Source organism: Primulina huaijiensis, chromosome 18 (genome assembly GCF_012295235.1).
Source record: "Primulina huaijiensis isolate GDHJ02 chromosome 18, ASM1229523v2, whole genome shotgun sequence".
Lineage (NCBI taxonomy): Eukaryota > Viridiplantae > Streptophyta > Magnoliopsida > Lamiales > Gesneriaceae > Primulina > Primulina huaijiensis.
Window position 1 is genome coordinate 19,259,749 of NC_133323.1, and position 72,089 is coordinate 19,331,837.

At 36.1% G+C, this 72,089-nt stretch overlaps 3 protein-coding genes across 5 annotated transcripts; 1 reads left to right on the forward strand and 2 right to left on the reverse strand.

Annotated features, from left to right (window-relative positions):
- Positions 1–18,342: 18,342 nt before the first annotated feature.
- LOC140963866 (nucleobase-ascorbate transporter 3) lies at positions 18,343–42,048 on the reverse strand. 2 transcript variants are annotated; one of them, XM_073423331.1, is made up of 15 exons: positions 41,817–42,048; positions 41,509–41,706; positions 40,735–40,832; positions 40,462–40,638; positions 39,338–39,438; positions 39,118–39,193; positions 38,962–39,021; positions 38,691–38,875; positions 26,349–26,445; positions 25,825–25,911; positions 25,654–25,712; positions 21,122–21,213; positions 20,841–20,918; positions 20,600–20,760; positions 18,343–18,667 (listed from the first exon to the last, which is right to left on the reverse strand). In XM_073423331.1, the coding sequence occupies exons 2-15, from the start codon at positions 41,675–41,677 to the stop codon at positions 18,449–18,451; spliced, it is 1,659 nt and encodes a 552-aa protein (XP_073279432.1). In that variant the 5' UTR covers positions 41,678–41,706; positions 41,817–42,048; the 3' UTR covers positions 18,343–18,448. The 2 variants fall into 2 exon arrangements, with proteins under 2 accessions (XP_073279432.1, XP_073279433.1); XM_073423332.1 differs by having other exon boundaries at positions 41,822–42,011.
- Positions 42,049–43,784: 1,736 nt separating this feature from the next.
- Positions 43,785–50,484, reverse strand: LOC140964282 (uncharacterized). 2 transcript variants are annotated; one of them, XM_073423916.1, is made up of 15 exons: positions 50,291–50,484; positions 49,595–49,685; positions 49,288–49,396; positions 49,106–49,190; positions 48,552–48,638; positions 48,298–48,399; positions 47,673–48,127; positions 47,427–47,508; positions 47,147–47,323; positions 47,026–47,079; positions 46,355–46,447; positions 46,210–46,275; positions 45,634–45,680; positions 44,725–45,426; positions 43,785–44,526 (listed from the first exon to the last, which is right to left on the reverse strand). In XM_073423916.1, the coding sequence occupies exons 1-15, from the start codon at positions 50,405–50,407 to the stop codon at positions 44,154–44,156; spliced, it is 2,640 nt and encodes an 879-aa protein (XP_073280017.1). In that variant the 5' UTR covers positions 50,408–50,484; the 3' UTR covers positions 43,785–44,153. The 2 variants fall into 2 exon arrangements, with proteins under 2 accessions (XP_073280017.1, XP_073280018.1); XM_073423917.1 differs by lacking the exon at positions 48,298–48,399.
- Positions 50,485–63,934: 13,450 nt separating this feature from the next.
- Positions 63,935–67,099, forward strand: LOC140964956 (protein OBERON 3-like). The gene is made up of 3 exons (XM_073424957.1): positions 63,935–64,014; positions 64,120–65,942; positions 66,496–67,099. The coding sequence occupies exons 2-3, from the start codon at positions 64,130–64,132 to the stop codon at positions 66,978–66,980; spliced, it is 2,298 nt and encodes a 765-aa protein (XP_073281058.1). The 5' UTR covers positions 63,935–64,014; positions 64,120–64,129; the 3' UTR covers positions 66,981–67,099.
- The last annotated feature ends 4,990 nt before the right edge of the window (positions 67,100–72,089 follow it).

The following is a 72,089-nucleotide window of genomic DNA, read 5'->3' on the forward strand; positions in this document are numbered from 1 at the left end:
AAGACCTACGAATGTTCCTGAGATACGTAGCTTCATGGGTTTAGCTGGTTATTATCGTCGTTTTATTGAAGGATTTTCGAAAATAGATAAACCTATTACTCAACTGACACAGAAGAATCAGCGATTCATTTGGTCAGAGGAATGTGAAGCTAGTTTTCTTGAATTGAAGACGAGATTGACCACAGCACCTGTGCTTACTATTCCCTCAGGTACCGGAGGATTTGTAGTGTGTACAGATGCGTCTGGTAAAGGTTTGGGTTGTGTTCTGATGCAACATGGCAAAGTGTTTGCTTATGCGTCTCGTCAATTGAAATCTCATGAAACACGTTATCCTGTTCATGATCTTGAATTGGCCGCCATTGTATTTGCTCTGAAGATTTGGCGCCATTATTTGTATGGAGAAAAGTTTGTTATTTATTCAGATCACAAGAGTCTGAAATATCTCTTTTCTCAATCGGATTTGAACATGAGGCAACGCAGGTGGATGGATCTCCTGAAAGATTTTGATTGTGAGATTCAATATCACCCGAGATCGGTGAATGTTACTGCGGATGCCCTTAGTCGGAAAGTTCATGATTCTGTTTTAGCTTCTGTCAGTGTCGCCAAGGTACATGAGGATATATGTACTTCTGGTTGGACTTTTCACTCGAATTGGAATTCTGTCACTGTCTCAGCATTGCAAATTGAGCCGAACTTGATATCGAAAATCCGAAAGGCCCAACGAAGCGATGCTCAGATTCAGAAGTCGAAAGAACTTGTATCTGCAGGACATCAGTCTGGATTTCAGATTTCTTTTGATGGTTCTTTACGACTTAATGGTCGGCTGGTAGTTCTTAATGATTCTGATTTGAAATCTGTCCTTCTTCGAGAAGCACATTGTAGCAAATACAGTATTCACCCTGGAGGTCAAAAGATGTATTTGACATTGAGACCCCAATTCTGGTGGAGACGTATGAAGAAGGACATTGCTGAATTTATTGCGAAATGCCTTGTTTGCCAGCAAGTGAAAGCCAAGAGAATGAAACCTGGAGGATTACTCCGTAGTCTTGAAATCCCAAAGTGGAATTGAGAACATATTGCTATGAACTTTGTGACTCATTTACCTCGTTCGCCCAAGGGCTGCGATGCGATTTGGGTTATTATCGATCGGCTTTCGAAATCTGCACATTTCATTCCGTATGAGCGGACTTATCCTTATAAGAGAATGGTCCGTTTATACATCGAGAATATAGTGAGACTGCACGGTGTGCCAGTCTCAATTGTATCAGATCGTGATTCCAGGTTTGCTTCTAAATTCTGGGGTAGTTTCCAAGAAGCGATGGGTACGCGTTTGGCTATGAGTACTGCTTATCATCCTCAAACTGATGGCCAAACTGAGCGTACGATTCAGATGTTAGAGGATATGTTGCGTGCGATTGTGATGGATTTCAGAATGGGATGGCAAGATGCTTTACCATTGGTGGAATTTTCTTATAATAATAGCTTTCAAACGAGTATTGGTATGGCACCGTTTGAAGCCTTATACGGGAGACGATGTAGGTCACCGTTATTCTGGGATGAAATTGGTGAAAGACAATTGACTGGACCTGAAATGATACAGGAAATGAATGATAAGGTTCAGTTAATTCGACAGCGGATGAAAGCCGCTCAGGATCGTCAAACGAGTTATGCGAATAAACGAAGACGACCCTTGGAATTCCAGAAAGGTGATAAAGTGTTTTTGAAAATATCTCCCTTTAGAGGTACCGTTCGATTTGGCATGCGAGGGAAGTTATCTCCTCGATATGTTGGTCCATACGAGATCCTTGATCGAGTTGGAGATCTTGCTTATCGGTTGGCATTGCCACCAGCTTTATCTGCCATTCATGATGTGTTTCATGTTTCTATGTTGAGAAAATATGAACCAGATCCATCACATGTACTTGCACCTGATGAGGTTGAACTTGATCCTTCTCTTTCCTATGTTGAACAACCTGTTTGCATTATGGATCGGAAGGAGAAGATATTGCGTAACAAATCGATTCCTTTGGTTCGAGTGCAATGGACACGACATGGTGTGGAGGAGTCAACGTGGGAATTGGAAAGCAAGATGCGAGAATCATATCCGCACTTGTTTGATTCTATTCCTCCTGTTCCGTTGTATTCAATGTATAATGATCCATTTACTGATTTTAGTTTTGATATGTACTATAACTGGTGACATATTATATGTTTGCCAATGTTATGTATATAGAAATGTTTGAGATTTCGAGGACGAAATCTTTTAAGTTGGGGAGAAATGTGAGACCCCGAGACTAAAATAGCTTTGATGACATTTTGGTAAATAAGTTGAAAAATATTCAATTTATTTTGATGGTATTTTCGTAAATAAGTTGAAAAATAATGAATTAATTTTAAGGATAAAATGGTAATTAGTGCTATATCTTTTCCATATGAAGTCCAACTGATTTGAAATTTGGATATAACGTAGAAAACTCAAAGATATAGAAGTTTCATGTTTTGAGTTTTGGAAAATTGGATTGTTTGACTAGTCCAAAGGGATATACCGACATTAAAAAGAGTTAAATAGTATAATTATATTATATTATATTATTTATTTTATTAATATAGTAATAATATAATATATATAATATAATAAAAAAAATTTAAAAAAAAAATGAAAATTGATATATATGAAACTTACGTTTTCGTAAGTTTCATTTCAGAAAATTTGACAGAGGGGAGAGAGAGAAGAGGAGATAAGGGTTTCGATTTTCTTTTCGATCGTGCGACTTATCGGTTTATCCAATCGACGAACCGACTTCAGTTCTGGGATCGTTGACACGAGGTCTTCGATTTGAGGTATAAATTTTATATTTTTGGTGATGTTTGAAATTCGTCGATTTTTGGAATAAATCCGATAAATTGTTAAATCATACAGAAATTGAAAATTGTTGAATAGTGTATGATTTTAACGAAGTAGAGAAGATTATAGTGATGTTATTTCGAATTTTTCCTAATTTATTATAATTAGGAAATTTTAATCGTTGGATTGAGATTGAAGAATTATTTGTCAGTTATTATTAATTCTGATAAATATATGCGGTAGAATAACCGACAAGAAACTAAGTTTTGAAGTCGGAATTGAATTATGCTATGATTTGAATTTGATATGAATTTTAAAGTTTCAAAAGATATTTGAAACCTCTATTGTTGATATTGAATGATGTTATTGATTGAAGTGAGTATGTTATTGATGTAGATAGATTATTATACTGATATCTTCAAGCTACATCGACTGGAACGAAGAATTGAGGTATGTTGCGACCGGGTAACATACGACAGGTATCTGTATTATATGATATATGTTTGATTGATTGGATTGAGAATACATGTCTATATGCCTTATTTGTTGAGTTTATGTGGCATACATGACATGCACGTTGAGCTATGATCCTTGGATACCCTGATATGATTTGATTTGATTCTGGGGTTTGTGAACACAATGCTATGTTTGGTATTAAATGACCCTTAAAGCATAGACATTTGTGGCCCCGATGATTGGATATGAGATTTGGGATTTGATGGCGCTTCGTCGACGCTATCATACGAGTATCCCTTATTGAGGCCGGTGTGCCAGCTCGAGCATTGATTTGATAGCGATTCGATTGACTCTGACATGTGCTCAGTGGATGAGCATTTGACCTGATACCTCCACGACATACATGCATTGCATATCATATATCATTGTTTAGATATCTGTGGTATATATTGTGGTTGCTTCAGACTGAGCTTTGCTCACCCCAGACGGGGCTGTTGTTGTCTTTGTATGTGGACAATGACAGGTACTCCAGGATATCAGGAGACTGGAGAGGGTACTTCTGGAGGGAGTCACAGTTGAGTTGAGGTTTAGTGGTCTTTCCCAGTATATATGTTTATGTATCTATATTCTGGGGCATGTCCCGAGGATATGATTTGTTGTTGTATGAGTTGTTTTGATTATGTGTGGGCAGATTTTATGATGTGAGATGAAATACTATTTTTAGTATTCAAATAACATATTTTGGGCTCATTGTAAAGAAATTTTAAACTCGTTTTCCGCTGTGATTAATTAACCATAATCAAATTGTGTTGTAATAACGATTAGGGGCTAAGGGCCCCACAATACAACCGCCACAAATGAATAAAAAAAAAACCTGGAGTCATCGAGGCAAGGAAGAACCCTAGATTTTCACGTTGTGTTTTCTCACTTCTTAATTTCTTTTAGTATTTTTAGTTTAAAGACATTGTTCAAACATTGTTTTAATATTTTCATGATGACTTTAAGTAGCTAAACTTTATATTTGTGGGGATTTAAGAGATTCTACCTCGAATCATTGGTTTAAGTAATTTTATTATCAACTTTTTCTTAATGCTTGACCGTATTACTATTTTTATTTTAATTGTTGAAACATAGCTAACTTATAAAATATTTAATATTGTGATTAAATTCGAAAGAATATTTGCAATAAGAACGAGTAACATAGTCTGTGGATTTACAAGTTGCATAGTTACTTAGATACATGAAATGGAATATTTGATGATAGTGATAGTCCAATAGGTCGAAAGTTAAAGGATTCCACAAATTTTTTATGCAATCATCTTTGATAAATAGTTAGCGAAATTTAATTATTTTATTGTGTTGAATTAGTTTAGCATAACTTGAGAAAGTATGCTAATAACTTAGGGAATCTTGTCAAAAGAATAAACGACCGTCGAAATTATTTATGTGTACTAACCAAAGGTGGGTGAACTGAAATTCTCAACAAATTCCTCCACATTTGATTTTAATATTTTTCTTGAAGTGATCTTATTTTACCATTAAACTACATTCTTCCTTGAATTAGGAGAATAAATTTATCTCAAATTACTGTTTACACATAGCTAAAGATTTAATTTTTAAAGTAAAATTTATGTTATACAATCTATATGGAACAATATTTGTATTCATATATACTATAACTTGACTCATGCACTTTATATTGATTCAAGCATAAAAGTTTATTTTAAAGAGATTTTACAGTATAGGAAAAACTCGATCAAGTTTTTGGCGCTGCTGTAGGAAGATGTTATATCACAAATTTTATTTTTAGTCATTTTCTTTACTTGATTTAATTTTATTGAAGCGAATACCCTTTTATATCGCATATTTTCCAGTGCATGTCATGATCCATTGACTTGGAGTTTGAACCATTTGATCCAGAAATCAAGAAAACTTTTTGCAGGAGAAGAAAATAACAAAAGCTGAAAATGGAAGGATGAGAAGTACCAAAGCAGAACAAAGTAGGCGAAGTAAAAAATAGAGAAGGGGAAAAACATGAATGAGAGTCACTGAATAATCTTTTCTCAGAATTTCAAGCGTCAACCACAAGAGAAATCTAGTCGCGTTTCATTGGTAGAGACTTGGATATGTCCCATTATATATGATGATTGATCATATGACGAGCCATTGAATAATCTTTTCTCAGAATTTTCAAGTGGTTATCATTTATCGAGTAGATAAGCCTGCAATTATGTTTTTACACCATTAGTCATTTGACATCGGACAACATAGAGGCTCTACGTTCTAGTGATGTACTTTGAATTGTTTTCTGACTCCACGAGGGTCATCAGGTGGAGAGGTTGGATGTAGTTTTGAAATACGTAGGATCGCTCATCTACGAATGTGGATATATTATGTGATCAGATGAGTTAATAGTTCAAGGAAACTCTTGCCAGAGTAAGAAAGGATAAAGTGGTTCCCTATTTGCAGATACACTGTCACTATGATTACTTAAAGATATACCACATCATTATCAAATTCATATGGAACTCTCGATAAACCAATTGTTGCAAATTTAATCGGGTTATATGAGTTGGATGGACCGTACTGTACGCTAATCAAAAGATGTGGGTTCTTGTAGAAACTATCAGTGATATTGAGGAAATCATGAGACGATGCTACTAAACGCTCTTACCATGATTCAATGGGTATAATCAGAAATGAGTTCTAATGTTCTTGTGATCAAGGGGTTGATACATAGAATGAGGCTAACAAGGTAAGCCCGTATAAAAGACACATGTTATCTCGAATCACATGAGTTGTAAACTCACGACTAGTTGTATCTCTGTACCATTGAGAATCACATAAGCATTGAATCATGTGTTTCCATTGAGATAGTCAAATTCAACAAGTTAAATTTGATAACTAAGTTTGGTGGAGATCAAACATGTAGCTTGTAATGGGGTTTATAAGTGGATTCCATTTTTTAAAGTTGTGAAAGTTAGCATGAATGTTAAATTTGTGAGGAAAGTACAACTACCTGAATTTTATTAAAGAGTTCAAAAACTGGAAGTTGCTAAAATTGAGTCAGCTAAAAGTTGACTTTTGAATAGTTGTGTAAGGTCCAGAAAATTTAAATTTACGTAACCTGAATGCATGCAATCTAGGGTTTTATTTAAATCACGTGTTTATTTATTTGTATGCATTTAATGTATAATTATTGCATGGTTAGGATTTATTTCATGATATTTTAAAAGTTCACACATTAGGGTTTCTAAATGCATTTCGTGTTCGAACGAGGAACGAAGACCGGGGATATTCAGGAAATTTTATCGAATCGGGGGACTTTTTTGAGGGTTCGAGCAATATTTTCTAAAATGTACCAAAACGAAATATTTTTCGAGAGTATTATTGGGTTTGATGGGTTTATTTTAGTGCTTATTGGGCTCAAAACGCTTTTTACCCTTTAATTTTTAATTAAGGGCTCAATAGTGTATTATATTTTGAACTAAACCTAATAAACTAAACCTTATCCCTATTATTATTGGAGTGGCCGCCCTCCCTCATTCCATCAGCAACATTTTCGAAAAAATTCTCTCAAGCTTTCAAGAAATAAATCATTTCTCGCCTCTCCGGTGCGCGTTCTTCGCAAGAATCTTCAAGCTTTTGAGCACGTAAACGATAAGGCACGCCATGTACCTTCTTTTACGCATCATTCACGTTGTATACATGCTGTCATGGGTGTTATGTATATGCATTGTTCGGTATTTTCATGGCAAAATGTTTATGGCTTCGGTTTTTCATGGTTCACGCATGCATCTTTTTGGCATATCACGTTTTTGTTACCTTGTGTAAGGGGCTGCTGAATGAGGGTCCCGAGGGTCTGTAAATGTCGAGGAGGAATGGATTCACAAGCTGGAGTCGAAGCCTTGTCGAGTTGGGAGGGAGACGAAGGAGTTCCTTGAGGTTTTGGCTTGTTTGTGAGGAGATCCATGGATGGGTATGAACCGGCAGTGCAAGGGCCGATCCAAGCCATGGACCAGACCCTGGTGGGTTTGAGACATGGCCTAGGAAGGCTCGACCACTGCTGGAACCAGCCTCAAAGTCGATTGGGCGTGAAGAAGAGGGGGTTGGGTCGTGATGTGCGTTTGGGTGAGCCTCGGGTGTGCGTGTGTTTGGGGCGTGCTTGGGGCTGAGTCCATGAGATGTTTCGGTCCAGTAGGGTCCCTAGGTGTGCCAGGGAGAGCTGGTGTGGGGCTGGTCATCAAGGGTGAGGTCTAGGATGGTTAATGATTGAGCGAGGTGCGACTAGGGTTGGAAGAAGCTAGGGCCGAGAACTTCCAGCGGCATTTCAGGGGCTGTTTGAAGGCTTAAGGGGTCTGGTTTTGATGGGTTAGTGGCTGTTAGAGTGTGTTTTAGGTATGGTAAAAGTTTGGGAAAATTCTGTTAAGTTTCGGGTCGATTCAGGTTAAAACCGAGACTCAGGTCCAAGTTTTAAAACGAATCGGTTAAGTTTTGAAACGAGCTCGAGTTTACGTATGAGGAATGCTTGTGAATATGTTTTGGGATGTTTTAAGGGGTTTGGTAAACTTCGGGTCGAAATTTAGAGGTCCAGGGATAAAACGGTCATTTTGGGTTCCCAGGAGAAAAATGGTCATTTTGCACTCGTGGTGAGTTTTTAGTTCTGGCAGCAACGTGAACACACATATTAGCATGTTTTAAATGTTTATGCATCATGTATACGATTTTTTACGTAATTATGAAAAATACGGTGTATATTTGGTTTTAAGGAATATTTACGTACATGCATGTTTTTATTAAGTGATGAATATGATGACACGTTTTGAAGGATGAGAGTTGGTTGTGACTAACATGATTATATGAGATATTATGAGCTAAGGCCAAGGCTCAGTGGATGGGTAATGCTGTCGTTGATGTCCCCGCCGCGGGTACCGCCGTTATATTAGATGGATCCATCGAATAGATCCATCGAATAGAGCTGAAACGAAAGTCACAACTAAAGAGCTGAAACGAAAGTCACAACTAATGAACTGAATTCAATTTAAGAAAAAATTTATACGCATATGATGATATGATGAGACATGTTTTGACACGTTATGAATTTTTTACGACATGTTTATGTGTATGCTTTTAAGTTCATGAAATTTATGTTTATTACAGTATTTTTCATTATTGTGTGCTATGTATATGTATTTGTTATCACGGTACAGGTGTGTTAAGTCTTTAGACTCACTAGACATGTGTGATGCAGGTGAGCATTTGGATGAGGAGACTGGAGGTGCCGAATTCTTAGTAGACAGGGCTGGATGTGCGCACACGACCCGAGTACCACACTTTTTCCGCACATCATGATTTTATGAGCTTTCAGTAGACATGATCAGTTTATACGTTATGATGTTGATTTTCAATACTTTACTCGTTTTAATTTCGTTCATGCATGGTTAAGGGCCGAGTTTGCAAATTTTAAACTACAGTATTTGATTGATCGATTATTTACGATTATTTTTAAATGGCATATTTTCAGTAGGGTTGCATGCATGCAAAATATTTAAATGTTTTTTTTGAAAAATGAGCTTGTAAAAAAAAATAAGCAGCATTTTTAAATTAATAGATGTCAAAAGTTGATTTTGACTCGGTGGTTTTTTGAAAAGTTTGGTTTCGCTTCATTTTAATGATCTTTGTACTGAAAAGTCCACTACTTTTTAACTTTAAAATCCTACTAATATTTTTTTTTCTAAAATTCGAAACTTGCATACTAAATAACTCAACATTTCCAACATCTAAAAATTTATTTAACATTTAAAATTCTTAAGTGCATAAAAATCCCTAAGTAATCAATTAACAAAAATCCTACGTCAACCTTTAACATGATTAAAACTAAACTTCAAATTAAAGCATAAAAATCTTAAATAAATCATTCTCAAAATCTTTATTTCAAAACTTCAACTATCAAGCTAATGCGGAAAATAAAATCCCTCGGGAGTGTACTGCCGAACTCGATCCACTCAAGCGTCAGCGCCTCCCTCAATATCATCATCAACTACAACCATCCAAACCTAGTGAGTCTAATGACTTAGCACGTTCTAACCATGAATAAAAAATAATACATATACAGACACATGCATAAAAATCATACTATTATTTAAAATAGCTAGCGTACGTTTGTAAGCATAAATAACTCATAAATCATTTAATCGTAAAGCTTTCCATCATCATTATCACTTAAGGTGAAGTTTGATCCTTAAAAGTTACTAGTTGTAATCGTATCATGTGGTCGACTGATCAGTCTTAGTTCACTATTGCGCATGGGGACGAGCACTAGGCACCGCTGTAAATGAAAATACGATCGTTGGGCTCCCTCTAGGGCCTTCTCCCTCACGATATTCCCAATCATATCATATCATATCATATTTGTCACAATCAATTCACATCCTTTAAAATATATTTCTTTCCTTTTTATTCATAAAATATCGTGTTCTTTCTAAATTTGTAAAATAGCATTTTAACATGAAAAATCGTACAACTTAAGCATATATCATAAAATACCATATTTTCATCATAAATGTTTTAAAATATCATTTAGCATGTTTATGATTCTTCGGGACACTGCCAGACCTTTCGAACTACAGGGACGTAAAATGACCAAGGGCTCTAAAATTCCCGATTTTGACGTTTTCTTACTTTTATCGATTCGAGCCTATCCAAACCATAATATAAGCTTAAAATTAATTTCTAATATTTTTCTTATACGTAAACTCGAACATTTGATTTAATAACTTAATGACTAAACCATGAAACGTTTTTAACCTGAATAAATTCAAAACTTAATATTTTCTTTTCAAATTTTAAACAACTTTTCATCCCTAAACTTAACATGACACCATAAAATACACCCACAAAAATTTCCTAGACGTAAAATTAAGCTTTTCAACTAATTTTCCAATTCTTTTTAAAACTTAACCGTACGTACCGGTTTTAACACGGTTCGACTCAAAACTTAACCAAACTTTACCAAACGTGAACCATATCATTTTAACACCTTACTAATCATTTTTCATCCCAAATCAAGCTAATTAACACCTTTGAACAAGCATAGAACCATGCTGGAAAATTCTGCTCATTTTCAAAAACCCTAGCTTGCACAAACCTTAAATCCCTTCGACCCTAACCCATGGCCGACCCAATCAGTCCCTAGCTGACCATTATAAGACCATGACTGAACCCTAGAGACCTTGCTGGAGCAAGCTTAAAGAGCCTAGAACCCCCAGCCCTAAGCCGCGCCCCTACATGCCTTAAACAACCCAAAACAATGTGCAACCTTTTCCTCTCTTTCCAGCCCTTGCACAGACCATCTATGTAATGACCCGTGTTAAATATACGTTATTTGGTGATAATTAAGATTAATTATTTTAACTTGAGAAATTTAAAATAATTAAGCCAAATAATGAAATAGTGTGTTTAAAATTCAAATTTCGAATCCAAGAAAAAAGACATCAATACCACTGAACATATCATATTGAGCCTATCTGTTATTGAGATCCATTTATATTTCGATTGAGATCCGTTATATTTATGATATGATATGGTGTTCTGGAGATGTTTGGCTACCTTGATTCGGTCCGGCTTAGGTAGTTGCTGGCTTCGAGGCTGGGCCATATCCCTGGCACGGTCCGCTGAGTCGTGGACCAGCTCGAGCATATATGTATGATTGTTGATATCGATCATTTGATTCATGATATCCTGATATCGTGCACCTATACATGCATTGCATTCATGCATGGCATCATTGCATTTCTATGTCATATATCGTGATTTCTTGATGTCTCGTACTAGGGTTTCTGACCCCCGAGAGGGGGCTGTCGTGTCTTTTGTGTGTGGACATGACAGGTGGTACAGGTGGTTCGACCTCAGGCGCTCGAGAGGAAGCATCAGGAAGCACCAGAGCTCCTTGAGAGTGGGTTCAGTTGTATTTAGGTACTGCGCGGTGTTGCTATCTCCCATATACTATATGTATATATTTGGAGGATTGTATTATGGTATTATAGAGCCTTGTCGGCTCTATGATATTTTGGTTTGTATATGTCATGATTGTGTGTCTGGCTGACACATATTTATGTTGTTGTGTTTATTGAGGGCATATGTTGTTTATTTTGAGTATTTGATTTTCTGGTATGTCCTATTTATGAGAAGGTCATGCCGAAATTTTTATAGGCCCAAACACAAATTTTTAACTCATTTTCCGCTGTTTACTGATTAATCATGATTGCATGTTAATAAATTGTGATTAGGATAACGGGCCCTCACAATCTAAGACCATGACTAGACTCTCTCAGGACCCTGTAAAACATTCCAAATAGCAGCTAGCAGTCTCTCTCGCCTAGGACCCGAAACGCAAACCCTAGTCCATAGGAACCCAATTTTCGTCCATCAGGGTATCCTGTCTTGTGCAGCCTTTAAATGTGCACCTTGGGACCCTTAAACATGTTGAAAAACATCTCTTCCCATAGTTCTATCATAGAAGCCCATTTTTGCAACATAACCATGTATTTAAAAGCATAAAAATCAAAGGTTTATCATGTACAAAAGAAGGGTTTCATATTTTTCATACAAACATGATTAAACACATATAATATGATTTGAATGGTGCAAAAAGAAGGTTTGTGTGGGGACCCGGACGCTAATCCATGGCTTAATCATTATTAACGTCAAATAACAATTAAGAAAAGTGGGACTAAAAATTTTCTTTTTACAAATGCAATGCGGAAACGTAATGTACATATAAATCTAAAAGTACAAGTTTTGCACTATATGCATTTACTAGGTTCAACGACATATCGGTGCTGAATCCTAATCTACTTCTGAGCCCGGATCTCCACGCTAACTAGTCCTGACTCGTTCTCTTCTTGATCCCGATCATGTCCCACCTGTTGTCATGTACACATACAAACAAGACAACAGCCGAATAACTCCGGTGAGAATTACATTCCCAGTATAAACCATGTATACATGCAATCATACAGACAATATAAAAGCATATAACAGGCATTCATAACATGTATCAAAATCAGAAACATGAATCAAATATTCATCGCATGTATCAAAATCCGAAACATGAATCAATATCAATAATAAATCCTATGCTAAAGATGTACCATAATCAGGAACATAATTCAATATCAAGCAATGAATCACTCTCCGTGATTCTCAGACTCAGACTCGACTCAGTCCTAATCTAGGGATCCCGATCTGAATAAGAACATACACCCACCTACACTCCCGATCGGGGTGGTGGTACGTTCTTATTCACGGACTTTGGCCCTTTCCATATCGAACATCAGTAATAGAAGCAACTCCAATTCTATCCACTTCGATATGACCAAACGTCCGATGTCCTGACCTATCCGTCAAAGACTATGGCACTTCCGCCATATTCCTATCCTGTGACAATGTGAAATGTGCCAGTGACGATTCTATCACTATCCGGCACTTATGTCACAAGATGACTCATCTAATACTCGTCTAAAATTAATAGAGCAAGCATATCAATTCATTAATTGCAAATATCAATGCAATAAAATAAAGTATGTGATTTAGGGAAACTCGAGTCAAACCTCACTCGAGTTGTGCGATCCCAACTCAACATTAATTTATACCTTTATCTTCTCGCTCTGACGAAGACGAAGTTTCGCATTCAACTCTGTCCATACCCAATCTGACAATGACGATATCGAACAGGCACAATATCAATATATAACTCAATTCAGGACCTGTTCTGATCAATACTCAAATTAAATTACAATCTGATTAATGTCAATCGACATACGGTACAACAATACAATCCCAATCAATCGTGAATCTGATCAATATCAATCTACTGATATTTCGACGGCATAACAATACAGTTTCGATAACCCCGTCAAGCTCAACATCACAAATATAATACCAGATCAATATCAGTATCACTAATAATCAATAACAAGACAACTCTGAGAGTGAATCTCAATCATATCAACTCTGAAAATCGTAAGAATCACATAGACAGTCTGTTTTTCGATCTGACTTCAATTATATACTGATCAGTATATCCAGAACACATAATAATAAGCAAATCACAATTTCCTCAATATCATAATTTCAAATCAAGTCTAAACGTAACAAAACTTACGTTCAGTAGTAGCGGTCGACGAGAGGAGCACGGTACTGTGTCAGGATTTAAATTTTGATAATCGATTCGTACCAAAATCTCAAATCTAAAATTTCAGAAACTTGAAGCTTTCTTCGGTTTCTTCTGAAATGGCTGAATGGAGAATTAGCAAATATATATATATATATATTGCATGCAACCTCATACGTGTCTTCCCCTGAGTTTTCGTCCAAAGCCTCTCGCGCATATGCGCCACTTCATCCCGCGCATGTGCGCGCAAGGTTCTGTTCTCGTAGCTTAGCTTCACAAATGCTGGCGCATATGCGCGCCTCATCTTGGCGCATATGCGCCAGAGTCTCTGGACTCATTTTTTTTGGCTACCGATCTTCTTGCGCATGTGCGCGCGTTCGGGTCGCGCGTATGCGCCATTAGCTCTGTCCTCGCCCAACACAGTATCATATGCTATCACCAATCATGTCCCAAAAATTATCCTTCAATAATTACATCAATTATAATTGAATAATTGTAGATTAACAAAATGAAATCTCGGGCATTACAGTTTGGAAATGTGTCTTTGCGTCTAAAACGCTCGAAATACGAATACCAAAGCTGTGGAAGTCGGTGACGAACGGAGGACGATTTTTATTTTTTTCTACTCTTTTTTCTTGTCAAAACCCCACCAAAAACCCACCTTGGAATGCAAGGGAGTCGAGTGATCGTTGTTGGAAGGAAAAACAAGGAAGAAAGTTGTCAGGGCCCGTACTCTTAATTAATATTTAATTACCAAACAACAAGGATTAAATGCTGTAAACAGCGAAAACGAGTTTAAAACGTTCATTTGGGCCTACAGATATTTTGGCATGACCTCCTCTTAAGTAGGACATCCCAAAAATTTCAAAACACAACATCAACAATATACGCTCGAAAATAAAGTCAAGTTCACAATCAACCAAACAAATATCCTACATCCGCACTGGCAAAGACTAGACACAACATACCACAAATAAAATCCCAAAACAACATAAAATATCACTATACAGCTACACATGGCATCTCCCTGGCAAATGTATCAAACCAGTATAATATATAGATATATGGGAACTCTGACACAAACCAACTGATTACTGGGTACCACTCGCTGACGCTCCACCAGACGCGTCAAATCCCCTGGAATGACCTACTATGGCATCAAAAACAACCACAACATAAAAAGAACACAGGGGTCGGACCCCAGTACGACAAACCATTAAAATCACGACGTATATAAAAGACATGTAATAATACCAAGTAAATGCAATGCATGAATTGTAACAATGGAATAACGGATACCAAATGGAGTCCAAACGAATAGCATCATCAACAGTAACAGTGGCCACCCGTGCCAGGAATGTAGCATCAAATCGCCGCTCGTCCATGCACGTAGCATCGGGAATGCGAGTAGCTAAGTCGCTCTTCCCTAGCTGTCATCTGGGAATGTGGCTAATCCTAACCCACCCGTCCCTCTGATGACTCAATACATCTCAACCGAATCAACATAAATCGTCGTCAAAGGAGTCAAGGCTCAATATGTTATGCCAATACAATTTATGCATGAATGCAACAGAATAAACATTCAAGGCACATAATAGCAAACAACATTTACTGAATATTTCTTACACGCCAATATAAGCGTCATAATGATATAGGTTTGAGCGTACCTCAACTTCAACTTACAATACCACGGTAATTTCTTAAGGACTATCGAATGAATTCGTCCAACGATATAACCTACAATATAAATTCACTATATACTTCAATATATTGCATTCTAACCGACTAAAACAAATTAAATCGGCTCGGTAAAAATTCAATTTTCGGGCAGTCTATATAACCCTTTTACAATCTGAATTCAAGCTTAATACCTCAATAATCTAGGCTAAAACGCACAATAGTGATCTCGGAGAAGTAGCTCGCCGGAAATGTCGCCGGAAACACTGTTCACAATCTGAAAAACAAGTTGTAAATCAGCTGAAAACATGGTAAAAATNTTGCATTCTAACCGACTAAAACAAATTAAATCGGCTCGGTAAAAATTCAATTTTCGGGCAGTCTATATAACCCTTTTACAATCTGAATTCAAGCTTAATACCTCAATAATCTAGGCTAAAACGCACAATAGTGATCTCGGAGAAGTAGCTCGCCGGAAATGTCGCCGGAAACACTGTTCACAATCTGAAAAACAAGTTGTAAATCAGCTGAAAACATGGTAAAAATAAAGGGCTACGATTCCTTGCTCAATAAGCCACACATCAACAAGAAAATCGAAACTAGAAGCTTACCTAAAACCGAATCAAAGTCTACATGCCTAGCTGCTGGAAAACAAACCGATCGAGCTCATCACCTTCCGATTCACGGCAGGAAAGAAGCTAATAGAAGGGAGGAAGAAAGTTGCTAAGCTGTTGCACTACTCTCCGACCACAGATGGCGCTGCGCAACTGATGCAGAAGAGGAGACAAGCGACGGGTTGCAGGGGAAAAACATGGGGATGATATGGGATAGATTTAGGGGAAAAATGGGTTGGGTTTATTTAAATTAATTCTGAAAATGGGCTGGGCCTATTTTAGTTATTGGGCCTCACATTCGAAGAACGAAGGTGAAAAAAAATCGGAACTTCCTTGCCCAAGCTTCCCTTCTTTGGCCGCTGTTCCCCTTCACTTTTACGTGAATGTGTGTGTGTGTGTGTAAGGTTGTGTGTGTATAGGTCTAGGAGTCTTTCTTTTATTTTTATTTTTTATTTCTTTAAATAAATAATAAAAGGCTTTCAAAATATTTAATTAACAAACTTAATTAACCTTAGTTTTTAATTAATAAATTAGGTCTATTAAGATTTATAAATCATTACGGCTCAAATTAAAAGATTTAAAAATACTTATTTCCAAAAAAATCCCTTACAAGATACATAAAATTCTTTGCTCCAACTAATTAATTTAAATTTGAACTTAAAAATGCAATAATTATTAAAATATTTAACTAAAATAAAAATTTAGCTTTTAAATCTTTAACACTTTAATAGTCTCCGGTCCTCCGTCCCTAGCCAATCACCGATAGTCGTCTGAAAATCTTTTAAATTAAGAAACCAAGCAAAATGACACAATTAATCATTTAATCACTCAAAATATATCATTCATGCATCTAAAATCATTTAATTAAAATATTTTACCAATTTAATAATTTTCATACATGCGGTTTACGTAGACTGATTTTCGGACGTTACATGTACATTTGTCACATACGTGATATATGATCGTCAATCAAGATTATGAATTGCTTGATGGATTAGGCTTGAGTATTCGAGTAAAACTATAACTAGTAGATGTCCTAGTTAGACAAAACACCAAGTATGAGTTTTTACTCATTGGACTGAAATATATTAATCAAACTATAAATATATGACATCACATAATCTACATGTGATCTAGATAAGATTTTATCTATATAATGTCTTTGTTAGATAAAATTAATAGTAGAAGTTTTGACCAGTTGAGTCAGAGCACCCACTCAAATTCCTACTAATAGTGTCCTAGTTGATCAAAACTACTAGTAAGAATTCTAATAAGATTAAATTTATAAATAGGAGTATATGACATTAAATGTCAAATTTGAAGACAAGACAATCTCTCTCCTCCACAACATGGATTTTGGCCACCACCTCACAATCACCACATGCCAATGCGATCTAGATTTTCAATGCAATCTAGACGAAGAACATAGCTTTCAATAGTTGACCTAAGTGTTGGATATTGAAGAACGACACATCCCGTTGATTGTTCATAGTGAGATACAAGAACAGTCATCTCCACGTAAATTCCAGAATAGTTAGAGTCAAATGTTAAACACTAAAAGTAACTTACAATAAACTCTGTATGAAAGGATTTTAAATCATATTGACGCCCAATAAATTTTGAATGTCGAAAATTAAAATTATAAATTTTCACTGTTTCTTTGGTGTGAAAAAACCATATACCAGTGATATCACCATTTAGATAGTTTTTCCAAGTCAGTCAATCATTTACCCTAATGTTCTGTAAACCTCCAATTGGCACGTTGGAGTTTACTTGAGCTGAATTTTATGAAACTTGAAGGGTAGACGTCGTCAATTATCATGTTAAAAGACGAAACAATGTACTGCGATCAGAAATGGTCCGAACAAGACCAGAAAATCGCATCAATTTTGCGATCGAAAAAAAAAAACGAAACGAAAACAATGTCGCCCGAGAAATTAGATCCAACCTTTCTCTTTCATCCGAAAAAAATGTTAAATATTGTATATTTCTTCAATAGTATGCATGGTAGATGAGATCCTACTCATGTCACTTCATTTCAACGAGTGATATCTTGTCACACATACAATTTTCAAAAAAAAAATAAGTCTTATATATGCATGGACAAATCTTGGTCATTCATCCTATCATGAGGACAATGCTCACATGGGTAGGATGAAATAAACCAGTATGCACATATATTTACCTACTTGCAAGGCAAGATCAGTCCTAGAATTAGAAACTTGCTATAGTTTTGGGATTCCTAACAAATAATCCCCTAATATATTTATGGCAATCAAATCAAACATAACATGCTATAAATTCAAACTTTCAAATAATCAATCTAGTGAATCAATAATCTCCAACATAACCTTTTCCCAAGTCGACTTTTGAATAGCAGCAGCACTGGCATTAGGCCATAATCCCAGAAGGAGAGCCTAAACTGGATAGCCAACATTCTATGTTGGCGAATTCCTTAAAATTATTAAGGACTTCACACTTTTATCGTAGAACGAATGTAGGATACACAACGCATTTCTCTTTCCTCTTTCTTAAATTTAATTTAATGCTCAAGAAAAGTAGCAAAATGAAGCATATAGAGATCAAACATGACTTGAAGTAAAGCGATGCCGCCTATTCATACATTTGAGCACACGGATTATCAACTGTAACTGATCGAGAATGTACAAAACCAAAGTCTAGTCAGAGAAATCTTGAGGGAATATACTCATTCATTCTCAAAGGATAACTGTAAAACTCTTCGTTTCTACTATCGCCCTCCCGACGCTGGAAAGGCACAAACCATGGAAGGCCTCGGTCTTCGAATGAATGATGAGCTTCAAGAGTGTTGTCTAGGAGCGTCCCAACTATTAGGGCCACGGCAGGTGGTGAAGAGAATATCGTATTCAATATATCATTGAACTGCATGAAACCAGAAAAAGAGAGATGCATCCCATTTGAAATTTAAGTAATACTGTAAGCATTGAAAGGCAGAAGGAGAATCACAAACGGAAATGAAAATTACTAAATATTTTCATAGTTTCACATTTCTAATACAGGACGAACTTTCCCATGTGCCTACCAATGTTCCATAACAATAGATATAGAAACGTGATGCTGACTGTTCTGTTGTTTACAGTACTTGGGTTGTATCCTTAGAGTCAGTTATATCTTTATCATTTGGGTACCACTCGATCAAAAGAATATATTAGACTAACAATATAGTTTCTCCGACTCCGCTGATCAGTAAATTTGGTAGGTGAAACGAGTAGTAGTTTCTATTTTCCAACAGCATAAAATTTGCTTAGGTGCTTCTCTACAGAAACTTAGGGCACCAGCAAAGCTTCAAAAATAGATGGAAGATCTTGTAGCACAATTTAGAAGAAATAGGTAATCTACCATCACCGTTCTTGAGCAGGTAGACTCCTCGCTAGTTGGGGTGTCGCATAAAAATCATAAAAATAACCTACCAAAGTGTCCTGTGTTCCATGCTAACATAATACTGAGCCTCATGCACACTAAACATGCTTATTGGAACCGACCCGAAAAAACCAGAACCGGTTTGTCTATACGAGTTCCAGAACCGGTCAAAAACCGTATTTAAATGAAGTGGACCGGTTCAATTAAAAAACCGGCCAAAGTAGGTTCCGGATCCGGTTCTGTAACCAAATCCGAAAATCCGAACCGGAACCAGTTTCGGATCCAGATCCGGTTTGGTTTGAATTTTTTTTAAAAAAAATTAAAAACGAAAAAAATACAAAATGACATCCGTTGGCCAAAAAAATGAAAAAAAAAATGACATATCCGTTGGGCAACCGTTGCCCAACTGATATTTTTGAAATAATTGCAATTAGGCCCATAATTTAATGGCCAAATTACAATTATTTTTGGGATAAAATTGTAAATATTTTTTCCATCCTTCTAAATATGTGCTTGTTTTTCATAATGCTCACCCAACAATCTCATTCTATATTTCTTGGAACTCAATCTCGAATTGTTAATATTTTCAACACAATTGTTATTTGTTATTATTCATTATACATATTTACTAAATATATTTTCAATGGCGTCGTCTTCAGACCGCAATTTAGATTTTGGTGAAGATTTTGCCTACATTTCCGATTTTGAAGACTTTGAACCCAGTCACGAGTAAGAACATGTTTGCAGAACTTCCCAACCTCATGATACATATTTACTAAATATATTTTCAATGGCCTCGTCTTCAAACCGCAATTTAGATTTTGGTGAAGATTTTGCCTACATTCCCGATTTTGAAGACTTCAAACCCAGTCACGGGGAAGAATAACAAATAACAATTGTGTTGAAAATATTAAATATTCGAGATTGAGTTCAAAGAAATATAGAATGAGATTGTTGGGTGAACATTATGAAAAACAAGCACATATTTATAGGAATGAAAAAAAAATATATACAATTTCATCCCAAAAATAATTGTAATGTAATTGCAATTATTTCAAAAAATATTCGTTGGGCAACCGCCGCCCAACGGATATTTCAATTTTTTATTTTCAAACCAAAACCGGATTCGGATCCGGATCCGGTTCGGATTTTCGGTACTTTGGCCGGTTTTTTTTAATTGAACCGGTCCACTCCATTTAAATACGGTTTTGGACCGGTTCTGGAACCGGTATGGACAAACCGGTTCCGGTTCCGGTTCCGATTTCGGGTCGGTTCCGGGCCAAACCGACCCAATAAGCATGTCTAATCCATACCTTTCCCATTGTTGCATGATATGAAAAATTGGCATCCATAACTACAATATCCTTCATCCCAAATTGTAATGTGTTTTCAATGTTAACATGAAGAAATCAGAGAAAAAGTCAGGACGCCTACCCATCCTGCATTCGTTCTGACGGGTCCATGTCCAGACATATCTGTGTTCATCACAAAATATTGAGGAATAGATATACCCAAGAACAAAGAGACGCCCAATACGTAGATGTTTCGCATTGAGTTGCTATTTGCGAACTGTATAAATGAAATCCCAACAGCAGCTGCAAAAAGCGTGCAAAAATGATAAAACAAGTAAAATACATGATGGTAACAGGTATTACTGCTCAGACAAGTTACTCACCAACAAAGCCGTATAAGACACAATATATAGCAGCAAATATTGGCAATGGAATTGATGCGAAAAACGCACCAAATTTTCCTGCAAGGCAAGAATTATAAAATCATAAATTCAAGAATTTGTGCCTCCACCCAAACAACCTTCCGTAAAATACCACCCAGGCCAATAAAGAAAAATTCACTCTTTAATCTTATTCCAATTATCATCTGCGACTTGCCTAATCTTACATTAACAAACAATTTAAATGAAAAGAGAGAGAATTTAGTGAGGCTCAGTTAACAAACCAAATATGGAAAAGAAGATCATAAAAACGGTGGATATCTGAACCACTCTTCTGCTCCCAACACGTGTTAATCCCAGGAGTCCCACATTTTCTCTGCATAAAGGAAGACCAACAATCACATAAAACTTGTTTCGTAGGAGTTTTAACTGCAAGGCTGCTTAACTCAAATTAACCTTGAATTACCATAGTCCTACTTCTTCATACTTTTCTCCACTAATATTAGAGACACAATTCAATATTTTAAGCATTTCATTAAGCTTTAGAGTAAAAACATAATGTTTGCTAACAGAAAAAATAATTAAGTAGAAGACGAAAAAATTTCTTTAAACTATCAGTTCTAAGCTTTGTCGTTTGTTTTTCTCACATGATTCTCAATCATTTGAAAAGGTAAGCCTGTGATCAGTCATCAGTTAAATATTCAGTTTGCACAAACTGGGCTAAGTAGCATTCATGATACCAAACAATTGTACCTAAACATCAAATGTTTTAGTTCTATTAAATAATGTTAGAAACTTGATCTTCTTTTAACAAGTGTTGTGAGACATTTTTGGCCCTGATTTTGGTGGGGATTTAAAAGTTGACGTGGAAAGCAAGAGGTATTCCTGAAGGATTGTCATGAAGTAGTGCATGCAAGTTTCTTTAATTTTTTTTATTGAAATGAATTATATCAAGATAGGAAAACAGAGTACAGAGAGACAAATAATATATCCGCAAAAACACAATAAAAGAAAAACTACAATGTCGTCAATAACATAAAAATTTTCAATCCCTGACTAGATCTGAAATAGAGAAATGATTAAACTCTGCAAGCTTTCTTGTCCAACTAGCAACCCTAAATCTGATCTTTTCCCGAACCTCGTCTATAGACTCTGCTGTATCGTTGAAGATTCTTCTGTTCCACTCAATCAGATTGACCAAAAAAGGCAATGAACTACACATTCCAAAAGGTCCGACATTTCCATTCGTTAGGTAATTCCGGATCCAAAAGAAACATATCGTGCATCGCTCTTGGGAATATCCACTCCATACTCAATTCCTGCAATATTCTATTCCAAATTCGAGTCTTGAACGAACAATGCAAAAGTAGATGATCTTGATTCTCCTCTTTGTTCCGGCAAAGTGTACACCAGTTCGGACATAATGCACAGTTAAGCCATTTTTTTGCAAAGAATCGGAAGTCGGCAATTTTTCCCAAAGTCACAGCCCACGAGAAAGCTTGATTCTTATTAGGGATAGGTTTTATCCAGATATTAGAAAAATAAGGAAAATTACTGACCTGAGAAAAAGACTCATTAAAAGATCTGACAGAAAAGACCTGGAATAGTCCCCCGACCAAACCCTAAAATCCACCCTATCCAACTCCAAACGAACAGTTTCTAAAACCCCTAACAAAGTACTCAACTCATCAATTTCAAACTCATTCAAAGCCCTTCTGAAGCGCAGATCCCAGGCATAAGTGGAATTAACCGGCCTCAATGAAGAAACTGGTAATAAGTTTGTTATGACTCAAGGAGATCAAGAAAAGAGATGGAAAAATCTTTGAACGACAAAACCTCCCAACAAGTATCCTACCAAAAATGAACAATATTCACACCACCTTAACTAAAAGATGAAAAGCTTGGTAAGATCGAGAGATAAATTCTCAGGAATTTCTAAAAGTCATATTCCTTGCCAACCCCACGTCCCAACCATTATCTTGCAATCCATAAATGCTTTAAATAACCTTTTTCGAAAAAAGATCCCTTTCATCATAACATCTCCATCATCATTTCCCTAAAAGTGCTTTTATCTCCTCAATCCTTTCCCTCAGCCATATCACTTTTGCTTTTGAATTTCCATTTGAAACCTTCTAAACAACATTTCTTCCATTTCGCGCCTCACTACCTATTCTTTCGAATATTCAGTAAGGCATGAAAAAACTACGAGTTTTGGTCCCCTTCCCTCAATCATCTAACTTTTGCTTTTTGACTTTCCATTTGAAACCTTTTAAACAACATTTCTTCCATTTCGCACCTCACTATCCTTCTTTCCTAAGAAAAAACATCATATCAATTCCCCTCTGTCTCTAGCTCATCCAGCTGTCTAATTTTTTAACTAACTCCGCGTGTATTTCACATCCACATCCCGAAAGATCTCTTTGTTCCATTTGGATACCTGAACTTTTAATTCTTTAAGATTCTTCATGAACTTATACCCTTCCCACATCTAACTATCCCCCTTATTCCACCAGGACGAAACTAAGTCTTCGAAGCTTTTATGAGTCAGCCAAGCATTCTCGAATCTGAACAGAGATGGACCACAAGTAACCTTAGAAGTATCTAGCAAAACTGGAAAGTGGTTTGAGGTAATTATAGGTAGCACCGTTTACCACGACCTAAGCATACGATCGACGTTCGTAACACTCACAGGCTGCTAAATCAATAGAATCAACCTCGATTCTGATCTCTATAATCCCTTCTTTCAATGGAATTTGCATCCCACTGTTAATAGATCCTCATTCGGTACCTCTCACATTAATCTTTGCTGCCCCAAGATCCCTAAAGCATGCAGTGTCATCACTTATATCCAACAAACCACCACACTGATCCCCGATAATTTTGGAAGTATCAAAAAACCATATATTTCAAGGTAGACCAAAAATCCTAACCCAACTGCTGCAACATTCGTAAACCATGTCCTTCTTATTGATTTCTGGTCTCCACTCAAAAACCAAAGACACCCTTCTATCAAAAAAACCTCTCTAGGTTTAGAAAATATTAATACTTTGTTTGATTGGAAGGCCACCACACTGCCTTACTAGCACGAAAATGAAAGAGCTCGATCCTCTCGTTGACAGAATTACCAAGAACAGTCTGAATCTGCTCCCATGAAGTGTTAACCCTTCCCTTAGTAACGATAAGTGCTTCATACTAGTTCTTGACCAGCCTATACCTACTACCGTTCTCGACTTCCTTCATACCTCGATGATGATGCCACTCATGACTAAACTTTTGTCTTTCTGAAATGCGTTGTTAACTCTTCCTCGAGCAACACCGCAATGAAAATAGGCTGGACCTTCATCTGATTTTTTCCTACCAATAATATAGCCAATATATTTAATATTCTTTTCCAACCCCACAAATTAAGACCTCTTGGCACTATGATGAATTGATTTCTACCGAGCTGGTTATGTTTAGACACTCCAGGAAACTTCCCTGTTTATTGGTATATCTTTGGATGGTAAACACAACATTAGTAACTCAGAACCGATTGAAAGCCGGACACAAAGATGGAGAGTAGATTAAGTCCTTTAACTTGGAGCAGATCCAATATGCCCCTTCCCGATCTAATTCAAGCACATAACTCGCATTCCTAGTTCTCTCTTACCAACAAATTGAAGACCCGCCACTACCCAGCCTAAACTGGAATACTTTTTGTTTGATCTGCATTTCTTCATCCCATATCTCATTCCTTGATGATTGATACAGCCTCCGCTGCTGGAACAGATCCCTGCTCGGAGCGTACATCCCCGTAGCGTTACTTGAGTTCAGCGAACCAGAAGAATGAATCACGGAAGTGTGATTCTCAATGAAAATACCGAACAAGGTAGCAACAACATCAAAAGGGCAGAGAAACGATGAAGAAACGAGGGCTGAAAGGATAGACAAAGTCCACCACCGAAGGTGGTCGGATGCCTATGGTGGTCGCTTACAACAGGAAAAGAAAAACGGGACGAAAGAGGAAGAAAAAAAACAGAAGGGTAGGACGCCACCGACTGTCGGCGCCGTGATCAAGGACGCCGGAGGTACGAGGGAAAAGGTGGGTTATGGAGTAATCTGCCTCCACACTTCAGGAGCAAGAGGAGAGCATTTTCAAAAAATTATCTCTCTAGGGTGACAAGTTGAATCAAGTTTCTTTATTTTGATCACGGAAGGCAGAATATTGTTTGGGAGTGTTTGATAATTAAGTTGTATACTTCCCAGAAAACTTTTCACATGCTTTTTGGTCATTAATTTACAGATTTTTTTGGATATAAGAAGCTTTGTAGATGATTACCAAGAAACTGAAAGTGAGATATCTAATAGATCACATGCCTAGCCCATGAGAAAGCAGGCCTACCACATCTTGCTAAAAACAGTAATAGGTTTCCATTGGATTGTGAGATGCAGCATGTGGTCCACTACAATTCTTCAATACGATCGTCCAGTTTGCCATGCTGGCAAATAGTCCCAGGCTCCCAGCCTAGTTTACCTTGAGACGAGGAAGGAGTCCTATGGAGGCACTATTACTTTTAGCAGGAGATTTTACAGGTTCCCAACTATCACAATTTCTATAACTAACAACTAACAAGGTCTCTGAGATTGAAACTTGATGAGATGGGGTGGAGAAGAAAGAGAGCGAAATTGCCAGACGCTCGGAGTTTATTTTGTTTTCCTCATCTCCCCTCTTACGAAAAAAACACACACATGTACTCAAAGTACTAGTTGCGGGAAAAAGTCGAACTAAAAACAGATGTGAGAAAGTAAATAATTCAAGAATGGCATCAGATCTTACACAGAAGCTGTCGTCCCAACAATGGAACCAAAGATTCCTTCAAGCAGCTGGCCTATACCCTGATAATGAAACACGGAACAGTTTCACATTATCAGTCATCATAAAGGGGTTAAAATATACCCTTTATCAGAAAACAGCAAAACAAAATCACTAGCTTTCATGAGCTAAGACCTGTAGACCAATGCTCCGGCTTAGGACATATGCAGGAGGTGAAGTAGCACCAGCCAGCCGGGCTGCAGCATAAAATGTTCCAGTCGACTGCAAATGACCTTAATTATAGCACTTATAAGCAAATAAAACTCGAAGTGCAACTGCATTAAGGTTATCAAAAAAAACTGAAGCCGGATGACATTGCCAATTCTAATATACCGTGATAATTAGTAATGCGGCATCCAAATAGTTTTAATCAATAACCAATACTAGTCTCCTGCGCATGTACTGTAAATGTTTGTATATAAAGGATGTTTCTGAAATGTTCTTTTGTAAATTTAGGAGTAAAAAGTATAATATGGACTGAATAATATTTTAAAAAACAAATTTGGGGCATTTTGCAAAATCAGCAAAAGATTCGACGGGAATTTTTGTGTTTCCTATTAAGGATGACATGTTTAGATTTAGGTACTTCCTTGCTGAATAAGGCAAAGTAGGGACACCATATCATGCACCTTAAGAGTTTTGGAAAAGGATCAACAAACCTCTGCAGAAGAAACAAGAGCGGCACCCATCATCCCAAATACATGACTTGCTCTGAATATTGGTGTACCCCACTGGAAAGGATATGGAATCTTGATCCTGAAATGAAGTAAAACCGAGCAAAACGTCAGAGAAAAGTATATTCCACGACCCATAATCATATGTAAGGCCCTGAAACCCCATGCACACATTTTGATCAGTTAAACTGTCACGGCCCAGCATCAGCAAAACAATCAAGGCCCGCCAGCTCGGGTTTATCATCATTTCACGCATGGCCGTTTCAAGCAGGAGGATTAGGCTAGGGTCTTTCTCTTATTTGGTTTATCCTTATCATTCAGTTCGTGTGGATTACACATGATAGATTAGATGGTTTGTTTTTGAATTTTGCTTATCCGTAGTGTCTTGGATAAGATGGATCTTTTGTATTTAATCCGGCTTTGATGAATAAGGAATTATCAGAAATTTCATTCAAAATAGAATTCTCGAGATTGGAGGTTCTCTTAATCGAGCGTCATCACACATTCACCACCATAAGTCGACGAAGATGAAAATCTAACAAGCACAATTACTCGCTGGATTATCACAACTTCGTGGTAAACTGTCCCATTACAAGATCCATCTCACAAGCACGTAACATAAACCCATAAATTTGTATTTCTTCTGGAATGGATAAGTACATAGATGTTTAGCATGGCCATATATGAATCACATTATCAAAACCAAGCTGAACAGCCAAAGCATTTCAAATTCAGGCCATCTCCAGCAGGCGATGAAGTTCAAGTTGTCAAAGATGTTGCATTTCACTGAACTTATTGTATGTGCCAGTGAAACAATCCTATGAAAACACCTGTTAAGCATTAAGCACTTTCAAAGCCATTTCCTCCATAACCATACTCCCAATCGGCTCTACCTTGAACAATGGTACTTTTGGGCTGGAGGGCGTTAACCCCCCAGAGTTATACCTTCCCAAGCCATGCTCGAGGTAAGAAGATTGTTACCTTTTCCGTAGCTTTGTTGCTATCGTTACATCATTTGATTGTTTCATGTTTGTCAAGTTTCAAAGTTGTTAAAAGCTAATTGGTATGATACTGTTACGCATTCTGTTCTCAAGTAAGGTTGTTATGTCAGTAACTGGTAAATATCTCAAGTTATTATGATGCTTTGTACATTATTGATGTTGTGGCAAATGAGCGTGACAATCTCTGCTTCTAAAATGGATATGTTGATAGAAAGAGGCTTACGTAGAGTTTAGTTTGCCACATTAACTATTTGATTGCAGCTATGATTATCGTTTGCCCCTATAGCTGCATCTCTAAACTTTAAATAGGGTTAATTATGCTAAAAGTGTGATTATCGATGAATAGCTGAAAATGTTGTGGGAGCATATTGCTTTTAAATCCTGAATTTTAGAGCTATGGGATAAAAACATTGGCTAAACAAGTTATTGATCCTGAATTTGATACTCTATGATAAGATGCCTCGAGCAATCCAGCATAAGCAAACAAGTTTAAAGTATGTTATGATCCATAACATGTGGCAGGTACCATATTTTGGGTAACACAGGTCGCCTCTAAGCTAACATTATTACGTGGTAAGTGTTAGAAAAAGTGCCCAGCAAGCCAACTTGTCGCTTGGACTTTTATTGACTATAATGTAAAACGATATTTATTTTAATAATGTTATACGATTTTATTCAATTATGTCATTATGCTTTATATGTATACTCATGCAAACTGCATAGATAAAGTCCTTGAATATACATAGGTACCATGATGTCTGCCTCGCAACGTAAGACCATGAAAATCATTAGGAGGTGACTGTATATTCTAAATGGGCTCCTTGTCGAATCAGCCGCTGAAATAAGGATAAAGGTCGCTTGAGCTCGAGACTAGTATCTGTGATTTAAACGACATGTTTCATTGGTAAGGGTGTGGAGATGTCCTTTCATACAGATGAGTGATCATATGATGATGCACTAAACAACCCTCTCTCAGACTGTCTAAGTCGTTCTCAGTTATCGAGGGAATAGTCTGCAGTTATGGTTATACATCATTAGTCTTTTGACCCGGGATAATGTAGGGGTCATACTTACTAGCATGTACTTTGATCTGTTTACCGACTCCATTGAGGGTCAATCAGGTGGCGAGGTTAGGTGTAGTTTCGAAATACGTAGGAGCAAATGCATTTTAGTCGAGAATTCAACGTTTGCCTACGGATGAAGATATCCAATGTAATCTGATGAGTTAATAGTGCAAAGAGTCTCTGGCCAAAGCAAGAAATGTGTTTTAGGGAAATGTGTTTTCCTAGTTTCACATATCATACCATTGTTAGTACTCAAAGATAAATCACATAGTTATCGAATTCATATGCAACTCTTGATATACCAATAGTTGCAGATTCGATCGGGTATATGTATTGAAGGGATCGAATTGTCCGCTAACCATGACTTAAGGTTCTTGCATGACTTAAGGTTTTTGCGCTCCAACTTTCCATTACCGTTTCCTTCTTTTAATCTCGGTCGCTGAGGAACGGCGGCATACACTATCTTCCGTCTTCGGCGTCGGACCTTGTTCGCCGGCGGGCTTATCCCATCTTCATACCTTTCCTTGTTTTTTTTCCTTCTCTCACTTACTCGTTTAGATTCCTTCTTCGCGAAAGTCAACCCCTTCATTGTCGGGAGTTCTGAGCTGCTTCTTATTTTCAGATCCTTTCTGCTTTGTCGATTATGTCATAGGGTCGCCTATAGTCGTTAGTTTGACCGCAATCCAGTAGGTACCAGAGGCTTTTTAGTCGGCAACATTATGAACAAAAGAAATACTTTAAGAGCACCCCATGTCCGAAGGAACGATGCTAGGGATGAAATCATTATTGAGCATAAAGTTTTCAATCTGAGACTGGGTAACGGGGGATTCTCTGTTTGGTGGTATGAAAAAACTAAGAACGCAACTTATTTGCTGGATTTAGACCGTGAAGAGGCTACCTGGATCAGTCTAAGATTCAAGGAATTCATCAATAATCCTGTCTCGGGTACGGACTTCATTCGTTTCAGGGGAAGGAATTCGGTCTTCACTATTCAGCGATTTTCAAACAAACGTGGAAGGTTCTTAGAGATTACGAAGTTCAATTTCAGAGGGAGAAAGCAAATTACAATTGTCCCTTGCGGATATAATTCAGGAGGCTGGAAAAAAATCTCGAATACATTGTCAAGTCTACTGTCAGGGAATCCTCAGAGGATCGGCCACCAACCAGCCTTCGGATACGGGTCAGCGAAGAAAAGAGATAATGCAACAACTCGATATAACAGTAACAATGTGGAGGAGGGTAGGGTAGCCGAGTGATGATGATTGCTAAGGAGGATAGTGAGAGGCCAGTGATGGGGAGGAATTGGATGAATGAAGCACTCATTGTTACTAGGGGAAGATCGAACAGCTCGTGGGATCAGATTATGACCGGTCTAGCCAAATTTACAAATACAAATAAGATAGTTGAATTATTCCCATTCCAAGCTAACAAAGTGGTATGGTGGCCCTCCGATTCCTCTAAATATGCTTATTATTTAAAATTAAAGAAAGGTTTTTTTGACAATGGGGGTGACTTTAAATTTCGAGGCATGGCATCCGGATGTTAATACAGCAGACACGGTGGACAAATGTTGCAACAGTTGGATTCGGATATTTGGACTACCATGGAATCTATGGTCAAAAGAAAATTTTAAATGCATTGGGGATCAGTGCGGGTGATTGATCGACATAAGTGCGGAAACACTGCTATTTAAAGACCTAGGAGCAGCAAAGATCAAGGTGAAAGGCATGGAAGGGGGGTTTGTTTGCACTAGGATGAACTTCCATTTGAAGGGGGAGGACTTAACGATTCGTATTCGGGTAGATTCTTTTGATCTAACAGCTTACGAGAAGTATGGAAGGCAATCATATGCACAGGTGGTGATTAATGGTAAAAGTACATTGGCTGGGTGGGGTAACTCAAATATACTCCGGAAACAATTCGAAAATGAAGCCCTTAGCAAATGCCATAATGAAGCGAAGATGGATTCAGCGGTTAAAGTGCAGACTGTTATAACTACTGAAGAAGGGAGGCGGGGAAGTTGGTCTGGCAATAGAGGGGTGAGGATGGAAGAAGGGCATGGGATTCAACACTTGGATACAACGCTAAGAGGACCAGCAGAAAAAGTGAGGTGTCAATAACTACCTCGGGGGGAAAGGCACTCAAAATCCTGAGGAAGATCAGCCCAAAGGAAGTCACAAGTTTCAGCAGCTCACCTATTCAATGCATGAATAATATAGGAACCGAGGAGCAAGACAAAATGGTTGACAAAGAGAATGACAAGCCTCTAATGCCTTCTTACCAGAAAATTTACACTCAAAGAATGAATAAAAATATTCCGGCAGTCATGGTTGAAATTGACAAAGGCGGATTGCCATGTGCAGAATTTTTGAATCTTGAAGAAGCTAGCAAGATGGGAGAAGTAGATTTGGAAGACAAAGAAGAATGTTTTTTCAATGACTCACAAGATGACTTGTTAGAGGTTGAATCTGAATCATCCGACACAGCAAGCCTTGTTTCTGAAAACTCATATAAATCAGGTTACACGGAAGGAGTGCTAGGGGATATTGAGGGGCTGTTCTCATCAGATTATGATCCTCCAGCCAAATCAGCGCCACTTCCACTTGAAGATGCGAAACCTTCGGCCGGCCAGGTATTTTCCGGATTCCAAACATCGATTCTTAACCATTCCTTCAAACTTCATTCCATTTTTCCAGCTTCTTTTTCTATTCTTGGGTTGTCTAGTGGTCTTTTGGGTGGTGGGGTTTCAAGGGTAGATGAGAAGTCGAGTACCGAGGGAAAGATTTCTAGAAAGAATTTGAGGGCAGACAACTTGGCTACCGATATTGAGGTTCAAGAGATGAAATCGGATGTAAAATGTTGAGGAGGCGCTAAGAAATCGATGGTTCTTTTGAGTAGAGAATTACAGAGGTTGAGTTTTGGTGTTAACTACGAGAGAGGTTCCACATCGAAGGGTCCTAAAAAACTCTTATGAAAATCTGCTCTTGGAACATTAGAGGAGGGGGTGCAGCAAGAAAGCGAGAACTGGTACGAACTGTCATTCGCAAGGAGAAACCGGATATTGTTGTAATTCTGGAAACCAAGCAACAAATGGTAGACAGAAGTTTCGTTGCAAGTCTGTGGAAATCTAGATTCGTGGATTGGGTATGTCTTCTGTCAATTGGGAGATCGGGAGGTATTTTAATAATGTGGGACCCAAGAGTAGTGGAGGTGAGTGACAATTTGATAGGGGACCTTTCGGTGTCAATTGAAATAGGAGGGAGTGATCAGATCAAATGATGGTTCTCAGCCATATATGGCCCGGTTCAATCAAGACAGCGAGATTTATTTTGGGATGAAATAGCAGGTTTGCATTCTATCTGCGGAGACAAATGGTATTTGGGAGGTGACTTTAATGTGGTCAGAAATACGGGAGAAAAGCTGAATAGCATCTCCAACACTACGAGTATGTCATGCTTTGATATGTTGATAGGGGAGTTGAGACTACATGACCCACCTTTGTTGAACGCAAAGTACACGTGGTCGAATTTCAGGGCTGAACCGATCTGTTGCCGACTTGATAGATATCTCTTTTCGAAGGGGTGGATGGATATTTTTCCAAATTACAGACAAACAGTTCTACCAAGAATCACATCGGACCACTGCCATATCTTGCTTGATACCATTAAGTTGAGGTGGGGTCCTGCACCTTTCAGATTTGAGAATACTTGGCTGTCCCATCATAACTTCAAAGATTTGGTTAAGGTGTGGTGGAATAATGGGGTAACACGGGGGTGGGAAGGATATAAGTACATGACGAAACTCAGAGCAATGAAAATCGAAGTCTCTAAATGGAATAAGGAGGTGTTCGGAGACGTAAGTGTTAGATACACCGAGGTGGTTAATAGGATTAATCGGCTGGATAAGTTGGAGACCGGGGGATCGTGGTCTGAAATTCTTCAAGATGAAAGAAAGAAAGTGAGGTCGGAACTGGAAGTGTTGGCATTTAAAAAATTTCAGATGGACAGTCAAAAAGCAAAGGTGAAATGGCTGAGGGAAGGTGACCATAACTCGAAATTTTTCCATGCTATACTCAATACTCGTAGGAACAAATCGACTATAAATAGGTAGAGTTGGAAGATGGGACTGTGGTTACGGAAGAGAAACAGGTTGAGGAAAACATTGTAAGTTTCTAAAAACATCTATACAGGAAATCTGACGGGGAGGGTGGGGGTTTTGATGGATTGGAATGGAGTCCCTTAGCTACGACTGAAGCAGAGGAGTTGGAGAATGCATTTTCTGAGGATGAGATTAAAAAGGCAGTTTTCGAATGCGATGGGAACAAAGCGCCAGGGCCAGACGGGTTTACAATGGCATTTTTCCAAAAGAATTGGGATACGGTCAAAGATGATTTATTTAAGGTGTTTGCTGAATTTTTTGACGGTGGCATTGTTAACGCCATTACTAATTAAACCTACATCTGCCTAATGCCAAAGGAAAAAGATGCAACCAAGGTTAAAGATTTTCGACCGATCAGCTTGACAATTAGTTTGTATAAGATTTTGGCTAAGGTCTTGGCGAACAGATTGAAAAAAGTTTTGGGAAACACAATTGCAGAGAGTCAGTGCGCTTTTATTAAGGGAAGACAGATTTTGGATTGCTGCCTGATAGCTAAGGAGATTGTGGAGGAACATCGCCGGGAAAAAAAAAAAGATGGGTGTTTAAAGTTGATCTGGAAAAAGCTTATGATAACGTTGATTGGAGATTTCTGGATTTTGTGATGCAAAAGAAAGGTTTTGGGACAAGGTGGAGGTCGTGGATTAACGGGTGTGTTTCGAATGTTTTTTTTTTTATCAGAAACTAAGATTTATTATAATATTAAACGAGTTTACAAATTTAGTAGATGAGCGGTCCACACGACATCAAATGTTTCTTTCTCAATATTCATCAATGGCAGACCGCGGGGCAAATTTCGAGGGGAAAGAGGTATTCGACAAAGGAATCCACTATCCCCTTTTCTATTTAACCTTCTTGTTGATGGTTCGGGCAAGTTGGTTGATAGGGCCAAGGGAAGACTTGAAGTTAGAGGATTGGTAGTAGGGAGAGAAAAAATTGAAATTTCGCATATCCAATTCGCAGATGACACACTATTTTTTGTACAATCCGAGAGTCATCTACGGGCATTAGTGGCAATTCTCAAAAACTTCGGTCTTCAATCGGGATAGAAAATCAACTTTGAAAAAAGTGTGATCTTGGGCTTAAATGTTTTAGACGATGAAGTTGAGGGTATGGCACTAACAATTGGTTGCAAAAGAGAGAATTGGCCGATCACGTACCTTGGCGCGCCGTTGGGAGGTGATCCTAAGACTACAGAATTTTGGGAACCAGTGTTATCAAAAATGTCGAAGAAACTAGCGAGCTGGAAGAAGTCCTTGCACACAAAATTCAACAAAGATCCTTCCTTCTTTCATAGCAAATCTCGCCCATCTCATTATTTTGGAGAATAAATTTTGACCAATTGGTTTTCTTCCACGGCCGCGCCCCGCGCTGCTGCATCGACTCCGAATTTTGGAAATTCGGACAATCCAGTCTCAACGCTAAACTTTGTTTGCGATTACTAATGCAATCCAAACAAGGAAAACAATCTCTGATCATGGACCGGATTTGACGATCAACAAGAGGGAGATCCGTTTGTAGAGATTTACAAGAAGGACTATCCCCGGTTAAAACTCGGAATAGTTTGGAGCCAGCGATTTATACACAGAAGTAACAATCTAAACATCCTATGAATGATTTTAAAACATACGACACCCAAAGACTGTTTCGAATGTCGAAACAAAAATTTCAACTTCAAGGTGCGAGAAAACGGTGCCCCAACAGTAAATGCATTACTTGTCTACCTATGTGAAAATATCGGTACTTGTTAGCATGGTTCTACTTCATGATAATGAGATGATATGATTGAATGAGTAATGATTCTCATCTCGAATAATTTATGGATTATAAGTGTACACAGAATGTTTGACTCCATGATTCACATAGTATAATTACCTTGATTGATGTTTAGCACCTCGGATTGATGATGATGTCTGGATTAAAAGGGTTTTGCATATCTGGAGAAAGCGATGGGTCATAATCTAGGATGTGTATTATCCAGTGGGACTTTATTCCGCATAGTAATCTTGGTTGATGTAACGGCAGAAAAATTCAGTACACGTAAATCGCATGCATGCAAATGATTTAAATTGTTCATTCATTTTATTTAATTGATTTTAAATGCTCGAAGGATACATAATATATGATTGAAGGTCTAATTGCATGATTTCATGAAAACTAAAGATTTTATCCAAATACTCGATAATAGGATGGGGAAAGGAGACCGGAGATGACCAAGTTAAAATATTTTTCGATAAATATTTTTTAGACTTAATAATATGATTATATATGATTAAAATTTTCTAAAAATGCTGGAGCCCAAATTATTTTACGAGACGAGCTCGATTTTATCCGGGAAACCGGTTTTAGCTAAACTAGGGACTTTTAAAGGACCAAAGGTATTATTTTTGAAAACTAATTTTTGTAAACTTTTATTTTTCCCAAAGGCCCAAAAACTTAGCCCATTAACATGCAAATTTCAAAATCTATAAAATAGAAACCTGAGGTTTTTCTTGAGCCATAGCAGCCGAAATTTCACACACAACACACACCTAAAATTTTCGAAAATTAGGATAGGAGAATCAAGGAGTTTTCGTCGCCCATTCGTCTCACTTCGTAACCAACGCCAACGATCACGTATTCGAAAGTTTTCGAAACTCTTTTGATGCACCATTCAAATCATAATATGCATCTTTCACGTATTTTAGCATGAAAAATATTTGAATATGAATCGCTTAATGTTTTGATGATTATTTTCAAAGTTTTGATAATTTCACGCTTGTTTGAAAAACGTTATGAATTCTAAGGACACGCTGCCAATAAGACGTGTTAAAGGCTAGGAAAATGGGGTCGCTAAGGGGTAACACGAAGGCTGGAAACCGAGCTTGGATTAGGAAGGAACGAGCCTAGGGTTTTCTCCATGGATTTTCTTGAGTTGGGGGTCGGCTAGGGGAGAGGCTCGCATGCGGCTCGGCCACGGCTTTGGCAGGGGCCGTGCTGGACGTGGTTCGGTGTTAGGAACAGCAGGTATGGAAGAGTCCACAAGTGCAAGGACTCTTCCCATGCACGCGTTAGACGGATTCTGAAGGAGTGGTGCACGGCTCGGTTACGGCAATCTAGGCTGGTCCAGTAGGGTCTAGGGAAGATGGCTTGGGGTCGAGGATTGGTCTGGTGCAGCCGTGGTCCTTGGTGGCTCGGTGGTAGAGGGGCCACGACCTATGGGATCTAAGGAAAGAAGCGCACGGTTGGTCTTGTGGCTAGGGGCTGGTGCGCTGGGCTAGACTAGGTCTGGAAGGGTCCATGAGGGTCTGGCCAGGGTTAGGTCCAAGATAGCTCGAGGGTGGCTCGGGTTTTGAGGAAGCCGTGGCTTGGTTGAAGAACTAGGGTTCGGTTTTAGGCTAGAAAGAATAATGGTTCGAACCGTGGTCCACGGGGGGGTCGATTCATGGTTCGCGAGGGTAGTTTAAGTGTGAAAAGTGTATGTTTAAAGTTCGGGAATAAAATATTAAGTTTGGAATTAATACGGGATTAAAACGCTTTACGATTTAGTAATTAAGAAAATAAATCGAAAGTCTCGAGTTCACGTTAAATAAAAATATTAGAAGTCAAATTTAAGTTTATAAAATTATTTGGGATAGGCTCAAATCAATAAAAGTGAGAAAAGTCCAAATCGAGGATATTAGGGTCCAAGGTGTAAAATGGTCATTTTACGTTCCGAGTAGTACGAAAGATCTGGCAGTGTCCCGAATAATCATAACGCATGCTAAATGATATGTTAAAACTTATATGATGAGAATATGGAATTTCCTGATTTATGATAAAGCTGTGCAATTTTTACTGTTAAAAATGCTATTTTACAAATGTGGAAAGGATATGATATGATATGATTATTGGGAATATCGTGAGGGAGAAAGTCTGATAAACATAAAAATTGTACATTAGTTAAATGTTTTATAATATANGAGAGAGCCCGTTTACGGGAGAAGGCCCAGTGAGAGCCCAATGATCGTATTTCCATTTACGGCGGTGCCTAGTGCCGTCCCCATGCGCAATTGTGAGCTAAGACTGATCAGTCGACCACATGATTAAGCTAGTGACTTTAAAAGATCAAATTTCACCCAAAAATGATATACGATGATGGAAAGCTTTATGATTTATGATATGATATATGATTACAAGGTTTTACGCCAACTTATTTTCTTAAAAGATTTATTTTAAAAGTTGCATGTGTCTGTATGTGTATTATTTGCTATGTATGGTTAGAACGTGCTGAGTCATTAGACTCACTAGGTTTGGATGGTTGCAGGCGATGATGATTTTGAGGGAGGCGCTGCACTTGAGTGGATCGAGTCCGGCAGTACACTCCCGAGGGACATTTATTTTCCGCACTTACTTAGTATCTAAATTTTTTACGCAAAGATTGTGAAGATTATTTATTGGGAGATTTTATGCTTTATTTTAAAGTTTAGTTTTTGGATTATTTTAAAATTGACATACAATTTTGTGGTTGACGATTTATGGATTTTTATGCACTTTATTTTTGGAAATGTTGAGTTATTTTTGAAAAGAGAATGTTTCGAATTTTAATAAATGAAAAAAAAAATTAGTAGGATTGTAAGGTTAAAAAGTAGTTGACGTTTCAGTTGATATTGCTTTGAGCTACGATAGGAGTATATCCCCAATATGATCGATCAGATGAGTGTGGTAATCACCTATATTTTTATTTGGACCCATGTTGATGCGAACACGGTTGGTCAAGCCCCAAGGAAAGCATGGGAGCCTTTAGAGTTGCCAGAGGGACCAATCACGAGGGGACGTCAGAAGAGGTTCAAAGAAACATTGAATGGGCTTATGAGCAATCAAGGAGGGCTTACGTGCAAGGAGCAAAGTGCCGAAAGGTTCGGATGCATGGGAGTGAGTTCGGGAACCAAAGGAACATTATTCAAGCAGTCCAGAGCCTACACGGACCCCAGCACGGACCTGTACACGGGGTCCGTGTCCATTACAACCGAGAATGAAGAAATCCAGCGTGTGCACGGACCTGAGCACGGACCTGTACACGAGGTCCGTGTCCTATACATCCGAGATGGAGAATTCCAGTGCCTACACGAACCCCCTTCCGGACCTCTACACGGGGTCCATGCACCTTCGCAGATTTGGTGCAGAATTTTATATTAATTTAGAGTTTTCTTTATTTTGGTAACTAGATTTGGTATCTTTATGATATATAAACATATTAGGGACAAAAATTAACACACAATTCAGATTACTATTGATATTTTATCAAAGTTTTAGAGTTTTTCTCTCAAAACATTCAAAACCTTGCTTTGTTCTTCAAATCAAACTTATCAAAGTTTTTAACTTTGTGGCATTTGTCGATCGTTCTTGTGCGGATTGTCATAGGCTTGTTCTTTGAAGGTTCGTTCGAGTTTTCGATTGTTTCATTGTGATTATTTGTTGCTAAACTTATCATAGTTTAAAGGTGAAAATCACACACACACTTGATTCAAAAGATCGGGACAACAACACGAATTCTTTGTTCGTTATTGAATTGAGGGCACGATTCATAATTAATCGTGTTTGCCTTTCTTACGCACGTGGATTCATATCACATGTGGTTCCTTGAGCATGAATACTGCATCATACCTTAACTTTATAAACTGTTGCACACTATTGCAGAAACATGTTATGTTGTCCATTTCCCAGAATTTCTCATGCTACATGACATACATGTCAACCGCTCACATCCTGCTTCATGGGACCAACTCATCACCTTGGATAGCTTTCTTGTATATTGGAGTACAGGTATTAGGCTTTGAAGCTGAGCAACTTGGTCAATGATGAAGGATAGTCGGTCTTGGAAATAGTTCAGATTGGCCTTTCATTAAAATGAAAGGATTCAGCTAGTTTGGAGGAGTTTGTCTCCATGTAAACCACGGTTCTTGAAACTTATATTATGCATTGTGTGCACTTATTAGTAATTATGTATTGTTGCGTATAATCGTGGAGATTGTCACAGTTAATATGCCCATCTTAACAACTGAAATAAACGTTGTTGACCAAAATTAATGAAAATTGCATGATATTAAGATGAGGATCTCAGGTCCCACACCTCAATGTAGGCTTACCATGGAGCAGACGACATGAGATAAGAACGGTCTGTGCGGCAGCTTAATTTAGTCTGCTCACGAACATTGTTGTAAGCACCCGCAACAGTGAGAATTGCAGCAAAAGCCCAGACAACTCCAACGCACACAAGCAAAGCATATCTCTCCACCATAGGTCGAGCAACTGAATGGATGTGTTGCAGGTACTGCATGTAGTATATATTTATTCTTGAAATTTCCCAATTAGAAGAGAATAGAGACATAAATTCTCACAAGCAAAATGAAATCTTACTTGTTGAGAGACAATAAGCAAAATCAACATGGGTAGGCCAATTTCTATACAATTAGCAAGCTGCACAGAATGCAAAGAGACGAGCTTGAACCAAATTAAATTCTTGTATTGATCATTATTTACTTCGATGAAGCTTGCGAGAAGAATACAAAATACCTGAGGAAAGCCTCTAGCAAATAAACCAAGACCTACCACACATACAGCTGGCACTATAATCACTGGACTAAAGTACCTGCAAGGAGATAAAGTTGATCAAGAAAAGAGAAAAAAATGAGAAAACTAACAAATAGTCCAAAGTTGCTGCATGTAAGTTAGGGTAAATAATGCCTACTAAAGTTAAATACACAAGAAGAACGTAGAATATAAATATGTTTACCTGGTAAGCTTTCCCCAGGCACTGCTATATCCAAGTATGATGTTCACAAACGATGACACTATCAATGCTCCTTGAATAGCTCTTATGGAGTGAGTGAACCTCTAGAAGCATCCATATTTAAAACAATTACAAAGAAAATTGCATGTTAAAACAAGGGTAAAAGGGTCGGAGAAGTATATATGACCAAGGCATCATAAGGCACAATGTAGAAGTCCTTAACCAGCTTTCCAAAAGGACCAAAACTATGGTCGTCAATACATGAAGTTTGAGGTTGCAACATAAGGTTGACATGTGTAAATGGAAGCTCAGAATTTAAGTATTGATGCTGAACCAGAATCACCCAAAAACACAGAATCTTAAGACTGATAAGGTATTGGAATTGCTAGAACGGAACAGTATAATCTCAAGGAAATGAAAATATATTCTCTCTCACGCTTCTCTTTTTTCCTTCCAAATTCTTCTTCATTTTTTCTTCTTTTCTTGGACCAAACACTTCCTTGAAGAGTGCTTTAGCGATCTGTATATTTGAATTCTACAACTAAGTCAACGTGGATGTATGTTAATGCTAAAGGGTTACTATGACTACATCCAGAAATTACTATATGTAAAGTCTGTAAAGATATCTGCGGATTTCAGAAAGAGGGCAACTTCTACAGATATACCTAGCTCGAAACTGGGTGATAATTTAACAAGAAAAACTTGATTCATTTTGAGGCAAGAATGGAATGATCCTAATGGTAGGATAAAACATCAGGTTGAAGAGAAAAAAATAACATAGAATAATCAGAACTTTTAATTGTACCCAAGAAATTGCATTGAATGCTTAAAAAATTACAATCAAGTTTGCACTAACAGATTAATTACAAGCATTATCGACATATGTGAACAGCATAAGATAAATTTCTAAGAATCACGAGTAAGAAATAATTTTTCTACCCGATTAAAGGTATTTTACCTCCTTAGAAATGGCTACAATAAATAAGGCAATAGTAAATTTCAAATCAAGAAAAGGTGCAGGAGTCTATACCATTAAAAAGAAAAGAGGGACAATAGAGTGTTTGAGCAAGCACACAGGCAAAAAATTTAACACCCTCGTGTGACATCTAACAATAAATTTTACATACATGTTGGTCATCAGGAAATGTATCACCAGATATATCGTTGACAATTCCCAGTACCGATATAACATAAGAAAGTGAAGGGCCCATCACAGTTGGAAGGCGTGTGCCAAACCATGTTTGCAAAAGGGTATTCACTCCTGACATAAAGAGCAATGACTGAATCACTCGAGCTCTATCACCCTGTTTACAAATTTTGAAAATTTCCATTATAAAGCATTATCAAACCACTACAATTAATCAAGCCTCCCAACAATGTGAGCATTACAAAAAACTTACAGAACCGCCACCCATCGGAGTTACGATTGTATTGGCGATCAATACAGTTGTTCCAAGCATGACGACGAAGTGTTGGAATGCTAATGCCACAGTTTGTACTGCAATATGTGTTATGTGAATTAAAGAATCGGCTCAAATACATCAAAATAACTTTTGGTTATTGTTTTGTGGTTTTATTGCCAACTCACTCCACTGAATGAAACCTAAAGTCCATTCTGAGTGAAACCAGTTGTATCAAAACTGAGCCAGTTGTTTGACTTAAAAAAAAAAATTGGATGATGGATTGCCAAATGTGTCCATATTCCAAAAAAGACCGAATACCACGGGGTGTGAATATGAGTGTTCGAACCAGGAAATTGACAATGGACAACAAAATCCATATAATTTATACGCCTAGAAAACAAAAGGTGAACATGATTGGTTACAATTCAGCACAAGGGACCAAGTAAAGCAAGAAGAATCATCGATTCTTATTCAACAGAAAATCGAAACAAGATTCCATCATCTAGGGCAGTCCATCGTTGAAAAGATTAGACCTTTTTAGTCAGGATACACTTTCTTCTACTTTTGACAAGATTAAAAATAATAAAATACAATTCACCAAAACTTTGGTCAAAAAGACAATATAACACAAAACCCACAAAATCAAATAATCAGCCAGAGACAAAACAGCATTAGCACTAGTACACCAGCGTAAAACACAGCTCCACTCTCTCTCTCTGTCTGTGTGTGTGTGTGTGTGTGGAGGTGACTTTTGGGTTAATAAGTACAAACCCAAAGATGGGTTGGAGTGGATGCAGTAATTGAGCTGCAGAAGCTGTTCCGCAGGTGGGAACAGAGGCCCTCTTGCAGAACCAAGTGGCGGTGCTACTACCGCCGACGGTGGCGTCTGACTCGGCGGTGGCTGATGGTGATGGTGATGATGATGACCCGTCTCCACCATCTTTCTCCTTGATTAATACTTCTTTCGGGCTGTGGAAATTATAACTTCCCGTAGTAAAAAAAACAAGTTTATAGCACCGACACACACACACGAGCTAAAGATGCAATCTTTTTTCTGGGGGATTTCCAAGAACATGTACCGTACACAAACCCAACTCAGCTACACTATTTTCGGCTTCAATTCTTTGAATTTCCCTTAAACGAAACACAAATTTCTTGGAAGTTGCGATAAACAAATTCAACTTCACTGGAAAAATTAAGTTCCTTCTCTTTTAAGTTTTCTTTGGAAAAAAAAGTTCGACGACTCGAAATTTTTTTGTTTTTTTTTCCCAAATGAAGTTTCCCGACAGAGCCAAGTAAACTGTGGATTAGATATACAAAGATTTTTTATATGTATATATACTATATATTTATAAATTGTATCCTTAAGACAAGGAAAAGTTCCAAGCAAGTAAACGGTGGATGAGATATACAAGGAATTCTTTATATTCTTATAAATATGAGAAAAAATTTGTTTGAGATAGTCTCACTGGTTGTATTTTGTGAGACGAATCTCTTCTTTGAGTTACCTATGAAAAAATACTATTTTTCATGCTAAGAGCATTATCTTAGTTTGGTCATCCATAAAAAAGTATTATTTTTTATGCTAAAAGTATTACTTTTTATTGTGAATATCGGTAGGATTAACTCGTCTCACAGATAAATATTTATTAGATCTTCTCACAAAAGACCAGCGGTTCATAAATACGTGTGATGTAAACAACAACTTGGAGGTCTTGTCCTTTTCCAGGAAAGCATGAATTACCGAGAATGCCCTCTCAGTCCTTTCTCAATTTTTGCCATTCACAGCAAGTCTACCAGATTTTTTTATATTTGATTTGATCTGATCGAGTTGTTTTGGGATTATATTCCTCCCGAGCATTTGTAAATTGTAACAATATATTTTTATTATAGATTTTTTTTAAAGAAGATTTACTTTTTAGTAAGAATATTTTTGGGACGTTAAATATCGATAAAATTTCAAATTGTTACATAAATTATTTGAATTGATATATGATTCAGCTAAAACAATTTAAGTGCTTGATGTTAAGGTAACAATAATTGGATATAAAAACGGTTTAGATTAAGGGTAAACATTTATTTTTTAATTAAAATTAATTGGAATAGGGAAGAGTTTTATGTCAATTTTTTAAAATTTTAAAATATTTTATATTGGATTTGAATATAATATAACAACAGATTGTTTATAGGGAATTATTTATTTAAAAATATTTGTTATTTTTTAATTATTTAAAACGAGGGGACAAAAATTCAAAAATTGGGGAAAAGGTAGATGGGTATTAGAAGAGCTCAATGTTTGAACTTACATTTGGAAAATGGAAAAGGGTTGTTTAAAATGAACTTTGTTCTCTTTGTTTGGTGTTTTGCAATTTCAGCGATACATTCTTTTTATAAATTAATTAATTATGTGGTTGGGAGGAGCCTTTGTGATGGAATGATAATTGTTTTCAATCTATAATATTAATAATAATAATAATAGATCAGAACTCTCAGCATCGTTGTATTTTTCTTTAACTTGAATTAGAGGCAAAAAGAGAATCAACATATGTAGATCTTGGGGTGTCTCCCTCTACTTAATCAAAAATGAATATGTAGATATTTGGGTGTCTCCCATCTACTTGAGCATTTCGACCACCACATTGACCACCAAGGTGCCGCCGAGCCACCATAACACCACCACAATGTTGTCTTTCTATCGCCACAGCACTGTCACCGACGCACCGAAATTTTCAATTTCTGGTGATTGATCATTTATTCTCAACTTATAATTTTGTGTGTATTTCTAGTACAATCCACACTAGCAACAAAGTTTCTTATCGTATACCTGATTAAAAGGTTGAAGAAAATTATTATTGAATTATAAGAAAGGTCAACTATGTTAATCTCATACTAATTTGGTGTCTGTCATTCTTAAATACAAAGGTAAATCAAATCTAAACACCCTATAAATGGTTTAAATCATACGACGTCAAAGATCTCATGATATCTATTATATATTCAAGAACTTTATCTATGCAGCTTACATAGGTAAACAGATAAAGTAAATGTCATAATTGTATAAACCCGTAAAATATTATTAAAATAAATATCGTTTTACATTAGAGCCAATAAAAACCCAAGCTACAAATTGCCTCACAGGACACCTACTCTAACAAATACAAACTACTAAGAAATTCAAATATCCAACCATATTTTTCCTACCAATTAATAGAATAAACATCCTTCCATAGTAGTTATTATGTATAGTTCATATAAGTGGATTTTATCAGAAGCACCGCAGAAGGCAAAATTGGAAACACAGCCCTGCTGACGGAGATAGAGGCCTGTCTAAATCATAGATTGTAAAGGGGCTGCTAACTAAGGATTTCAGTCGAGAGGGCGGACTTTTCATTGACAATTTTTAAAGAGGAATTTCGTTATACTGGAGATGGGGAGAGTAAATATTCAGGCTGTAATCTTTGTAGAAGTATCCCACATAAGGGACAACATGGTGAGAAATATTTCTTGAAGGCTGAAGATTCGAAAAAAGATTTAAAATTGGAAGGGTATAAAGGCATCGTGAAAAAAATTAGAGGTGCCAACTTTGAAGCTCGTCTTTGACAACACATGCAAAACCAGGAATATTTAGCAGGGCAAAGTTGCATAGATACAGAACACCGGTGTAACTTATGGGTTTGATCAACTCCATTGTCATTCTTTACTCCTGAACAAATGGCGTATTCTGTTGATTCAAATGGCACAATTGCTGAACAAAAACTGCAATGCTCTTCATATTCAAAACTCTCTCTCCTGTTAATGAAGCAAGAATGGAACCAGCCTTCAGCTAATAGATTGATTGATACAGTATCTTAAGATGCTATTCTATGTATAGGGAATTCAAATCTAAGATTCTGGGATGAAAGAAGATCGCACAAAAATGTGAAGTTCACTCAGTGTGCATGAATAAACCAAAATAAGTTCAACAAAGATAAGCACATCATGAATTACCTCTTCCCGATTTTACCAACTTTGGCAGCAAGAAATTTTAAATCATCCTCAACAATTTTCTCATGAAGTGAGATCCAGTGCTCCAGTTGTGGCCATTCATCAGGACGCCAACAACCAACATCGCAAAAATTTGTTGGCACATCTGACAGAAGATCTAAAATGGCAGAAAAACTTAAACCAACAAGTCTTTTCCGTAGTTCATTTTCACAGCACAACTGCAACTCCTTCCATACATTTGTCTGTTCCTCTATGGCACTACTGAATCTTTCCAAGTCTTGGTGTTTTCTACTCTCGCTCACCTCATCATTTTTAAGCACAACACGCCTGATGATTACATTGATGAGGTGCAACTTACGGGTTGAGAGAGTGGGCAAAATTTTAAATGCCGTAGACAAGAATGTAGTACAAATGCCAAAATTGGATCCAAAATAAGATGTCAACCATTTCTGCAGAATATGCTCCACATAGTTTGGTATCGACTGTTTGAAAGACATGAGGGATGCCACAATATCCCAAATGTTCAGAAGCCCACTGAAACTCGCACACAGACTCAAAGACCATAATATGTTTTTTCCCCACCAAATTAATTCTTCCTCAGGGAAACCAGGAAATGATCCGAAATCAATATCAGAACATATATTGGAGGAAGTGTCCAATTGCTGCCCTCCAATCCAAAGGAACTCGATAGCAGCTTTCTGAGTTCTGTAAAATTACATTAACATTCATTGGTCAATCAAACATAGGTAACTGTTTGAATGGTTAGTTCCTATTGCTTCCATTCAGCTTTCGAATAAATCATCAAAATTTTCTTTTAAAGAAATGTGGGTGTTTGTTTGTTGCAAGCATCTATCCACATAGCAGTTGCTATTTCATGATTTGTTACCAGAAAATATAGTTTTAAAAGTTCACCTTTCCTGGTACATAGGATTTAATAAATCAGAATCAAATCTTCGAGCCTGCAAATAACAGACACCAAACTTCTTAGAACTAGATTTAAGTACAGGGGTATCAATGACATCTATTCTGCATAAGGTAAAAGGTGACCAAGTGCAAGAAAGGATCAAGAGATTCCATTGTTTAGAATCATTTCAGTCAACTAAGCTCCTTTTCCTAGGTATTATTATATGACTACTGTTCCTGAGAGATGAAATTTCGATCTTTCTATTTTCCTCTTTATTTTTATTTTCAGTAAATTTCTTTATTTTTGTAAAGGGCAAGAAGCAAGAAGATTGCAATATCGACCAATCTCATCTCAAACATAATATGAGAGAAGTAAAAAATCAATTTTTTGGATGATATGTTATCTAAGAGTTTTCCAAAATGCTATGAATAGAATTCAGGTTTTTCTTCAAATCTTGAATCGCTACATCGAGTGAGTTTATTATTTTGACTTAAATTTTGATAAGAGAGAAAAACCAGTACAATATTCAGGATAAGTTCATGGACATTCCAACTATAAGAGAATGGAGGGATGGAATATGATACCACAGCAATTGCCAAGCTCCCATGAGATACTGCCAGACCAAAGCAAGAATCATATACATATGGAACCTGCAGAGAAAATCTAGAGTTTATTGGAAACAAAGATGCAAATTTAGAACATAAGTAAACATGAAAAATTAATGCATACATCCGGGGAGCTATTCAAACCAGGAGTATTTGAAGGAATGTGTATTTCCCTCAGTGCTTTCCCAACTAAATTCCACGCTTTCATAGAGTTGTCCTGTAATACATGAACTGATCAAATAATCTGGAGGGCTACCAGGCTTTTCAACCTCAAGGCTTTCTACTTGAGGCATTACTTGATAACAAAAGCAATTAACGTGGATTTTTAAATTTTTAATTTGTTGAACTAACATTCCCTTTATACTAAAATTCATATTTTTAACATCTGGAAGAGCTCACGGATAATTTTTTAAGATAAGACTGGAGGAGAACTAGTTACATCTGAAAAATAATGCGCAGATTATGTACTTAAACCACTGGAGTGTACAATGAAAGTAAATTTTTTATAGTGCCAGCATAAATAACTACTACATCCATTTGGTTATTGATATGGAAACCTGCAATGGACAACTTTTTTCATGTAACGGGAATGGCCATGGTGGGAAAAAGAAGAAATAAACAGAAGCACAATTCCCGATGTATGAGAAGAGGGATGCGATAATGTAATAATCACGTAGCACTGAAATCTAGAGATTTAGATGCCAATGAAAAAGCAGATACCATGAAATTGGATGGGCATCAGACGTCTCAATATGAACGCAATGTCAATAAAACACTTCCTTCAATATTTATTACCTGGCTGCAGCTGTACAAGCAGAGTCCATCAAAAGCCCAAGCTAAACCAGTGACCTGATTGTTATTTTACAAGATAAATCATATGCCATTCCATATGCCAAAAAAGGTGTTGAGAACTTACAATGTGGTCATGCGCACTATAACAGCCAATTATTTCAAATTCATGGCTGGGCATATTCATGGTCAACACTTCAAATGATCCGGATCCTTTGCCAATAGCCAGGAACAAATTTAGTGGTGTTTGCAGGGGAGCAGTAAATGAAAGTATGGAGACAGGTGCTGAATCAACAGTAATAACCTAATTACACGAGCAATCACAAGTTCCAAAATAAGATATAATCAAAGTAGCTGGTCTAAATTTTGAAAGGACAAGTAGCAGACTTTTAGCAGGATATGCTGACCTCCCTCAGCAAAGAAAATGAAGCATGAACAGTTTCAGATGACTTCAGCAGTTCCTTAATATTCACCTGCCAAATCTTCACTCTATAAACAAAAAGAAGAGGAAAGTCACAAAATTAAATGTTATAATCAAATAAAAGGTAAACCTTATATGTATGTGTGTATATAATCAGTATTTCTAACCCATGCCAAGCAAATATGCTAGACTTTTGGCTTCGAAAACAGAAAAAGGTTCATTAGTTACTCACCTCCCATTAAAACTTCCCGTCGCTAAAAGAAGTTGAGGTTTTGAAATTTCAGAGCCATATAAAGCCCAGCAAATAGACGTGATGCATGTATCATGTGCCTTGAGAAAGCCACCATTTGATGCTTTACATGGGAGTTCAGGGGTAAAAATGGAATAACTCTCTGGTGCATCAATTCTCCAGAATGAAATTAGACCACATTTCAATCCGGTAGCAAGAATAGAGCAGCAGCTCGAGAAGTTATGAGGAATAGAAACCCAATCTTCAGATGTCTTCAGAATTGGTGACCAAGCCACAATAAGGGGTGTCAGCATTGCATTGCGAGAAGCATATTGTTGTGCAGTTATTAGTTGAACATTGCATTCTTTGATCTTCAGAGGTGTCCCTTCAGAAACAGATATGGGAATAATTTGCAATGTATTGTTTTCTTTTACATTGTCAAGTTTTTTTGCAGCAACCTAATAAAAATAGCAACACATACAATGTAATATCATATATCAAATGCACAACTTTTCAAATTGAAAGCAGATCATGTAGCTGCATTGAAGCTGATTTAGTAAGTATGGAGGTTCATGTCATGGAATAAAATGATAAAACTAAATCAGATAGTGAATGCAACGTGCAGTACATTAGTTTCATTCTGTCTCCTTCGTTTCCTTTCCTTTCTTAAACTAGATACAGGTGGCTCATTAGGGCATTCAGATTCTGCATTATCTCGACTCCCTATCACCTGTATAAAGAAAAAAATCCAATAATAGTTGGAATTGATATCATTAATAGTTATGTCATCAAGAATATTTCATCTAGAAAAGTAAATGGGGATATGCAAGAAACGCTAATCAGCAAAAAGTTGAAAGAAGTTGAAAGATAGAACCAACTCACATCTAAACTTTCTGAAGATATAATTTGAGACTCTCCGAAATTGATCTTGGAAAGATAAGTATACATCATCTCTGATATGTCCATAACCTAGAAAATTTCAGATTATAACTTTAGCAAATGTGTGAAAAACAAACATTAAATTTAGGAATTACATATAACATACTAGATTCCAAATTCATGACATTTATTATGCATAAGCAACAAAACCGTAAATACAACAAACTTGAAGGGCTATGAAATTCTTTTTGAAAGAAATGTTGATTAGGTATTGCCTCTCCAAACATAAACAAAGTCTCCAGTACTAACACAACAAATTTACACATTAGCACAAATATGAATCTACTCATAGGCTCATAGCCAACACAGAACCAACAGTAAAAACATAATTAAGAGCATCTATAGACACAAGAATTGAAACAATTCCATTGCTAAAATTTTCGCCATTTTTTTTGGTTCAGGAAGATTAATAAAGTGAAGAGACAGCAAGCTCGAACAATGATTCTGGTCCTGCCACCACTACTTCCTGAAAGCTTCATTTATAAAATACTTAATACCTCAATCCATTCAGCCGAAAAATCACAGAAGGGAAAGCGGTAAAGTTTGACGCGTCCCCCGGTGGTGCAAACAGCAAGCAAACAACTGCACGATTCATAGCCAAATATAGAATTAATTCAGGGAGGCAACTTGCATTGCATACTCAAACAAAAACTTCGATCAGGGGTAATGGTATTAGTACCCAGCATTGCTAGCAAGACCTGCAGGAGACCAGGAAATTGACCTAACACATGGCCGTGTATCCCGCGACACATGCATTGGCAACAAGCACCCAGAGAGAAAATCTATCCCTGTGACAAAATGAAAAAAAAATCAAATGCAGTGACCTGAGGAAATAAAAAGTACTTGAAACCTCAACTCAAAATTAATTTTCATTTGCACTGTAAAACCACAAACCCAGAAATCCAACTGGCATCCAAATTGGCTACATACATACATTGAGCTCATTCAAAACTATGAAATTCATTTTTTAATATGATTCTACGTACCTCCAGCATTTATGACACCAATGGAAAAAGGCTTGCTTGGGAGAACAGAAATTACACCTCGACATCCAGCTCCAGAAGGTTTAGCAGGATTCTAACCAAGTGAACAACAAGCATATACCAGTGATTCGAAGGCTAAATCAGACAGAATAAAATTAAATTCTAATTTGAAAAATCAAATAAAAAGTAAGGTAATATGAATTACATAGAACAACTACTATAATAATCTCTATCAAATCAGACTCTGTATTGAACTCCTACATAAAACAGCTTCCAGACCAGTTATGAACATCAGGTAGATTAAAATGTAAACATAAATTTGGTGTTTAAAATTCAATAACAAAGCAAAAATCTTCGGCTAAAAAATAAGCATGCTATTCAGAAATATTATTACACCATACGCAATCAATTGATTTAGTAGTCGCATTTCCTAAGTCATGGGATCAGATCCCATCAGGTTCCCATCAGGTTGATCACAGAATACTGGACTCAGAATCAGTGGCCATTGATTCTTGTTCATGTCAATGCATGACTAATAATGTCGTCTGCATAATCCTCACACTAACAGATTGAATGCCAGGATACTTCTGAACTTGAGCAATTTCAATGTTGAGACTCAAATGCTATACATCGTATCAGTAAATTGCATCAAAGCAATTCAATACTAAAATCAGCAAACTTTGAAAAGTTAACAATTACCAGGATCGTAACGAGGCTACCAGAAGCGACCGCCACCAGATTCTCTTCGGACCAAGCAACAGCGTTCGGATAACAAGGCGCTGATACGAGCACCGTTGCTTGGAAGCGGGAAGACATTGTTGAAGAGAATTGAAACAGAAAGCAGACGGCGTTTTATTATTTTGGAGTGAAGCGGATTCGATGCTCCGACCTAATTTGTGGTCTCGTTTTTTTAAAAACATCTCCAAATCGAAATTTTTGTATTTCCTAGAAAAATTGTCGGACTTAAAAAAATCTTAAACCACGTCTATTTTATATTAAGCAAAAACTTGTGTGAGACGGTCTTACGTGTCGTATTTGTGAGACGGATCTCTTATTTGGGTCATCCATGAAAAAATATTACTTTTTATGTTAAGAGTATTACTTTTTATTGTGAATATGGATAGGGTTGACCCGTCTCACAGATTAAGATCTGTGAGAGACGGTCTCACATGAGACCCACTCTTTATATTATTAAATTCGAACACTTCATATTAATTATTTTTAATATATCAATGTAACACAAATTTTGTTTACAATTTTATTTTTCATAATATTTGTTAATTAACTTTGTTGGTATGAGTTTATTAATATAATATATTGTATGTCGTAATAACAAATTTAAAACAATATATGGTGAAAAATCCTAACCGAACCAATTTTATAAATATATAATATTTTTAATTATATGCATTTTATTTTATTTTATATCATATAATTGATATTATGAAAAATTGATTATTGGTATTGGTGGCACATTTTGTAAAGCTAAAAAAAATTTACCATTATCTCGTTCAATCTTCACTAATATTTATTGATCTTCATGATTTTTTGGAAAAGGTTAAAAACCTTGAGCAAGAAATCTTGGGTGCGAGTGAATTTATTACTCTTACCAAATACCGAAGTTGGATAAACATAAAAGATAAATGTCTTTCTTTCTTTAAATTGTGATAATGGATGATATTGAAACTATTTCTAAAAGTTGAACTATTGAAAACTTATATTTATCTATTTAAAATTGGTTCGCGATTTTAATTATTAATGGTTTGGTTTGATTTGAAACTTTGCAAAATCAATAAAATGGTTTGGTTCAAGTTTTTTTTAAAAAAAAATCATGAATTTAATAAATCCAATTACAAGTTTACATCTTTCAAATTTGCATTATTCCAAGACCTTTGAGCACACTAAATTGATCATACTTCATGCTGCTCAATTTAGTACACGTATATCATAATCAATAAAATCTTAAGGATCATATTGTGCTACCCTACCAACTCAAGTTGTTCTAAGATAACCATTGGATTATATTGTTGTTCTCTGGTGAACCGAGAATTCTTCAACATCCAGAACTTGTAAAGTGATAATTAAGAGTTTCAAATTCGGTTGTGATAAGTTCCAGTTTAAGTGGGTTGTAACAAGAAGTTGTAAAATCGAAATCTTTTAGTAGATTCATTCTCAAGTGGAAGAAGGGGTAACGTAGAAATATTTAGCTCCGAACATGCATAAATATTTTTCTACTTTACATTACACACATTATACTATATGCTCTCACATCTAGCTGTTTCTTGTTAAATAATTGCTTGCATCAAATATATATCTTATCACTAGAAAAACTAGACCGTTTCTGCACTTAATTATCTTTCAGTAGTCCAGTGAAGTCAGTCGTTCAAGAATTTTTCTTAACAACCTAAAAACTGTTATGGACAACTCGATTTCAAGAAAATATTTTTAAGAGTTTATTATTCATCATCTTATAAACTCTAATATGATCCCAACAATTAAATCAAAACAAGTTTTTTTAAACTCTAATAACTATATATTTTCAAACCACGTCCTTAACAAGATTATGATCTTTTCAAAAAAATTATATTGATTGGAAGATTCAAATGCAGACACACCTAGCTGCATAGGATGATGGCATGTGGTATATCATCAGTGATTTCCAATAAAGATCTTAAAAGCCAATACACTAGTAATAGTATCTCAGGGTGCACTACAAATGATCAAAAAATACTGGTCAGAATGGACCGCAGAAAACATAAAGAAAGCAAATTTGGAACCCAACTCGGGCCTTATCACTCGAGAAATGCCAACATCCCCAATAGCATCTCCTGCAAAAATGCTCCTTTGAAGTATTGTAGGCAGTAAAAAAGAACTGCTAAACTTTATTAGCTGAAACGAATCGAACAAGTACTAGTAAATTACGATAGACTTTTACAAGACCAAGCTAAAACATAAGATTAAAAAAATGACAACGATGTATTATAAATATTTTAGACAACCACTGCTAGATCCTTCACCGACATTTCCTTCTTTATACAATTCATGGATACCTATCTCTAGAAATTAAAATAGATAAAGAAAATAGAGAGGTTAAGTCTTTAAGGACTTAGCGAGAATTAAATAACAAATATGAAGTTAAATTTAACATAATGATATAATAGACAATAGGATTAGCAATTGGTTATATGAATATGCAAGAAAAAAAATATAGTTAGCAAAAAATAACGAGTCAAGTGAACTAATATACCCGTACCAAGGTCACGTTGTTCAATTGACTCAATATCCAGACCAAAGTACGTTGTCCAGGGTTCTGTCTTGGTCAATCATTTTATCATTCAATCATTCGTTCATTCATTCGATGATTAACCAAAACCTTATTTGGTGAAAGCTCGATAAGAATCACACTTAATGTGGTGATATTACATTGAGAACTTTTCACTAAAGCATTCCATTACTACGTAACAACGGTAATGGATAGATTAAGTAGAATAAATTTTTTAAATACGATCAAGATGATAGATTTGATCGGTAAGAAGGATATCATCATGATTGAGGATTTATTATATAGAAGGGAGTGGCCATCGAAGTGATGCAACAACGAGATTAAGAGATACAATAATTATGCACAAGAACAAGAAATCAATAAAACATGGTGAATATTATTTAAGAATATAGCATATCATAATTTCTAGGGCAAATGCCAAGATTATAGGAAAAACGGTAAAAAAAATTCCTCATCTTAGTGACTTGCTATAGATGAGTGTTAGAATCCAAAGTTCAAGCCAATCATATTGACTAAGATGATTATCATCAGTATAATAAAACACTTCCTAATTCATTTTAATATAGACTATCCCTAAAATTACCAAAATAACGAGTATTAGCTCGTAAGTATATACTTTATTTAGTGATGTAAAATACCATAGTAATAAGCATATATATAATATTTGGACTCGTCTTATGTCTTAGTAAGTGTATATAATTTAAATATTCATAATAATTTAAAAAAATATTATTCCGAAAGTAACATAATAATAATTTTTATTTGTTCACTTTATATTTTAGTGATGTAAAATACCATAGTAATAAGCATATATATAATATTTGGACTCGTCTTATGTCTTAGTAAGTGTATATAATTTAAATATTCATAATAATTTAAAAAAATATTATTCCGAAAGTAACATAATAATAATTTTTATTTGTTCACTTTATATTTTAGTGATGTAAAATACCATAGTAATAAGCATATATATAATATTTGGACTCGTCTTATGTCTTAGTAAGTGTATATAATTTAAATATTCATAATAATTTAAAAAAATATTATTCCGAAAGTAACATAATAATAATTTTTATTTGTTCACTTTATATTTTAGTGATGTAAAATACCATAGTAATAAGCATATATANTTTTTTTTGAATTTGTTTAGAATTTTTGGAGGAGTTTGAGGTATAAAAAATGTTTTTTTTTCCCTCTTTTTCAACTATTTTAATGCCTCATCCTCACACCACTCTAACCATACTCTAGACCAGCCCCTAAAACTCAAAAATTATGCTAAGAAACAGTTGAAATTCCTCAGGTGCATGGCTTAATTATAGGCAAGAACCAAGCCTTTCCTCAAATCCATGTTGGACAACTTTCGATCATCGGTTGGGCAAGAAAGGGGGTGGTGTGTTGGTTAAGCAAACATATTGATGATGATATTATATCCCTATGTAATAATTAAATATTGCATATACCAAATTACGGGGTATTATAATGTGGCCAAATACATCATGTAAAGAAAACTCTTGAAAATAATATAGTCAGCAAAATCAAGAAATTTTCAACCGTCAAAGAGATCTGGGAGAAGCTGCCTCACCTCTGCAAAAGCAACGATCAAACCAAAGAAACAAACTAACCATGATCGTCCAAAAGTTAGACAATGACAAAATGAAGCCTGGCGAGACTCTCAATGACTTGATAAACAGTTTAACAAAATTGTTATTGAACTTGCATCACTTTGTAAAGAATAATCTAATTGTGAAACTGCATTGAAAGTAATGAGAACTGCCCACAGAATAGGATGTAAAGATGGTGGTATTGAGGGAGTCCAAGCACTTCAACAAACTCGAGTTGCATGACCTTTTTGTTGATCTTAAAGCCTACGAGTTTGAGTTGAGAATTCAGACAAAAGAGGAGCCATCCACTCCACAACCCACCAAAGTTCTGGATGCCACAAATTTAACTCTGACCGCCAGCGAACAAGCTTCTAGTAGGAAATTTGTTGATCAGATAAACAATGAAACAATGTCATTATTCGTTAAAAAGTTTGAAAAATTCATCAGAAAAATCAGTCTAAGTTTTTAATTATTATCGTAAAAAATATACATATGATAATAATCGAACTTGTTTTAACTATGGTTGGATAAAATCAATTCGTTCAAACAGATTTTTTCAAATGCAAGTTTTCCAACCGATGGATAAAGTCAATTCGTTCAATCATATTAAGAAGTATTCAAGCCATTCAGAACTCTAGTTGTAAGAGATCATCTGACCTCTGATCAGATCTAGTCTTAAATGAATTACACGTATTTAAACGTTAAACTTCAATCCCATTACAACATGTCAAATCTTAGCAAATCAAGGTGGATAGGAGAACTCAAACTATTTAGACGACTAACAGTTATAATATTATTTCACAATATATTACCAACTCCTGAATGACAGAAAATTTCCTAACACCGTCTATGATCTATTAGCTTTTTCAGAAGTTAGGAGCTAAAAGTCGCAAAAACAAAGAAACATTAAATGAAAATTTAATTATATGTACGTTGACTGAAAGCGACAAGAACATTTTGTCGGAAAATAGTACAAATGATCATTGAATAGAATATCTGACCGTTGGAGCTTTTCAACCATAAATATGCAAATTCAAAAGTAAAGAATGACGATGAATAAAACAACGATTACAAATTTACATCTTTCAAGTCTGCATTATTCCAAGACCTTTTAGCACACTAAAGTGATCTTATTTCAAGCTGTTCAACTTAGCACATGCATATCAGAATCAATCAAATCATCAAGGATCATATTGTGTTATCCTACCAACTCAAGCAGTTCAAAGCTAGCCGTTGGATTATATTGTTGTTTTCTGGTGAACTAGAGGTTTTTTAACATCCAGAACTCGTAAAGTGATAATTAAAAGTTTCAACTTAGGTAGTGATAAGTCTCAGTTGAAGTGAGTTGTTACAAGAGGTTGTAAAATCAAAGTCTTGTAGTAGTCTGGTGAATCTAGTCGTTAAAGAATTTGTCTTAACAATCTAAAAAATGTTAAGAACAGCTCAATTTCAAGAAAATATTTTTAACAGTTTATTCACATCTCTTCTAAACTATAATCCGATCCCAAAACATACTATTCATGTATTAATTATTTTTATTATGTTTGATTTTGACCATACTATCTATCAAGGAAAAATATATGTTCATTTTTTCAGAGATTGCAAACACTCTTTCATATATTTTTTTATTGAAGAAACTTCATTTGATCTAGTATTGTTGTTAAATAGATGTTATTTTTTTTAAAAAAAATTTCTTATAACATTATAAACCATCTAACCGTCTGAAATAGTTCGAAATGACACATAATGTTACTTGAAAAAGTACATTTTTCAAAATCTTTCTAACTGAAGCTGATTTATCGTCTCAAATTCGAGACTTTGATGCTAGATGAACTAACTATAAGCTATCAGAAACTTAAACCGCTTTTCAACCAAAATGAGAATTATTTTTAGATCTCGGTTAAGTGAAACTTAACACCCCCCTTTTTTTTTCTCAAGGTAAAAGTTCATCTTATTCCCAATTATTTAAGGTGATTCTCGATTTAGTCACACCTTTTTTGCATGAAAAGTTCACATACACACCCTTAGGTTTAAGGCTCGTCGAGGTTCTGTCTTTGCACCTGGACAGAAGGTTAGACTGCCCTTCGATGAATCAAGCAACATTAACCATAAAACGCAAGTCTGGGTGAACTTTTAAGGGCAAGGCTACTTTTAAACCACCTTCATTGTAGAGGTAATAAATCCATAATGAAGTGCATGATACCAAATATTCATTTTCATTTAAAACTTAGATTATTTGTTCTGTTGTTTTTAATAATTTACAAAGCACGTAATCCAAAAGGCATTATATATGATGAAATTTTCTTCAAATTTCATCAAATATTCAAATTTTAGGATATAATTCTAGGAAATTTCACCTCAATAAAGCATTTGTCTCGCCTTGTGCCTAGACTCTATGATACTTGTGAGGCTTAGTGCACCTTGAGCCTATAAAAACTATGCAACCAAACTAACTAGAGGCAACATTTCATAATAGGGGTGTGAATTCGGGTGGGTTAAGTCAGGTTGAGCAATAATACTATTCAAAAATTGTTAAACCCGAACCCGAGCCAACCCGAACACAAGTCAATCCAATCAACTCGATTTTGAATTTTTAAAAAGTTTTTTTTAAAGAAAATTAAATAAAATTCAAATAATAATAATAATAATATTTTAATTTAAACACATAATAACAAAATTTTTCTTGTATATATGATTTAAATTTAAAAGTCTAATTGTAAAAAATCAAATATATTTACTAAATCAAATAAACAATTGTTTAAAAAATAAAAAAATGTTCGAAATAAATATTAAATTATGAAATTTATGATATAAATATACAATAAATATTTTTTCAGACATACAATATATAAAAATATAAGCAATATTTATTAATTATATTTTTTTAAAAAAAAGTAAAATTTTCGTGTCAACCCGGATCACCCGAACCCAACCTAACCCGATCATTTTTTCGGGTCATCTATCGGGTCCAATCCGATCTGACCCAAACCCAAAAACCTCAAACCCAAACCCCAACCTGATTTTTTTCGGGTTGAAACTTGTCGAGTTGGTAGGTCGTGTCTGATTTTGATACCCCTATTTCATCACACTCTACCAACTCTATGATGGTGTATCATTGTAATTTTACAAAGCAAAGTTAGTGTTTGAGCAGATCATTTATGTATATACATGCAGTAAGTACTATCAAACAGAAGAAGAAAAAATTGGCTTCATTGCAAAGAAGACGGCCTTTCTACCATTTTACATCAAGGGTTAGCGCCTAGGGAGAGCTGCGCATTGAGGGCGATTTCGTAAATGAAAGATTCGACGACAAACTATTCCATTCAAATGAATCTGCGGCGATAAAGGGTCTGATCCCCTTGATGGCCATCGGCTTCAGGATTTCGCCTTCCATTCTAGCTGCCACATCATACAAGGCACGTTCAACATTAGGCCTCGTTCTCCACTCGGCTAAAGTATTCCAGTGTGTATCATTACTTCTGATCCCTCTTTCAAGTTCCAAATGGAAGCGCATTATGGGTAATGCTCTGATCCTTGCCTTGAGAGATCCCAAAGAAGAATTGGGATCGGCTTTTGAGTTGAGATAGCTCCTCAATATTCTTTCAAGAAACGCTATTCTAATGCTCAAAGAGCTAGAAGGATGCGTCAGTTTCTCTTTTGACCAGATTTAGCATTTATTAGGCAATAATTTGATTGCATCCACGGAGGAAAAGACGACCTTGATATGTGCAGAAGGTTGTTGATCTCTGTATGCAACAACAGAAGCAGATCCCATTACAGCAATGGTTAGTAAAGCTGAGCATGAATCAGACCGAATAGATTCAACCCCCTTCCCTTTCCTATTGGACAAACTACCATATAAAAGTTGATTACGGTTAGGAGTAAGAAATATGGAAATTTCTTCGACACTTTTCACTTCTAAACTCATGCCTTCACCAACTGATGTTCGCCTTAGAGGCTTAGACCAGAGTGTGAAGTGTATGACTGCAATACAGTGGCGATAAAACAAACTAATTACAAAAACTTAAAAAATCGCAAGCATTCAGATTTCAGGACCAATTTAAGGTTGCATTTTCGAATGTTAGTTCCAAATTTACTTCAATAACCCAAATGTAGCATAAATATGATTCAGAATGCCTGATCTCGATGATAGAAAATGGAAATTGAACCAAACTACTAAAGCCCATAAACAATTATCACCTACAACAAGAGGTGGCAAATGGCAATATTCACCACCATATGCCAGAAAATTTTAAATTGGCTTCCTAGGCCTCGTGCTAGTATTTCAGAAGAAAATATACTTCTATTTGAAAATTGAAATTTTAAACAATAATCCTAGTAATAGCACTTGTTCAACAAGTCAATAAATTGGAAAACTGATTGATCACTTGCTTCATAACAAACTCATATGTGGATTTTGATGACACTGTCAAGCCCAAGACGAATTAACTTCAGAATGCAGACACCTGGAACAGAGGGTCTTACACCCCATCATTTAAGAGAATAGTCATCAAAGAACTAATGATTGGTTCATGTGTTCTCATAACTCAAACACAAACACCTCCAGCGTCACGACACAATGAATATATAATGATCAAGTCTAACAATTCCATGATTATATTTTTTTCCTCCAAATCTATGCTTGGTTTGGACTCCACTACACTCCCTTGGCTACACATTTCTTGTTAGAGATAAATGTATTTGAACACCAGGGTCAATGGCTTTAAAATCAAGAATTAAATACTTTTCCAAACACCAGGGAAATTTCGTTGAAAAATAACGACTTGCAGTTTTTTATGAAAACATAAAGATAATTTTAAATTTTTTTTGTATTATTTAGATTTTTATTGATTTAGAATAATTGAAGTAACTTCATTAGTTATAAAAACATAAATAATTTTTAAAATGAATATCATAATTTAATAAATAATTAAAATAATTTTGCAATTATATGGTAGTTGTTTGCACAATTTTTACGGAATGTCCTCGTGTTGGATGCTACAAGCACCAATCTATGTAAATAATATAACTTCTAAAAGTACACAAAACGTAGGAACCAAATTTGATCGTAAGAAAAATAGTTTGGAAATTGAAGACATAAATGTTAGAGTAGATGCTCCGATACTACTGTTGGAAATCTGTTTTCTCGTATCCAAGGCACAACGGAAGTTTTAAAATTTTAATTTAACATTCAAATAATGTCTTTAGACATTCGTATGGTTTGAACAATAATAATCATTCATAGGACGTTTATGAATATACCTTGAGTGAATAAATCACTTGGCGCCGACCTACGGAATTAACGGAGATAGCTTTTGCAGTATTCCCTACGAACAATCTTCTTGAAAACTTCTTTTTTAATCTCCAATCAAGTCCACGATTGGAATATTTGTTCATCAGCTAAATTGTACTAGAAAATTTAGAAGAAATTTAACGTTGAGATCGAAGAACAAGTTAATGGCTTAAATCCTAATTAATTTAGTATATATGGCCAAAAACTTGAGAACCATGGAGAGTCGTTTTCGAAAATTGCTAGTCTTGGAGGCTAGAGTTTTCGAAAATTGTGGATTAAAAACATAAGGCATTAATCTAGTTTCCTTATTTATAAGTTTAGGGTTCTTTGATTAAATAAAACACTAATGAGCTTAGTTCATTAATTTGACTAGTTTACTTTATTAATATTTCAAAGTTCATTAAAAACTTTAATTAATTAGCATGTTGGACTTGTACAGTTGTACTCCTACAAGCATATTATATATGCTCTCATTATATTTAATTTAATCTTTTATAAATTCAACATTTGATCTTAATATTTTAAACTTTCACTTTTTCATAAATTCAACTCCTTGAATTTATTGTCTCCAAATTTTTATTATCATAAATTCAACTTCTTAAATTTACTATCTTATAATTTTATATAAATCCAACTCTTTGAATTTATTATCTCATCGGGAACAAAAGATCAATTGTTGTGCGACCCTCAATGGTTCAATGATACAGCTAGCTGTGGGTTCACAACTCTTTGTGATTCAGGACATTGTCCTCTATTCGTGCTTATCATAATTTGCCACATTATATGTACCAACATTTGATCATGAGAATGTCATAAATCATTTTTCTGATTAAACCCATTGAATCATGGTAAGAGCATCTAGTAGCATCGCCACATGATTCCCTAGGTATCACTGATAGTGTCTGCAATAACCAATCAGATATGATTAATGTACAGTACGATCCCTTCATCTCATATATCCCGATCGAATTTGCAATTATTGGTTCATCAAGAGTTGGATATTAGATTCGATAGCTATTTGATACATTAATGAAATATACATAGTGTCATCAAATGCACAACTAGAGAACTCTTGTCACTAATGTACATTTTACACTATGGCCTGAGATTTCATGCACTATTATTTCGTTATATCACATAAAATATCAACACTCGTAGGTGAGCGGTGAATTGTCGACTACAATGCACTGAGTCCTACACATGTCACAATTGCACCCAATCTCGCCACCTTGTGACCTTCGAGGAGTCGGTAAACGAGTCAAAGCACAATCTTAGTATGTAGAGCCTCAGTGTTATCCCGGGTCGTAAGAACTAATGATGTACAATCATAATCACATACTTTTCCTCTCAATGAATGATAACCACTTGAAAAGTCCGAGGGAGAGTTGTTCGATATAATCATCATATGATTACCCATCTGCATGATTGAACATATCTATGCCCTTACCAAAAAACATGGTACAATACGTACGCGTATCACACTCTGTCATGGGCTTGAAATTTTCAGCATTAGGGTGCGTTTTTTCTGATTTTACAAAAGTTTAGATAAAATTGATATTTTAAGAAAATTGTCCATTTTTTCCTTAAAATTAAATTTTGGTAAATTAATAATCTTCTTGTAAAATAAATAATTAGAATATTGTTTTAATTTTTTATGGTAAAAATAAGTTTGGCAAGAAATCAATTATTATAAAATAAATTAGAAATTAAATATTAACTTCTTTATTAATTGTGGTGGTTAGTAAATAAATTATTAGATACATGATTTAATTAGTTAATTAAATTTATTTAATTAATTTTGACTTCTTGTGATAGTTGAAGAAGATCGTTGTAGGAATCATTAGAGACTTGGAAAACAATGGTATTATTTTTGTACTTTTTTTACAAATACATATTCATCTCAAAAGTACGAAGTGAACTGATCAATACTTCCAGTGCTATTTGAATTTTATCGTTTGTTTCATCATTTGCACAAATCTTGATATTGAATCGTTTAACAAATATCTAAGTACTTTGTTAACCAATCGTTCATTCGAGATTGGATCTCCAAGATTAAATGATTCTTTGGCAATATCTTTGAGGCGTCAATCATAATAAATTATTATTTCAGTCTCTCCCATCCTCAGACATTCGAATTTAGAGGTTGGCATTCTTAACTTTGTTCTTCAAACACTTTCAGATCCTTCACAATGTTTTTAAAGGATTTCTCATCCATCCTTAGTAGAAATACAATTGGTAATCATGCTGAACATATTTACATCGACTGAAGTAAAGATGACATTTAATTCCTTTGAATTGTAGTTTGAGATCTGGACTTCATCAATGGTCTAGTCATTTTCTGGTTTGATCAGACTGTCACCATATTCATCAACTCGTTTGGGTGGAGTCCAACCGCTAACAACTTGTTGTCATGCTCGTTCATATAGGGATTTGATATAAATTCTTATTTTGACTTTTCAAAAGCTGTAGTTGGATCTATCAAAGACAGGTGGCCTAAGGGCAGTATTAACAAGTGACGCATCAATTAAATCGTACATATTTAAAAAAAAAAACTAGAATCTCACTTAGTATAGTCAAGTGAGTCCTCTGATACTACTTGAAAGAAAATTTGTTTAAAATAAAGATAAAAATGTTGTGCATATCAGATATCAATGTTGTCTTAGATGTCGTAACACCTAATGACAACACACAGCAGAATATTGTAGCACACAAAGAAATAACTTATAGATAATTATGCACAAGTATTTATATTTGTTGTGCGATGACTCAAGACAAAATAATCACTAAAAAAAATTGATTTTACAAAATCTATACTAATGATTCTATGAAATACGATCTTCCATAACAGGTTAAGAAATCAAATTGCATTTTAAAAATGACAATAGAATAAACAAAAAATAAAAAAAAATATGTGGCAAAAACTGGAGTAACAAACTGAAAGCTTCAATCAACACTTTCACAAATGTTTTCTTCATATGTCTCCGACAAGCACGACAACACAGTTGTAAATAACAGTAATCTTCAAACGTGCGACGTTCTGCTGCTTGATTCTTCTCTCTGTGAGTATTTATCTCTATTTCTGAACACTTGTGCCAAGCATGTAATCCTCATATTTATAGACATGTTTTTCCCTATAATTGTTTACTGATTAGATACCTACAAATCATGGTAAAATAAAGTTTATAAGAGAATAAACATTTTAAGTATATCAAATCAAATCTATAGCCAGTCTCTATAAAAGTCTAAAAAGGCAAAACTCTAATCAAATATTTATAAAAATCGTATTAATAAGAAAAAGGTAATTTAAGGAATAAATTATAGAGTAGGTCTCTTGTGACCCAAGAAATTTAAGAAATTAGATACACACAAGTTTTTGCCTAAATTATATATATCTTGAAACCCAAAAAATATTTTTCATTTCAAAAATATTTTGAAAACGTTCACCAATAATTATATTTGTACAACTAAGTCATAAATCAGTACAATTGTGTTTGGATAGCAGAATTTGGATTTACGAGAAGATTTCACAACAAAAGATTTGAATGACATGGATTTCGAATAAATAGTTTGAAAATTGTATTTGAAATTGAAGAAATAGAAATATCAGATATTTCAAATCATTCAATCACGTACATGTTAGACAATTAGACATTTTATGTGTCGTTCTAAACTTCACAATCATATTCTTTATTGGAAGCAAAATGTAAGCTTTTAACCGGAAATGGAACAAATGTGTTGCTACTTGATGGACATAGCACTCAACTAGCATAGATAGACAATTGCAAAGTAGATATCTTTTACATACAAATATTCAGAATAATTTATAAAAACTAATTTCCATTTGTCAAATTGTAGTTGGTACTTTTCCAATTATAATTTTTATATTTAAAAATATAATATTTTATTATTATATGATTAAGTTAATCATATGTATTTTAACTAATATAAATACTTTAAAAAAGAGTTAAACAATAATATAAAATAAAGCCGAGTGCAGACTTATTACTCTAGAAAGTCAACTCCACCAGGAAACATTTAAATCAAGCCAATTTAACATAATCTAGGGGTATTTACGTCATTTCACCGGCCACCTAGCTAACTGGTTAAACACAAGACTTCAAAGTGTGAAAGGAGGAAAAAAAATTAAGCCGTTGTGAATTCCACAATATGCACATAAAAGCAGAGAGAGAGAGAGAGAAGAAGAGTGTCCGTGGAGTCCAAAGCTCGAAACTTTTAGTCGAATCTCGTGAGATTCTTTCCAGTTTCGTGTCTGCTGTTACTCTAATTTATCTTCCTCTCTGTATGTATGTTTTCAGCTGCGGGTTATTGATTTCGAGCTTGTTTATTGAAGGTTGACCGTGATGAGGGACGAGGGAAGAATTAAGGTGAGCCCAGATGAGAAAAACGAGTTTCAAGAAAAGGGTATTGATTTTATTGGAGAAAATCGCGATGGTGGGTTCGATGAAAAGGGTAAAAGAATTGGGAGTTCTGGGTTTCAGGAGCTGACTCTTAGCTACCTCTGCGAGAGCACCAAACTGGGGTTACCTGAGAATGATATCTCAGGGAAGAATTTGCTTAATTCGTGGAAGAAGTTGAGTTATGGTTTTAAGGGGAAGGAGATTCAGGGTCTGATCGAGGGGGGTGGTAGTATTTGGGTGGAAAGAGATTTTCTTCAGTTGAATGAGAACACATGTAGTTCCTCAAAAAAGGAGGCCGAAAATGGTGAAACAGTGGGAGAGAATAGGGAGAAGAAAGCTATAGTTGAGTCTTTGGATCTTTCTTTGGCGCTCCCTGATGTTTCCCAGTTCAATACTGGGTCTAATCGTGTTCACAATGAGTATTTTCCGTCCCGGTTTGGGCCAATTATGAGTGTGCAGCCGGTTGGGCCATCATTTAATAATGCGCAGACGACTTACTCGCTTTCATGCTCGTATTCGCACCCTGTGTCGCATAACCCGAGTTGCTCACTCACCATGAACTCGACCGAGAACAATGAGTACTCAATGGGGAGTCATCGGAAGGAGGATGATAAGATTTGGAATTGTGGGGAGGGGACTAATGGGTCGGTGCATAGCCGGTTTAGGCCGATTGGAGATGGGACGGTTGCATTGTCCAGTCATGGTGGTGATGGAGGTTTAGATATGGGGAATCATGGTGGGTTCAATAAGGATTCACGGAATAATAGTTTTTATTGGACAAAAAGCTCGGAAAATTTTTCGTTTTACCCTTCAGAGTTACCCGCGAGGCCGAGAATGGACGGCCAGTCTGGAGATTCGAGAGGGAGGGGTTTGGAGAATTTGAGGGACTCTGAGGATTTCGAGATTGGGAAAGAACGTAAGCGTTCTCGGCCGGAAAGGATACTTTGGGAAATTGTGTCAGAGTCTATTCCTGTCATGGCTCAGATAATTCAGGAGCTTACTGATGAAACACTTGAGTCTACTAAAGAATACTTGAAGAATGTCATTGCGAATCCAGAAAGGAAAGAAGAATTGATCGGCCTCCGGAAGAGACTCGAGAAGCGGTCTGATCTCACCAAGGAAACTCTCTCAAAGTGCCAAAATAGCCAGCTTGAAATTCTGCTTGCTATAAAGATGGGACTTGGAAGCTATTTGAATGGAAGGAACGGAGTTCCGACTTCAGAATTACTGGATATTTTCCTACTTGAAAGGTGCCGAAACATCAATTGCAAGAGACTATTACCCGTAGATGACTGTGACTGCAAGATTTGCTCAACGAACAAGGGATTCTGCAGTGAGTGTATGTGTCCTGTATGTTTGAACTTCGACTGCGCCAACAACACTTGCAGTTGGGTTGGCTGCGACGTCTGTTCACACTGGTGCCATGCCGCATGTGGACTTCAAAGGAACATCATTAAACCTGGACCTAGTTTGAAGGGGCTTTTGGGGAAAACCGAGATGCAACTTTACTGTCTTGGATGTGACCATGCTTCTGAGATGTTCGGATTCATTAAGGAGGTCTTCATGTCATGCGCCAAGGACTGGAGTGTAGAAACACTGATTAAGGAGCTCGACTGTGTGAGAAAAATCTTTCAGGGAAGCATAGATCGGAAAGGTGAGGAGCTTCATTTCGCGGCAAATGAAATGCTTTCGAAAATTGGGAACAAGGCATTAGCTCCTTCAGATGTCTGCAATCTCATGTTCCAGTTTTTTGACTGTAAGTCTTCGAACAGACTCTCTTAGCTTCTTCCAGTGTTGTACCAGCTAACAATATGTTGATTTGCCTGTTTGTTTCTCATCTTTTGGAAGAATTGAAGCATTGTCTCATGTTGCTTTAAACATTGTCTTGTGGCACATACTCTATGTTGATCCAGGCAGAAACTGCGTCAGATATCAGTAATTGTTGACATAACTGAAACACGAGTCAGAACATATTAGGTAGTTGGTGACATGTTGTCTAAGTTGAAACTCATGCGTGAGAAATAAGGCTACTTCGTTACATTTAGCTCGTTATAGGCTTTCTGCATAAATTTTAATTTGATGCATTAATTCAAGATCGGATTGTGATCTGTGCTTTGCATGCAACCTTTCTTGAATTCGATAGAGTTCGTTATCTTCATATTGTGTATCTATAAGTGAGAAATCTCTAAATATGTTGGAAAGTGGGAATTTCTTTCTGATTGTTTGCTTGTTCTACTTGGACGTTGCTTTGATTTTAATAGCAGCAAAGCAATTTGCATTTTTGAAACCTTTTAATTTCTTATTCACAGATGCTGATGGTTTGTCGAACTCGGGCGTTTCTCCAGTGCCTTCGAAGACACCCTTCTACAATACGAACTCCTTAAGCGGACAACATGATCTAAGACCAATTGATCTCCGTGAAAACTTGATTATCCAGGACGAATGGTCGGTCAAGCCTATGAAAGAAGGTGGTGTGGACAGCCTCGAGAATCTGATAATGATGAAAGAAGCTGAAGCAAGAATGTTCCAGAACCGAGCGGATGAAGCACAAGGAGAGGTGGAGAGTTTGAGACAAATGATGAGGATCAAAACCGAGAAAATGGACAAAGAGTACGCGTCTCAGTTCGCGAAATTATGCTTACAGGAGACGGAAGAAAGGAAGAGGAAGAAAGCGGAGGAGCTCAAAGAATTGGAGAATTCACATTGCAATTACTATAAAATGAAGATAAGAATGCATTCTGAGATTTCAGGTTTGTTGAAGAGAATGGAAGCTACAAAGCAACAGCTTGTGTAACTTTTATTCTTTTCCTTTTTTTTTTGTTAAATATCAAATAGTTTAAACTTTTGTTTGACTTCAGAAATGTTGTGTTGGATTGGTTATTTAATATGTAAATTTTGAATACTTGGTTGATTGCATCATCAGTTCTTCATCAAATTCGCAAATATTATTTTAATAAATTATGAGTTTCATTTGAAGTTCATGACTGTGTATCCCTGCATTCTTGATTAGGTGTCAACCATATCACCATTTATTCCCCACCTACACACTGCACAGAAGAGCAATTTGTGGACACGATTAAAAAAATTAAGCATTAGATCGAGCTGAAATTTCACCAAACTAAATGGTGAAATTAAATTGTGGATGGTAGAGATCAAGGTTTGTTATCATTTGAATTCGTTTGTAGAGGATAAATTGAAGTTGCAGCCATTGGAGTTTGAATACAATCTACATGTTGGAGGGAGCTGACATTTAGATATCATGTTTAGGGAGGTTGTCCATGTCAAAACTGCTCATGTCACTTTATTTGATTTCAATATATCTGCTGGAATTTAGTTGCTCTATTTGTTATTACGTCTTATTAATTACATATAAAAAATGAATAATTGTTGTCATTCTCAAGTCCCGAGACCGAGACCAGGGTTAGTCGACACAGATGTTGTTCAATCATCACATAATCACCAAACAACAAGCTTCGCAGTATAGTATAAACCAAAACCAGTTCATTTCTCGCAATCAATCATTAAATTGTCTTTACAACGTAAAAAGAAAATATGCGAAAACGTTTACGACGAAAACTCAAATAAAAATTAAACAAACAGCGTAAACTCAAATGGCTCTTATTTTCGTCCATCATCAGCATAAAAAATGGTCTTGTTCCTCTTCCTCTATCTATTCTTCGGACTTATCCGGGGAGGGAGAGTAAGAGCTGAGTGATATGGTCGTCACTCAGCAATTGCAGGTCGTTTGAGCACATAAATAACAAATACACATGATTTTCGAAAACATATCACATCATGCATAACATTATTCGTATAACATATCATCAGCATCAACATAAACATATTTTGGCCTAAGCATCTCTACTTTACATGATTTACTGATATCAATCTCAAATATTTACTCTTCTAAAGGGGCGATGTCATATAACAGTTACAATCTCACCGTGTAAGGGTCGTAACTTATCATGCATTGGGATTCCCACCCATATCCGTTGAATCCTCACAGTGCCAAAAACATATACGAAAATCGTATCAAGAAGGGGTAGAAGAGAATAACGGTGCTTGACCGAAACTTTCAAAAAATTAAATAATTCATATACAAATTATTTTAAAACAAGCTCACTTATTTTAGATATGGATGCCAAAAAAAAACGTGAAGGGTGTGGGGGTTTTTTTGCTAGGATTTTCGAATCCTATTTAGATCCACACTGCAGCAGAGCTTCGACACTCGTCATGTAACGTCCCGAAAAATTGAAGGTCCACGTGAACCACAAATATGCAAGTTATCAAATTTCTTATGTGTTTTAATTAAATTATTTTAATTACATTAATTAAATGTGGTAAGCATGTTTGTATGTTTAAAATATGGTTTTCTACTAGAATGCATAAAAATTTGTTTTAAAGGTTATTCAAGACGCGATTGAGGAACGGAGAACGGGAACCATATAAGGGAAATATTTTTATTAAATGATTATTTTTAATTATTTAATATATGATATATTTTAAATGGTATTTTCGAAAATGGAAACTTTTAAGGTGTTTTCATGCGCCGAGTCGTATTTTAAACCGGTATTCGATTTTTGATGAAAATAGAGACTTTTTGATAACTCGGCTAATATTGTTGCAAATTTTCCTAAACAAAATATTTTAAATATTATCTAATGAGCTTAATGGACCTATTATACTAGGTTAATAGGCCTAAGCTTGTATCATGTGTTTTATATCAAATAATCAAGCTTCCAATCTCTTTTATTTCCTTCAAACTACATGCCCATCACCTAGGATTACTAGGACTCTTCATCAAAACACACCACACAAAAATTTGGAAGAAAAGTCACGCAAGTTTGAAGAAAAATTCAACAAGCTTCTTCCTCCATCTCTCCGCCAACGTCCCTCGCATCGCAAGTTGTTTTTCGTGCGTGAAATACGCAAAAGCACGCCTTAATATTCCTTCAAACATCTTTCACACCATATTATGTATATTTAATTATCCTTGCATGAAAAATATGTTGCACTACTTGTATTTTCGTTTTTTTTTTCTGAATATGCATAAAATAGAGTTTTCTTTTCTTTTTTTAAAACTCTTGCTAATGATGCACAAAGGCGTTGCCATGGTAGGGGTACTTGAAGGGAGGTTTTTTCACATGTTTAAAGGTCCCTAGATGAATAGGTAAGGTCTGGAAAAGAGAGGAAAAATGTGGAACAAAAATTGGGATTCACGAGTGCTAGGGTTTTGTGCCAAGGCTTTCTAGAGGGGCGTGGCTCTTAGCTGTTGTAGAGACATGTTCAAGGGTCCTAAGAGAGGCTAGCAAAGGTCCTAGGCTGGTCGCATGAGGGTTCGTACGAAGGCTAGGCATGAGCCGCGCCTATGGGAGTCGCGCATGGCTTTCTAGGGCACATGTGAAGGGCTGGGCACTTTGGGGTGTTAGGTTCTGTCCAGTAGCTCGATATGTGTTCGGTTTAGGTCCTAGGGTTGATGCTTAGGAGCTAGACATGATGGTTAAGGCTTAGGCTTGAAGAAACTCAAGGTTGGTTAACTAGGGTTTTCGAACATGCACAAAAAAATTCAGTAGGTGTCATAGGATGGTACAAGGACTTAATTGGCTTGGTTTGGGCTGAAAAAATGTTAGTTAGGTGTTATTAAGCTATGGTTCAAGTTTGGTAAATTTTGGTTAAGTCTCGAGTCAATACGAATCAAAACCGATATGTACGTCTAAGTTTTAAATACGACTTAGAAAATTAGTCGAGGAGATTAAGTTTACGTCTAAGAAATATTTATGAGTGTATTTTAAGGTGTCATGTTAGATTTGGATGAATTTGGATCGTCGTTTTAAGGTCTAAGGATAAATTGAGAAGTTAGGGTTTCAGGGGCAAAACGATCATTTTACACTTGAAAAATGTTAGACGTCCTGGCAGTGCCCTGAATGCTGTAATATATGTTAAAATGTTTATTTCAAATGTTTATGGAATTTTATGATGAAACATTAATGCTAAAAGACATGTCAGATGGTTGGTTTAAAAGAAAAATGATTTATATATGCATGAATTTTTATAAGTGATGGAAACATGAAAATTTGAAGGAGGTGAATTGATTGTGACTAATACGATGATACAATGATATGATTGGAGATATCGTCAGGGAAAAGGCCACAGAGAGAGCTCATTTACAGGAGAAGGCACCAGAGGGAGCCCGACGATTGTATTTTTCATCGAAATGATATGATGATATTATAATATGTAAGGCCGAGGCTCAGTTGACGAGTGAGAGTGTCGCTGATGTCCCCGCCGCCCGGTACCGTGGTAATACGTAGATTGATCCACCGACCTACAGCTAATACGAAAGTCACAATTGAGGATCTGAATTCAATAAAAAGGGAAACGTATAGGTACATGATGAAAGAAAAGAAAAATATATGATGAAAGGAAATTGTTTAAAGTTTATGAAAGGCTATTTTATTAAAATTATTTTCACTGTTGCTTGTGAATGTATATGTATTACTTGCTATCATGATTAAGGTTTGCTGAGTCAATAAACTCACTAGGTGTGATCGATGCAGGTGAGCATGATGTTGATATTGATGGATGACTTGATGGTTGAACTAATTGGACTGAAAGTGCACATGACCCGAGGACTGACGTTAGTTTTCAACAAATAAAAATTAAGTTTATGATTTAAGCTACTTTAAGGATTTTATGACGTTTAGTATTTTTATGCTTTTGAGGGATTTTGAGATATTAGGATTTTTATGCTTTATTTTGAAAAATATTAAATTAGGTTTGGTTAACGATTTACAATTTCATGTTTGAATGCTTTCTTTTGGATTTTCAAATAACTAGTTGGTGAGTTTATTTTAAGTGTTGTCAGAAAAATATATATACATGTAGTTACATTTCGGCTGAACAGATGGGGAAGAAAAAAAATTTCTAGTATATTTTAAAGAAAAACGAGTAGCGAACGTTTCACGTCAGAACTGGGAGAGAAAATCTCGAAATTCTTGAGAGTACTAGGGAGCAACTTTCGAAAATTTGGATAAATTTTCAGGTGTGATTTTCGAATGGGAGGCTCCTCCTATTTATAGAGACTGACTGCTATCCTGATCGTGTAGACTTTCGTCTATCTACTATTTTCAAAAATTCTATATATTTGTTATGTATGTGTTCGAACGACCCCAGTTGCTGAGCGACGAGCATATCACTCACCCTTACTTTCTCTCCCCGGATAAGTGTGAAGAACATATAGAAGAAGAGGAACATGACTAGATTTGGGGCTGTGATGGACAAAAATAAGAATCATTTGAGTTTACGTTGTTCGTTTTAAGTTTTATTTGAGTTTTTGTTGTAAACACTTCCGCATATTTTTTTACATTGTAAAGATAATTTAATGATTAATTGTGAGAAATAAACTGGTTCTAGTTCATATTGTGTTACGATGCTTGTTGTTTGGTGATTATGTGTTGGTTGAACAACGTCGATGTCGACTAACCTTGGTCTCGGTCTCGGGGCATGACATTTAGTTGGTATTTGATCCGACCTTTTCTAGTACAGTGAGGTTTGAGGACGAACCAAGCGGAAGCTGGTGGGCATGTGACGCCCCCGAAGAGGGCGGGGGGTGATCGCTGGTGCCATGAGGTTGCATGTACAATGAGCGGGTCTTAGCAGGTTTCTAGGAGAATGGGAGATGAATGTACCGATATCACACCAGAATGAGAGGGATTCCTAAATGAGAGGGATTCCTAAACTATTTAGGTATGAGACTGTGCAGTTGAGGGGGGCTTAAATATTTGATATGTACTACTCATATCAAGAAAGTGTATCTTTTTTCGGGATCTCATTACATAAGAACTCCAAAGTTAAGTGTGCTTGGCTTGGAGCAATTCTGGGATGGGTGACCCTTGAGAAGTTT

Excerpts from the sequence above, each read along its gene's own strand:
- LOC140964282 (XM_073423916.1), bottom strand. The coding sequence starts at position 50,407 with ATGTCTTCCCGCTTCCAAGCAACGGTGCTCGTATCAGCGCCTTGTTAT. Across the intron at positions 48,639-49,105 it reads TTTCGGCTGAATGGATTGAG|GTTATGGACATATCAGAGAT; the intron begins GTATTAAGTATT and ends GAAATTTTCTAG. Across the intron at positions 47,509-47,672 it reads ACGGGAAGTTTTAATGGGAG|AGTGAAGATTTGGCAGGTGA; the intron begins GTGAGTAACTAA and ends TTTTGTTTATAG.
- LOC140964956 (XM_073424957.1), top strand. The coding sequence starts at position 64,130 with ATGAGGGACGAGGGAAGAATTAAGGTGAGCCCAGATGAGAAAAACGAG. Across the intron at positions 65,943-66,495 it reads CATGTTCCAGTTTTTTGACT|ATGCTGATGGTTTGTCGAAC; the intron begins GTAAGTCTTCGA and ends TCTTATTCACAG.
- LOC140963866 (XM_073423331.1), bottom strand. The coding sequence starts at position 41,677 with ATGGTGGAGACGGGTCATCATCATCACCATCACCATCAGCCACCGCCG. Across the intron at positions 40,639-40,734 it reads CTCCGATGGGTGGCGGTTCT|GGTGATAGAGCTCGAGTGAT; the intron begins GTAAGTTTTTTG and ends ATTTGTAAACAG. Across the intron at positions 25,713-25,824 it reads GCCGGAGCATTGGTCTACAG|GGTATAGGCCAGCTGCTTGA; the intron begins GTCTTAGCTCAT and ends TTTCATTATCAG.